This window comes from Schistocerca gregaria, chromosome 6, assembly GCF_023897955.1.
Source record: "Schistocerca gregaria isolate iqSchGreg1 chromosome 6, iqSchGreg1.2, whole genome shotgun sequence".
In the NCBI taxonomy this organism is placed as follows: domain Eukaryota; kingdom Metazoa; phylum Arthropoda; class Insecta; order Orthoptera; family Acrididae; genus Schistocerca; species Schistocerca gregaria.
In genome coordinates, this window is record NC_064925.1 from 25,449,351 (window position 1) to 25,521,439 (window position 72,089).

The window sequence follows — 72,089 nt, forward strand, 5'->3', positions numbered from 1 at the left end:
GAAGAACAGTAGTAGTTTCCGATGCACATCTCTTGGCATTCTGTAATCTGTGGACTATCAGAGTGTTGATGAAACAAAGGAAATGCATCGGGATTGAATACAACAGTCACCATGCGCACTTTCATCCAGGGGAGTAATGTCTCAAAGAGTTTACGCTTTGAACGATCCCTGGAAGACCAGTAGTACTTTACGATGCACATCTGGGGGCATTCTGTAATCTGTGGACCATTAGAGTGATGATGAAACACAGAAATTGCGTCGAGATTGAATACAACAGTCACCATGCGCACATTCCTCCATAAAAGTAATGTCTCAAAGAGTCTACTCTTTGATCGTTCCCTGGAAGACCAGTAGTAGTTTCCGATGGACATCTGGAGGCATTCTGTAATCTGTGGACTATCAGAGTGTTGATGAAACACAGAAATTGCAATTGGATTGAGTACTACAGTCATCATGCGCACTTTCCTCCATGGGAGTAATGTCTCAAACAGTCTACGGTTTCATCGTTAGCTGGAAGACCAGTAGTAGTTTCCGATGCACATCTTGAAACATTCTGTAATCTGTGGACTATCAGATCGTTTATGAAACACAGAAATTGCATCGGGATTGAATACAACAGTCACCATGCGCACTTTCCTCCACGGGAGTAATGTTTTAAACAATCTACGATTTTGGTCGTTCCCTGGAAGACCAGCAGCAGTTCCCGATGCACATCTGGTGGCATTCTGTAATGTGTAGACTATCAGAGTATTGATGAAACACAGTAATTGCATCGGGATTGAATACAACAGTCACCATGCGCACTTTCCTCCATGGGAGTAATGTCTCTAACAGTCTACGCTTTGATCGTTCCCTGGAAGACCAGTAGTAGTTTCCGGTGCACATCTGGAGGCCTTCTGTAATCTGCGGACTATCAGAGTGTTGATGAAACAAAGAAATTGCATCGGGGTTGAATACAACAGTTACCATGCGCACTTTCCTCCATGGGAGTAATTCTCAAACAGACTATGCTTTGATGGTTCCCTGGGTGACCAGTGGTAGTTTCCGATGCACTTCTGGTGGCATTCTGTAATCTGTGGACTATCAGAGTGTTGATGAAACACATAAATAGCATCGGGATTGAATACAACAGTCACCATGCGCACTTTCCTCCACGGGAGGTATGTCTCAAACAGTCTTCGCTTTGATCATTCCCTGGAAGACCAGTAGTAGTTTCCGATGCACATCTCTAGGCATTCTGTAATCTGTGGACTATCAGAGTGTTGATGAAACACAGAAAATGCATCGGGATTGAATACAACAGTCACCATGCGCACTTTGCTCCATTGGAGTAGTGTCTCGAACAATCTACGCATTGATCGTTCCCTGGAAGACCAGTAGTAGTTTCCGATGCACATCTGGTGGCATTCTGTAATGTGTAGACTATCAGAGTGTTGATGAAACACAGTAATTGCATCGGGAGTGAATAAAACAGTCACCATGCGCACTTTCCTCCATGGGAGTAATGTCTCTAACAGTCTACGCTTTGATCGTTCCCTGGAAGACCAGTAGTACTTTGCGATGCACATCTGGAGACTTTCTGTAATCTGTGGACTATCAGAGTGAAGATGAATTAGAGAAATTGCATTGGGATTGAACACAACATTCTCCATGCGCAGTTTCCTCCACGGGAGTAATGTCTCAAACAATCTACACTTTGATCGTTCCTTGGAAGACCAGTAGTAGTTTCCGATGCACATCTGGTGGCATACTGTAATGTGTAGACTATCAGAGTGTTGATGAAACACAGTAATTGCATCGGGATCGTATACAACAGTCACCATGCGCACTTTCCTCCATGGGAGTAATGTCTCTAACAGTCTACGCTTTGATCGTTTCCTGGAAGACCAGTAGTAGTTCCCGATGCACATCTGGAGGCTTTCTGTAATCGGTGTACTATCAAAATGTTCGTGAAACACAGAAATTGCATCGGGATTGAATACAAAAGCCTCCATGCGCAGTTTCCTCCATGGGAGTAATGTCTCAAGCATTCTACGCTTTGATCGTTCCCTGGAAGACCAGTAGTAGTTTCAATTGCACATCTGGAGGCATTCTGTAATCTGTGGACTATCAGAGTGTTGATAAAACACAGAAATTGCATCGGGATTGAATACAACAGTCACCATGCGCACTTTCCTAAATGGGAGTATTGTCTCTAACAGTCTACGCTTTGATCGTTCCCTGGAAGACCAGTAGTAGTTTCCGATGCATATCTGGAGGCTTTCCGTAATCTGTGGACTATCAGAGTGTTGATGAAACACAGAAATTGCATCGGGGTTGAATACAAAATTCACCATGCGCACTTTCCTAAATGGGAGTATTGTCTCAAACAGTCTACGCTTTGATCGTTCCCTGGAAGACCAGTAGTAGTTTCCGATGCACATCTGGAGGCTTTCCGTAATCTGTGGACTATCACAGTGTTGATGAAACACAGAAATTGCATCGGAATTGAATACAACAGTCACCATGCGCTCTTTCCTCCATGGGAGTAATGTCCCAAACAGTCTACGCTTTGATCGTTCCCTCGAAGACCAGTAGTAGTTTCCGATGCACTTCTGGAGGCATTCTGAAATCTATGGACTATCAGTGTGTTGATGAAACACAGAAATTGCATCGGGATTGAATACAACAGTCACCATGCGCACTTTCCTCCACGGGAGGTATGTCTCAAACACGTTCGCTTTGACCGTTAACTGGAAGACCAGTAGTAGTTTCCGATGCATATCTGGTGGCATTCAGTAATCCGTGGACTATCAGAGTGTTGATGAAACGCAGATATTGTTTCGGGATTGAATACAACAGTCACCACTCGCACTTTCCTCCACGAGAGTAATGTCTCAAACATTCTACGCTTTGATCGTTCCCTGGAAGACCAGTAGTAGTTTCCGATGCACTTCTGGAGGCATTCTGAAATCTATGGACTATCAGTGTGTTGATGAAACACAGAAATTGCATCGGGATTGAATACAACAGTCACCATGCGCACTTTCCTAAATGGGAGTATTGTCTCTAACAGTCTACGCTTTGATCGTTCCCTGGAGGACCAGTAGTAGTTTCCGATGCATATCTGGAGGCTTTCCGTAATCTGTGGACTATCAGAGTGTTGATGAAACACAGAAATTGCATCGGGGTTGAATACAAAATTCACCATGCGCACTTTCCTAAATGGGAGTATTGTCTCAAACAGTCTACGCTTTGATCGTTCCCTGGATGAAAAGTAGTAGTTTCCGATGCACATCTTGAGGCTTTCCGTAATCTGTGGACCATCAGAGTGTTGATGAAACACAGAAATTGCACCGGAATTGAATACAAAAGTCACCATGCGCACTTTCCTCCATGGGAGTAATGTCCCAAACAGTCTACGCTTTGATCGTTCCCTGGAAGACCAGTAGTAGTTTCCGGTGCGCATCTGGAGGCCTTCTGTAATCTGTGGACTATCAGAGTGTTGATAAACAAAGAAATTGCATCGGGGTTGAATACAACAGTCACCATGCGCACTTTCCTCCATGGGAGTAATTCTCAAACAGACTATGCTTTGATGGTTCCCTGGGTGACCAGTGGTAGTTTCCGATGCACTTCTGGTGGCATTCTGTAATCTGTGGACTATCAGAGTGTTGATGAAACACAGAAATAGCATCGGGATTGAATACAACAGTCACCATGCGCACTTTCCTCCACTGGATGTATGTCTCAAACAGTCTTCGCTTTGATCATTCCCTGGAAGACCAGTAGTAGTTTCCGATGCACATCTCTAGGCATTCTGTAATCTGTGGACTATCAGAGTGTTGATGAAACACAGAAAATGCATCGGGATTGAATACAACAGTCACCATGCGCACTTTGCTCCATTGGAGTAATGTCTCGAACAATCTACGCATTGATCGTTCCCTGGAAGACCAGTAGTAGTTTCCGATGCACATCTGGTGGCATTCTGTAATGTGTAGACTATCAGAGTGTTGATGAAACACAGTAATTGCATCGGGAGTGAATAAAACAGTCACCATGCGCACTTTCCTCCATGGGAGTAATGTCTCTAACAGTCTACTCTTTGATCGTTCCCTGGAAGACCAGTAGTACTTTGCGATGCACATCTGGAGCCTTTCTGTAATCTGTGGACTATCAGAGTGAAGATGAAACAGAGAAATTGCATTGGGATTGAACACAACATTCTCCATGCGCAGTTTCCTCCACGGGAGTAATGTCTCAAACAATCTACACTTTGATCGTTCCTCGGAAGACCAGTAGTAGTTTCCGATGCACATCTGGTGGCATACTGTAATGTGTAGACTATCAGAGTGTTGATGAAACACAGTAATTGCATCGGGATTGAATACAACAGTCACCATGCGCACTTTCCTCCATGGGAGTAATGTCTCTAACAGTCTACGCTTTGATCGTTTCCTGGAAGACCAGTAGTAGTTCCTGATGCACATCTGGAGGCTCTCTGTAATCGGTGGACTATCAAAATGTTCGTGAAACACAGAAATTGCATCGGGATTGAATACAAAAGCCTCCATGCGCAGTTTCCTCCATGGGAGTAATGTCTGAAGCATTCTACGCTTTGATCGTTCCCTGGATGACCAGTAGTTGTTTCAATTGCACATCTGGAGGCATTCTGTAATCTGTGGACTATCAGAGTGTTGATAAAACACAGAAATTGCATCGGGATTGAATACAACAGTCACCATGCGCACTTTCCTAAGTGGGAGTATTGTCTCAAACAGTCTACGCTTTGATCGTTCCCTGGAAGACCAGTAGTAGTTTCCGATGCACATCTGGGGGCTTTCCGTAATCTGTGGACTATCAGAGTGTTGATGAAACACAGAAACTGCATCGGAATTGAATACAACAGTCACCATGCGCACTTTCCTCCATGGGAGTAATGTCCCAAACAGTCTACGATTTGATCGTTCCCTCGAAGACCAGTAGTAGTTTCCGATGCACTTCTGGAGGCATTCTGAAATCTATGGACTATCAGTGTGTTGATGAAACACAGAAATTGCATCGGGATTGAATACAACAGTCACCATGCGCACTTTCCTCCACGGGAGGTATGTCTCAAACACGTTCGCTTTGACCGTTAACTGGAAGACCAGTAGTAGTTTCCGATGCATATCTGGTGGCATTCAGTAATCTGTGGACTATCAGAGTGTTGATGAAACACAGAAATTGTTTCGGGAATGAATACAACAGTCAACATACGCACTTTCCTCCACGGGAGGTATGTCTCTAACAGTCTACGCTTTGATCGTTCCCTGGAAGACCTGTAGCAGTTTCCGATGCACATCTGGTGGCATTCTGTAAACTGTGGACTATCAGAGTGTTGATGAAACACAGAAATTGCATCGGGATTGAACACAACAGTCACCATCCGCACTTTCCTCCATGGTAGTAATTTCTGAAACAGTCTACGCTTTGATCGTTCCCTGTAAGACCAGTAGTAGTTTCCGATGCACATCTCGTGGCATTCTGTAATCTGTGGACTATCAGAGTGATGATGAAACAAAGAAAATGCATCGGGATTGAATACAACAGTCACCATGTGCACTTTCCTCCATGGGAGTAATGTCTCAAAGAGTTTACGCTTTGATCGATCTCTGGAAGACCAGTAATAGTTTACGATGCACATCTGGAGACATTCTGTAACCTGTGGAATATTAGAGTGATGATGAAACACAGAAATTGCATCGAGATTGAATACAAAAGCCTCCATGCGCAGTTTCCTCCATGGGAGTAATGTCCCAAACAGTCTACGCTTTGATCGTTCCCTGGAAGACCAGTAGTAGTTTCCGGTGCGCATCTGGAGGCCTTCTGTAATCTGTGGACTATCAGAGTGTTGATGAAACAAAGAAATTGCATCGGTGTTGAATACAACAGTCACCATGCGCACTTTCCTCCATGGGAGTAATTCTCAAACAGACTATGCTTTGATGGTTCCCTGGGTGACCAGTGGTAGTTTCCGATGCACTTCTGGTGGCATTCTGTAATCTGTGGACTATCAGAGTGTTGATGAAACACAGAAATAGCATCGGGATTGAATACAACAGTCACCATGCGCACTTTCCTCCACGGGAGGTATGTCTCAAACAGTCTTCGCTTTGATCATTCCCTGGAAGACCAGTAGTAGTTTCCGATGCACATCTGGTAGCATTCTGTAATCTGTGGACTATCAGAGCGTTGATGAAACACAGAAATTGCATTGGGATTGAATACAACAGTCACCATCCGCACTTTCCTCCATGGGAATAATGTCAGAAACTGTCTACGCTATGGTCGTTCAGTGGAAGACCAGTAGCAGATTCCGATGTACATCTCATGGCATTCTGTAATCTGTGCACTATCAGAGTGTTGATGAAACACAGAAAATGCATCGGGATTGAATACAACCGTTACCATGCGCAATTTCCTGCATGGGAGTAATGTCTCAAACAGTCTACGCTTTGATCGTTCCCTGGAAGACCAGTAGTAGTTTCCGATGCACATCTCTAGGCATTCTGTAATCTTTGGACTATCAGAGTGTTGATGAAACACAGGAAATGCATCGGGATTGAATACAACAGTCACCATGCGCACTTTGCTCCATTGGAGTAGTGTCTCGAACAATCTACGCATTGATCGTTCCCTGGAAGACCAGTAGTAGTTTCCGATGCACATCTGGTGGCATTCTGTAATGTGTAGACTATCAGAGTGTTGATGAAACACAGTAATTGCATCGGGAGTGAATAAAACAGTCACCATGCGCACTTTCCTCCATGGGAGTAATGTCTCTAACAGTCTACGCTTTGATCGTTCCCTGGAAGACCAGTAGTTGTTTCAATTGCACATCTGGAGGCATTCTGTAATCTGTGGACTATCAGAGTGTTGATAAAACACAGAAATTGCATCGGGATAGAATACAACAGTCACCATGCGCACTTTCCTAAATGGGAGTATTGTCTCTAACAGTCTACGCTTTGATCGTTCCCTGGAAGACCAGTAGTAGTTTCCGATGCATATCTGGAGGCTTTCCGTAATCTGTGGACTGTCAGTGTGTTGATGAAACACAGAAATTGCATCGGGGTTGAATACAAAATTCACCATGCGCACTTTCCTAAATGGGAGTATTGTCTCAAACAGTCTACGCTTTGATCGTTCCCTGGAAGACCAGTAGTTGTATCAATTGCACATCTGGAGGCATTCTGTAATCTGTGGACTATCAGAGTGTTGATAAAACACAGAAATTGCATCGGGATAGAATACAACAGTCACCATGCGCACTTTCCTAAATGGGAGTATTGTCTCTAACAGTCTACGCTTTGATCGTTCCCTGGAAGACCTGTAGCAGTTTCCGATGCACATCTGGTGGCAATCTGTAAACTGTGGACTATCAGAGTGTTGATGAAACACAGAAATTGCATCGGGATTGAACACAACAGTCACCATCCGCACTTTCCTCCATGGTAGTAATTTCTGAAACAATCTACGCTTTGATCGTTCCCTGTAAGACCAGTAGTAGTTTCCGATGCACATCTCGTGGCATTCTGTAATCTGTGGACTATCAGAGTGATGATGAAACAAAGAAAATGCATCGGGATTGAATACAACAGTCACCATGTGCACTTTCCTCCATGGGAGTAATGTCTCAAAGAGTTTACGCTTTGATCGATCCCTGGAAGACCAGTAATAGTTTACGATGCACATCTGGAGGCATTCTGTAACCTGTGGAATATTAGAGTGATGATGAAACACAGAAATTGCATCGAGATTGAATACAAAAGCCTCCATGCGCAGTTTCCTCCATGGGAGTAATGTCCCAAACAGTCTACGATTTGATCGTTCCCTGGAAGACCAGTAGTAGTTTCCGGTGCGCATCTGGAGGCCTTCTGTAATCTGTGGACTATCAGAGTGTTCATGAAACAAAGAAATTGCATCGGGGTTGAATACAACAGTCACCATGCGCACTTTCCTCCATGGGAGTAATTCTCAAACAGACTATGTTTTGATGGTTCCCTGGGTGACCAGTGGTAGTTTCCGATGCACTTCTGGTGGCATTCTGTAATCTGTGGACTATCAGAGTGTTGATGAAACACAGAAATAGCATCGGGATTGAATACAACAGTCACCATGCGCACTTTCCTCCACGGGAGGTATGTCTCAAACAGTCTTCGCTTTGATCATTCCCTGGAAGACCAGTAGTAGTTTCCGATGCACATCTCTAGGCATTCTGTAATCTGTGGACTATCAGAGTGTTAATGAAACACAGAAAATGCATCGGGATTGAATACAACAGTCACCATGCGCACTTTGCTCCATTGGAGTAATGTCTCGAACAATCTACGCTTTGATCGTTCCCTGGAAGACCAGTAGAAGTTTCCGATTCACATCTGGTGGCATTCTGTAATGTGTAGACTATCAGAGTGTTGATGAAACACAGTAATTGCATCGGGAGTGAATAAAACAGTCACCATGCGCACTTTCCTCCATGGGAGTAATGTCTCTAACAGTCTACGCTTTGATCGTTCCCTGGAAGACCAGTAGTACTTTGCGATGCACATCTGGAGCCTTTCTGTAATCTGTGGACTATCAAAGTGAAGATGAAACAGAGAAATTGCATTGGGATTGAACACAACATTCTCCATGCGCAGGTTCCTCCACGGGAGTTATGTCTCAAACAATCTACACTTTGATCGTTCCTCGGAAGACCAGTAGTAGTTTCCGATGCACATCTGGTGGCATACTGTAATGTGTAGACTATCAGAGTGTTGATGAAACACAGTAATTGCATCGGGATTGAATACAACAGTCACCATGCGCACTTTCCTCCATGGGAGTAATGTCTCTAACAGTCTACGCTTTGATCGTTTCCTGGAAGACCAGTAGTAGTTCCCGATGCACATCTGGAGGCTCTCTGTAATCGGTGGACTATCAAAATGTTCGTGAAACACAGAAATTGCATCGGGATTGAATACAAAAGCCTCCATGCGCAGTTTCCTCCATGGGAGTAATGTCTCAAGCATTCTACGCTTTGATCGTTCCCTGGAAGACCAGTAGTTGTTTCAATTGCACATCTGGAGGCCTTCTGTAATCTGCGGACTATCAGAGTGTTGATGAAACAAAGAAATTGCATCGGGGTTGAATACAACAGTCACCATGCGCACTTTCCTCCATGGGAGTAATTCTCAAACAGACTATGCTTTGATGGTTCCCTGGGTGACCAGTGGTAGTTTCCGATGCACTTCTGGTGGCATTCTGTAATCTGTGGACTATCAGAGTGTTGATGAAACACAGAAATAGCATCGGGATTGAATACAACAGTCACCATGCGCACTTTCCTCCACGGGAGGTATGTCTCAAACAGTCTTCCCTTTGATCATTCCCTGGAAGACCAGTAGTAGTTTCCGATGCACTTCTGGTGGCATTCTGTAATCTGTGGACTATCAGAGTGTTGATGAAACACAGTAATAGCATCGGGATTGAATACAACAGTCACCATCCGCACTTTCCTCCATGGGAATAATGTCAGAAACTGTCTACGCTTTGGTCGTTCAGTGGAAGACCAGTAGTAGATTCCGATGTACATCTCATGGCATTCTGTAATCTGTGCACTATCAGAGTGTTGATGAAACACAGAAAATGCATCGGGATTGAATACAACCGTTACCATGCGCACTTTCCTGCATGGGAGTAATGTCTCAAACAGTCTACGCTTTGATCGTTCCCTGGAAGACCAGTAGTAGTTTCCGATGCACATCTCTAGGCATTCTGTAATCTGTGGACTATCAGAGTGTTGATGAAACACAGAAAATGCATCGGGATTGAATACAACAGTCACCATGCGCACTTTGCTCCATTGGAGTAGTGTCTCGAACAATCTACGCTTTGATCGTTCCCTGGAAGACCAGTAGTACTTTGCGATGCACATCTGGAGCCTTTCTGTAATCTGTGGACTATCAGAGTGAAGATGAATTAGAGAAATTGCATTGGGATTGAACACAACATTCTCCATGCGCAGTTTCCTCCACGGGAGTAATGTCTCAAACAATCTACACTTTGATCGTTCCTCGGAAGACCAGTAGTAGTTCCCGATGCACATCTGGAGGCTTTCTGTAATCAGTGGACTATCAAAATGTTCGTGAAACACAGAAATTGCATCGGGATTGAATACAACAGTCACCACTCGCACTTTCCTCCACGGGAGGTATGTCTCAAACACGTTCGCTTTGACCGTTAACTGGAGGACCAGTAGTAGTTTCCGATGCATATCTGGTGGCACTCAGTAATCTGTGGACTATCAGATATTGTTTCGGGATTGAATACAACAGTCACCACTCGCACTTTCCTCCACGAGAGTAATGTCTCAAACAATCTACGCTTTGATCGTTCCCTGGAAGACCAGTAGTAGTTTCCGATGCATATCTGGAGGCTTTCCGTAATCTGTGGACTATCAGAGTGTTGATGAAACACAGAAATTGCATCGGGGTTGAATACAAAATTCACCATGCGCACTTTCCTAAATGGGAGTATTGTCTCAAACAGTCTACGCTTTGATCGTTCCCTGGAAAACCAGTAGTAGTTTCCGATGCACATCTGGAGGCTTTCCGTATTCTGTGGACTATCAGAGTGTTGATGAAACACAGTAATTGCATCGGGATTGTATACGACAGTCACCATGCGCACTTTCCTAAATGGGAGTATTGTCTCTAACAGTATACGCTTTGATCGTTCCCTGGAAGACCAGTAGTAGTTTCCGATGCATATTTGGAGGCTTTCCGTAATCTGTGGACTATCAGAGTGTTGATGAAACACAGAAATTGCATCGGGGTTGAATACAAAATTCACCATGCGCACTTTCCTAAATGGGAGTATTGTCTCAAACAGTCTACGCTTTGATCGTTCCCTGGAAAACCAGTAGTAGTTTCCGATGCACATCTGGAGGCTTTCCGTATTCTGTGGACTATCAGAGTGTTGATGAAACACAGAAATTGCATCGGAATTGAATACAACAGTCACCATGCGCACTTTCCTCCATGGGAGTAATGTCCCAAACAGTCTACGCTTTGATCGTTCCCTCGAAGACCAGTAGTAGTTTCCGATGCACTTCTGGAGGCATTCTGAAATCTATGGACTATCAGTGTGTTGATGAAACACAGAAATTGCATCGGGATTGAATACAACAGTCACCATGCGCACTTTCCTCCACGGGAGGTATGTCTCAAACACGTTCGCTTTGACCGTTAACTGGAAGACCAGTAGTAGTTTCCGATGCATATCTGGTGGCACTCAGTAATCTGTGGACTATCAGAGTGTTGATGAAACGCAGATATTGTTTCGGGATTGAATACAACAGTCACCACTCGCACTTTCCTCCACGAGAGTAATGTCTCAAACAATCTACGCTTTGATCGTTCCCTGGAAGACCAGTAGTAGTTTCCGATGCACTTCTGGAGGCATTCTGAAATCTATGGACTATCAGTGTGTTGATGAAACATAGAAATTGCATCGGGATTGAATACAACAGTCACCATGCGCACTTTCCTAAATGGGAGTATTGTCTCTAACAGTCTACGCTTTGATAGTTCCCTGGAAGACCAGTAGTAGTTTCCGATGCATATCTGGAGGCTTTCCGTATTCTGTGGACTATCAGAGTGTTGATGAAACACAGAAATTGCATCGGGAGTGAATAAAACAGTCACCATGCGCACTTTCCTCCATGGGAGTAATGTCTCTAACAGTCTACGCTTTGATCGTTCCCTGGAAGACCAGTAGTACTTTGCGATGCACATCTGGAGCCTTTCTGTAATCTGTGGACTATCAGAGTGAAGATGAATTAGAGAAATTGCATTGGGATTGAACACAACATTCTCCATGCGCAGTTTCCTCCACGGGAGTAATGTCTCAAACAATCTACACTTTGATCGTTCCTCGGAAGACCAGTAGTAGTTTCCGATGCACATCTGGTGGCATACTGTAATGTGTAGACTATCAGAGTGTTGATGAAACACAGTAATTGCATCGGGATTGTATACAACAGTCACCATGCGCACTTTCCTCCATGGGAGTAAAGTCTCTAACAGTCTACGCTTCGATCGTTTCCTGGAAGACCAGTAGTAGTTCCCGATGCACATCTGGAGGCTTTCTGTAATCAGTGGACTATCAAAATGTTCGTGAAACACAGAAATTGCATCGGGATTGAATACAAAAGCCTCCATGCGCAGTTTCCTCCATGGGAGTAATGTCTCAAGCATTCTACGCTTTGATCGTTCCCTGGAAGACCAGTAGTAGTTTCAATTGCACATCTGGAGGCATTCTGTAATCTGTGGACTATCAGAGTGTTGATAAAACACAGAAATTGCATCGGGATTGAATACAACAGTCACCATGCGCACTTTCCTAAATGGGAGTATTGTCTCTAACAGTCTACGCTTTGATCGTTCCCTGGAAGACCAGTAGTAGTTTCTGATGCATATCTGGAGGCTTTCCGTAATCTGTGGACTATCAGAGTGTTGATGAAACACAGAAATTGCATCGGGGTTGAATACAAAATTCACCATGCGCACTTTCCTAAATGGGAGTATTGTCTCAAACAGTCTACGCTTTGATCGTTCCCTGGAAGACCAGTAGTTGTATCAATTGCACATCTGGAGGCATTCTGTAATCTGTGGACTATCAGAGTGTTGATAAAACACAGAAATTGCATCGGGATAGAATACAACAGTCACCATGCGCACTTTCCTAAATGGGAGTATTGTCTCTAACAGTCTACGCTTTGATCGTTCCCTGGAAGACCTGTAGCAGTTTCCGATGCACATCTGGTGGCAATCTGTAAACTGTGGACTATCAGAGTGTTGATGAAACACAGAAATTGCATCGGGATTGAACACAACAGTCACCATCCGCACTTTCCTCCATGGTAGTAATTTCTGAAACAATCTACGCTTTGATCGTTCCCTGTAAGACCAGTAGTAGTTTCCGATGCACATCTCGTGGCATTCTGTAATCTGTGGACTATCAGAGTGATGATGAAACAAAGAAAATGCATCGGGATTGAATACAACAGTCACCATGTGCACTTTCCTCCATGGGAGTAATGTCTCAAAGAGTTTACGCTTTGATCGATCCCTGGAAGACCAGTAATAGTTTACGATGCACATCTGGAGGCATTCTGTAACCTGTGGAATATTAGAGTGATGATGAAACACAGAAATTGCATCGAGATTGAATACAAAAGCCTCCATGCGCAGTTTCCTCCATGGGAGTAATGTCCCAAACAGTCTACGATTTGATCGTTCCCTGGAAGACCAGTAGTAGTTTCCGGTGCGCATCTGGAGGCCTTCTGTAATCTGTGGACTATCAGAGTGTTGATGAAACAAAGAAATTGCATCGGGGTTGAATACAACAGTCACCATGCGCACTTTCCTCCATGGGAGTAATTCTCAAACAGACTATGTTTTGATGGTTCCCTGGGTGACCAGTGGTAGTTTCCGATGCACTTCTGGTGGCATTCTGTAATCTGTGGACTATCAGAGTGTTGATGAAACACAGAAATAGCATCGGGATTGAATACAACAGTCACCATGCGCACTTTCCTCCACGGGAGGTATGTCTCAAACAGTCTTCGCTTTGATCATTCCCTGGAAGACCAGTAGTAGTTTCCGATGCACATCTCTAGGCATTCTGTAATCTGTGGACTATCAGAGTGTTAATGAAACACAGAAAATGCATCGGGATTGAATACAACAGTCACCATGCGCACTTTGCTCCATTGGAGTAATGTCTCGAACAATCTACGCTTTGATCGTTCCCTGGAAGACCAGTAGAAGTTTCCGATGCACATCTGGTGGCATTCTGTAATGTGTAGACTATCAGAGTGTTGATGAAACACAGTAATTGCATCGGGAGTGAATAAAACAGTCACCATGCGCACTTTCCTCCATGGGAGTAATGTCTCTAACAGTCTACGCTTTGATCGTTCCCTGGAAGACCAGTAGTACTTTGCGATGCACATCTGGAGCCTTTCTGTAATCTGTGGACTATCAAAGTGAAGATGAAACAGAGAAATTGCATTGGGATTGAACACAACATTCTCCATGCGCAGTTTCCTCCACGGGAGTTATGTCTCAAACAATCTACACTTTGATCGTTCCTCGGAAGACCAGTAGTAGTTTCCGATGCACATCTGGTGGCATACTGTAATGTGTAGACTATCAGAGTGTTGATGAAACACAGTAATTGCATCGGGATTGAATACAACAGTCACCATGCGCACTTTCCTCCATGGGAGTAATGTCTCTAACAGTCTACGCTTTGATCGTTTCCTGGAAGACCAGTAGTAGTTCCCGATGCACATCTGGAGGCTCTCTGTAATCGGTGGACTATCAAAATGTTCGTGAAACACAGAAATTGCATCGGGATTGAATACAAAAGCCTCCATGCGCAGTTTCCTCCATGGGAGTAATGTCTCAAGCATTCTACGCTTTGATCGTTCCCTGGAAGACCAGTAGTTGTTTCAATTGCACATCTGGAGGCCTTCTGTAATCTGCGGACTATCAGAGTGTTGATGAAGCAAAGAAATTGCATCGGGGTTGAATACAACAGTCACCATGCGCACTTTCCTCCATGGGAGTAATTCTCAAACAGACTATGCTTTGATGGTTCCCTGGGTGACCAGTGGTAGTTTCCGATGTACTTCTGGTGGCATTCTGTAATCTGTGGACTATCAGAGTGTTGATGAAACACAGAAATAGCATCGGGATTGAATACAACAGTCACCATGCGCACTTTCCTCCACGGGAGGTATGTCTCAAACAGTCTTCCCTTTGATCATTCCCTGGAAGACCAGTAGTAGTTTCCGATGCACTTCTGGTGGCATTCTGTAATCTGTGGACTATCAGAGTGTTGATGAAACACAGAAATAGCATCGGGATTGAATACAACAGTCACCATCCGCACTTTCCTCCATGGGAATAATGTCAGAAACTGTCTACGCTTTGGTCGTTCAGTGGAAGACCAGTAGTAGATTCCGATGTACATCTCATGGCATTCTGTAATCTGTGCACTATCAGAGTGTTGATGAAACACAGAAAATGCATCGGGATTGAATACAACCGTTACCATGCGCACTTTCCTGCATGGGAGTAATGTCTCAAACAGTCTACGCTTTGATCGTTCCCTGGAAGACCAGTAGTAGTTTCCGATGCACATCTCTAGGCATTCTGTAATCTGTGGACTATCAGAGTGTTGATGAAACACAGAAAATGCATCGGGATTGAATACAACAGTCACCATGCGCACTTTGCTCCATTGGAGTAGTGTCTCGAACAATCTACGCATTGATCGTTCCCTGGAAGACCAGTAGTAGTTTCCGATGCACATCTGGTGGCATTCTGTAATGTGTAGACTATCAGAGTGTTGATGAAACACAGTAATTGCATCGGGAGTGAATAAAACAGTCACCATGCGCACTTTCCTCCATGGGAGTAATGTCTCTAACAGTCTACGCTTTGATCGTTCCCTGGAAGACCAGTAGTACTTTGCGATGCACATCTGGAGCCTTTCTGTAATCTGTGGACTATCAGAGTGAAGATGAATTAGAGAAATTGCATTGGGATTGAACACAACATTCTCCATGCGCAGTTTCCTCCACGGGAGTAATGTCTCAAACAATCTACACTTTGATCGTTCCTCGGAAGACCAGTAGTAGTTCCCGATGCACATCTGGAGGCTTTCTGTAATCAGTGGACTATCAAAATGTTCGTGAAACACAGAAATTGCATCGGGATTGAATACAACAGTCACCACTCGCACTTTCCTCCACGGGAGGTATGTCTCAAACACGTTCGCTTTGACCGTTAACTGGAGGACCAGTAGTAGTTTCCGATGCATATCTGGTGGCACTCAGTAATCTGTGGACTATCAGATATTGTTTCGGGATTGAATACAACAGTCACCACTCGCACTTTCCTCCACGAGAGTAATGTCTCAAACAATCTACGCTTTGATCGTTCCCTGGAAGACCAGTAGTAGTTTCCGATGCATATCTGGAGGCTTTCCGTAATCTGTGGACTATCAGAGTGTTGATGAAACACAGAAATTGCATCGGGGTTGAATACAAAATTCACCATGCGCACTTTCCTAAATGGGAGTATTGTCTCAAACAGTCTACGCTTTGATCGTTCCCTGGAAAACCAGTAGTAGTTTCCGATGCACATCTGGAGGCTTTCCGTATTCTGTGGACTATCAGAGTGTTGATGAAACACAGTAATTGCATCGGGATTGTATACGACAGTCACCATGCGCACTTTCCTAAATGGGAGTATTGTCTCTAACAGTCTACGCTTTGATCGTTCCCTGGAAGACCAGTAGTAGTTTCCGATGCATATTTGGAGGCTTTCCGTAATCTGTGGACTATCAGAGTGTTGATGAAACACAGAAATTGCATCGGGGTTGAATACAAAATTCACCATGCGCACTTTCCTAAATGGGAGTATTGTCTCAAACAGTCTACGCTTTGATCGTTCCCTGGAAAACCAGTAGTAGTTTCCGATGCACATCTGGAGGCTTTCCGTATTCTGTGGACTATCAGAGTGTTGATGAAACACAGAAATTGCATCGGAATTGAATACAACAGTCACCATGCGCACTTTCCTCCATGGGAGTAATGTCCCAAACAGTCTACGCTTTGATCGTTCCCTCGAAGACCAGTAGTAGTTTCCGATGCACTTCTGGAGGCATTCTGAAATCTATGGACTATCAGTGTGTTGATGAAACACAGAAATTGCATCGGGATTGAATACAACAGTCACCATGCGCACTTTCCTCCACGGGAGGTATGTCTCAAACACGTTCGCTTTGACCGTTAACTGGAAGACCAGTAGTAGTTTCCGATGCATATCTGGTGGCACTCAGTAATCTGTGGACTATCAGAGTGTTGATGAAACGCAGATATTGTTTCGGGATTGAATACAACAGTCACCACTCGCACTTTCCTCCACGAGAGTAATGTCTCAAACAATCTACGCTTTGATCGTTCCCTGGAAGACCAGTAGTAGTTTCCGATGCACTTCTGGAGGCATTCTGAAATCTATGGACTATCAGTGTGTTGATGAAACATAGAAATTGCATCGGGATTGAATACAACAGTCACCATGCGCACTTTCCTAAATGGGAGTATTGTCTCTAACAGTCTACGCTTTGATAGTTCCCTGGAAGACCAGTAGTAGTTTCCGATGCATATCTGGAGGCTTTCCGTATTCTGTGGACTATCAGAGTGTTGATGAAACACAGAAATTGCATCGGGAGTGAATAAAACAGTCACCATGCGCACTTTCCTCCATGGGAGTAATGTCTCTAACAGTCTACGCTTTGATCGTTCCCTGGAAGACCAGTAGTACTTTGCGATGCACATCTGGAGCCTTTCTGTAATCTGTGGACTATCAGAGTGAAGATGAATTAGAGAAATTGCATTGGGTTGAACACAACATTCTCCATGCGCAGTTTCCTCCACGGGAGTAATGTCTCAAACAATCTACACTTTGATCGTTCCTCGGAAGACCAGTAGTAGTTTCCGATGCACATCTGGTGGCATACTGTAATGTGTAGACTATCAGAGTGTTGATGAAACACAGTAATTGCATCGGGATTGTATACAACAGTCACCATGCGCACTTTCCTCCATGGGAGTAATGTCTCTAACAGTCTACGCTTCGATCGTTTCCTGGAAGACCAGTAGTAGTTCCCGATGCACATCTGGAGGCTTTCTGTAATCAGTGGACTATCAAAATGTTCGTGAAACACAGAAATTGCATCGGGATTGAATACAAAAGCCTCCATGCGCAGTTTCCTCCATGGGAGTAATGTCTCAAGCATTCTACGCTTTGATCGTTCCCTGGAAGACCAGTAGTAGTTTCAATTGCACATCTGGAGGCATTCTGTAATCTGTGGACTATCAGAGTGTTGATAAAACACAGAAATTGCATCGGGATTGAATACAACAGTCACCATGCGCACTTTCCTAAATGGGAGTATTGTCTCTAACAGTCTACGCTTTGATCGTTCCCTGGAAGACCAGTAGTAGTTTCTGATGCATATCTGGAGGCTTTCCGTAATCTGTGGACTATCAGAGTGTTGATGAAACACAGAAATTGCATCGGGGTTGAATACAATATTCACCATGCGCACTTTCCTAAATGGGAGTATTGTCTCAAACAGTCTACGCTTTGATCGTTCCCTGGAAAACCAGTAGTAGTTTCCGATGCACATCTGGAGGCTTTCCGTAATCTGTGGACTATCAGAGTGTTGATGAAACACAGAAATTGCATCGGAATTGAATACAACAGTCACCATGCGCACTTTCCTCCATGGGAGTAATGTCCCAAACAGTCTACGCTTTGATCGTTCCCTCGAAGACCAGTAGTAGTTTCCGATGCACTTCTGGAGGCATTCTGAAATCTATGGACTATCAGTGTGTTGATGAAACACAGAAATTGCATCGGGATTGAATACAACAGTCACCATGCGCACTTTCCTCCACGGGAGGTATGTCTCAAACACGTTCGCTTTGACCGTTAACTGGAAGACCAGTAGTAGTTTCCGATGCATATCTGGTGGCACTCAGTAATCTGTGGACTATCAGAGTGTTGATGAAACGCAGATATTGTTTCGGGATTGAATACAACAGTCACCACTCGCACTTTCCTCCACGAGAGTAATGTCTCAAACAATCTACGCTTTGATCGTTCCCTGGAAGACCAGTAGTAGTTTCCGATGCACTTCTGGAGGCATTCTGAAATCTATGGACTATCAGTGTGTTGATGAAACATAGAAATTGCATCGGGATTGAATACAACAGTCACCATGCGCACTTTCCTAAATGGGAGTATTGTCTCTAACAGTCTACGCTTTGATCGTTCCCTGGAAGACCAGTAGTAGTTTCCGATGCATATCTGGAGGCTTTCCGTATTCTGTGGACTATCAGAGTGTTGATGAAACACAGAAATTGCATCGGGGTTGAATACAAAATTCACCATGCGCACTTTCCTAAATTGGAGTATTGTCTCAAACAGTCTACGCTTTGATCGTTCCCTGGAAGACCAGTAGTACTTTGCGATGCACATCTGGTGCCTTTCTGTAATCTGTGGACTATCAGAGTGAAGATGAAACAGAGAAATTGGATTTAGATTGAACACAACATTCTCCATGCGCAGTTTCCTCCACGGGAGTAATGTCTCAAACAATCTACACTTTGATCGTTCCTCGGAAGACCAGTAGTAGTTTCCGATGCACATCTGGTGGCATACTGTAATGTGTAGACTATCAGAGTGTTGATGAAACACAGTAATTGCATCGGGATTGAATACAACAGTCACCATGCGCACTTTCCTCCATGGGAGTAATGTCTCTAACAGTCTACGCTTTGATCGCTTCCTGGAAGACCAGTAGTAGTTTCCGATGCACATCTGGAGGCTCTCTGTAATCGGTGGACTATCAGAATGTTCGTGAAACACAGAAATTGCATCGGGATTGAATACAAAAGCCTCCATGCGCAGTTTCCTCCACGGGAGTAATGTCTCAAACAGTCTACGCTTTGATCGTTAGCTGGAAGACCAGTAGTAAATTTCCGATGCATATCGTGAAACATTCTGTAACCTGTGGACTATCAGAGTGTTGATGTAACACAGAAATTGCATCGGGATTGAATACAACTGTCACCATGACATCATTCCTCCACGGGAGTATTGTCTCAAACAGTCTGCGCTTTGATCGTACCCTGGAACACCAGTAGTAGTTTCCGATGCACATCTGGAGGCATTCTGTAATCTGTGGACTAACAGAGTGTTGATGAAACACAGAAATTGCATCGGGATTGAATACAACAGTCACCATGCGCACAGTCCTCCATAAAAGTAATGTCTCAAAGATTCTACGCTTTGATCGTTCCCTGGAAGACCGGTAGTAGTTTCCGATGAACATCTGGAGGCATTCTGTAATCTGTGGACTATCAGAGTGTTGATGAAACACAGAAATTGCATTGGGATTGAATACAACAGTCACCATGCACACTTTCCTCCACGCTAGTAATGTCTCAAACAGTCTGCGCTTTGATCGTTCCCAGGAACTCCAGTAGTAGTTTCCGATGGACATCTGGTGGCATTCTGTAATCTGTAGACTATCAGAGTGTTGATGAAACACAGAAATTGCATCGGGTTTGAATACAACAGTCACCATGCGCACTTTCCTCCATGGGAGGTATGTCTTAAACAGTCTACGCTTTGATCGTTCCCAGGAAGACCGGTTGTAGTTTGTGATGCACATCTCGTGGCATTCTGTAATCTGTGGACTATCAGAGTATTGATGAAACACAGAAAATGCATCGGGATTGAATACAACAGTCACCATGCACACTTTCCTCCACGGGGGGTATGTCTCTAACAGTCTACGCTATGACCGTTCCCTCTAAGACCAGTAGTAGTTTCCAATGCACATCTCGAGGCTTTCCGTGGTCTGTGGACTATCAGAGTGTTGATGAAACACAGAAATTGCATCGGGATTGAATACAACAATCACCATGCGCAGTTTCCTAAATGGTAGTATTGTCTCTAACAGTCTACGATTTGATCGTTCCCTGGAAGACCAGTAGTAGTTTCCGATGCACATCTGGAGGCTTTCCGTAATCTGTGGACTATCAGAGTGATGATGAAACACAGAAAGTACTTCGTGATTGAATACAACAGCCACCATGCGCACTTTCCTCCATGGGAATAATATCTCAAACAGTCTACGCTTTGATCGTTCCCTGGAAGACCAGTAGTAGTTTCCGATGCACATCTGGAGGCTTTCCGTAATCTGTGGACTATCAGAGTGTTGATGAATCACAGAAATTGCATCGGAATTGATTACAACAGTCACCATGCGCACTTTCCTCCATGGGAGTTATGTCCCGAACAGTCTACGCTTTGATCGTTCCCTCGAAGACCAGTAGTAGTTTCCGATGCACATCTGGAGGCATTCTGAAATCTGTTGACTATCAGTGTGTTGATGAAACACAGAAATTGCATCGGGATTGAATACAACAGTCACCATGCGCACTTTCCTCCACGGGAGGTATGTCTCAAACACGTTCGCTTTGACCGTTAACTGAAAGACCAGTAGTAGTTTCCGATGCACATCTGGAGGCATTCTGTAATTTTTGGACTATCAGGGTGTTGATGAAACACAGAAATTGCATAGGGATTGAATACAACAGTCCCCATCCGCACTTTCCTCCATGGGTAGTAATGTCTGAAACAGTCTTGGCGTTGATCGTTCCCTGGAAGACCAGTAGATGTTTCCGATGCACATCTCGTGTCATTCTGTAATCTGTGGACTATCAGAGTGTTGATGAAACACAGAGAATGCATCGGGATAGAATACAACAGTCACCATGCGCACTTTCCTCCATGGGAGTTCATGTCTCAAAGAGTCTACGCTTTGATCGTTCCCTGGAAGACCAGAAGTAGTTTCCGATGCACATCTGGAGGCATTCTGTAATCTGTGGAGTATCAGAGTGTTGATGAGAAACAGAAATTGCATCGGGATTGAATACAACAGTCACCATGCCCACTTTCCTCCATGGGAGTAATTATCAAACAGTCTACGCTTTGATCGTTCCCTGGAAGACCAGTAGTAGTTTCCGATGCACTTCTGGAGGCATCCTGAAATCTATGGACTATCAGTGTGTTGATGAAACACAGAAATTGCATCGGGATTGAATACAACAGTCACCATGCGCACTTTCCTCCAAGGGAGGTATGTCTCAAAAACGTTCGCTTTGACCGTTAATTGGAAGACCAGTAGTAGTTTCCCATGCATATCTGGTGGCATTCAGTAATCTGTGGACTATCAGAGTGTTGATGAAACACAGAAATTGTTTCGGGAATGAATACAACAGTCAACATACGCACTTTCCTCCACGGGAGGTATGTCTCTAACAGTCTACGCTTTGATCGTTCCCTGGAAGACCAGTAGCAGTTTCCGATGCACATCTGGTGGCATTCTGTAAACTGTGGACTATCAGAGTGTTGATGAAACACAGAAATTGCATCGGGATTGAACACAACAGTCACCATCCGCACTTTCCTCCATGGTAGTAATTTCTGAAACAGTCTACGCTTTGATCGTTCCCTGTAAGACCAGTAGTAGTTTCCAATGCACATCTCGTGGCATTCTGTAATCTGTGGACTATCAGAGTGTTGATGAAACAATGAAAATGCATCGGGATTGAAAACAACAGTCACCATGTGCACTTTCCTCCATGGGAGTAATGTCTCAAAGAGTTTACGCTTTGATCGATCCCTGGAAGACCAGTAATAGTTTACGATGCACATCTGGAGGCATTCTGTAACCTGTGGAATATTAGAGTGATGATGAAACACAGAAATTGCATCGAGATTGAATACAACAGTCACCATGCGCACATTCCTCCATAAAAGTAATGTCTCAAAGAGTCTACGCTGTGATCGTTCCCTGGAAGACTAGTAGTAGTTTCCGATGAACATCTGGTGGTTTTCTGTAATCTGTGGAGTATCAGAGTGCTGATGAAACACAGAAATTGCAATTGGATTGAATACTACAGTCACCATGCACACTTTCCTCCATGGGAGTAATGTCTCAAACAGTCTACGCTTTGATCGTTAGCTGGATACCAGTAGTAGTTTCCGATGCATATCGTGAAACATTCTGTAACCTGTGGACTATCAGAGTGTTGATGTAACACAGAAATTTCATCAGGATTGAATACAACAGTCACCATGACATCATTCCTCCACGGGAGTATTGTCTCAAACAGTCTGCGCTTTGATCGTTCCCTGGAACACCAGTAGTAGTTTCCGATGCACATCTGGAGGCATTCTGTAATCTGTGGACTAACAGAGTGTTGATGAAACACAGAAATTGCATCGGGATTGAATACAACAGTCACCATGCGCACATTCCTCCATAAAAGTAATGTCTCAAAGATTCTACGCTTTGATCGTTCCCTGGAAGACCGGTAGAAGTTTCCGATGAACATCTGGAGGCATTCTGTAATCTGTGGACTATCAGAGTGTTGATGAAACACAGAAATTGCATTGGGATTGAATACAACAGTCACCATGCAAACTTTCCTCCACGCTAGTAATGTCTCAAACAGTCTGCGCTTTGATCGTTCCCAGGAACACCAGTAGTAGTTTCCGATGGACATCTGGTGGCATTCTGTAATCTGTAGACTATCAGAGTGTTGATGAAACACAGAAATTGCATCGGGTTTGAATACAACAGTCACCATGCGCACTTTCCTCCTCGGGAGTAATTCTCAAACAGTCTATGCTTTGATCGTTCCCTGAATACCAGTAGTAGTTTCCGATGCATATCTCGTGCATTCTGTAATCTGTTTACTATCTGAGTGTTGATGATACACAGAAATTGCATCGGGAATGAATACAACAGTCACCATGCGCACTTTCCTCCATGGGAGGTATGTCTTAAAGAGTCTACGTTTTGATCGTTCCCAGGAAGACCGGTAGTAGTTTGCGATGCACATCTCGTGGCATTCTGTAATCTGTGGACTATCAGAGTATTGATGAAACACAGAAAATGCATCGGGATTGAATTCAACAGTCACCATGCACACTTTCCTCCACGGGGGGTATGTCTCTAACAGTCTACGCTTTGATCGTTCCCTGGAAGACCAGTAGTAGTTTCCAATGCACATCTCGAGGCTTTCCGTGGTCTGTGGACTATCAGAGTGTTGATGAAACACAGAAATTGCATCGGGATTGAATACAACAATCACCATGCGCACTTTACTAAATGGGAGTATTGTCTCTAACAGTCTACGATTTGATCGTTCCCTGGAATACCAGTAGTAGTTTCCGATGCACATCTGGAGGCTTTCCGTAATCTGTGGACTATCAGAGTGATGATGAAACACAGATATTACTTCGTGATTGAATACAACAGCCACCATGCGCACTTTCCTCCATGGGAATAATGTCTCAAACAGTCTACGCTTTGATCGTTTCCTGGAAGACCAGTAGTAGTTTCCGATGCACATCGGGAGGCTTTCCGTAATCTGTGGACTATCAGAGTGTTGATGAATCACAGAAATTGCATCGGAATTGATTACAACAGTCACCATGCGCACTTTCCTCCATGGGAGTAATGTCTGAAACAGTCTTGACTTTGATCGTTCCCTGGAAGACCAGTAGATGTTTCCGATGCACATCTCGTGGCATTCTGTAATCTGTGGACTATCAGAGTGTTGATGAAACACAGAGAATGCATCGGGATTGAATACAACAGTCACCATGCGCACTTTCCTCCATGGGAGTTCATGTCTCAAAGAGTCTACGCTTTGATCGTTCCCTGGAAGACCAGAAGTAGTTTCCGATGCACATCTGGAGGCATTCTGTAATCTGTAGAGTATCAGAGTGTTGATGAGACACAGAAATTGCATCGGGATTGAATACAACAGTCACCATGCGCACTTTCCTCCATGGGAGTAATTATCAAACAGTCTACGCTTTGATCGTTCCCTGGAAGACCAGTAGTAGTTTCCGATGCACTTCTGGAGGCATTCTGAAATCTATGGACTATCAGTGTGTTGATGAAACACAGAAATTGCATTGGGATTGAATACAACAGTCACCATGCGCACTTTCCTCCACGGGAGGTATGTCTCAAACACGTTCGCTTTGACCGTTAACTGGAAGACCAGTAGTAGTTTCCGATGCATATCTGGTGGCATTCAGTAATCTGTGGACTATCAGAGTGTTGATGAAACACAGAAATTGTTTCGGGAATGAATACAACAGCCAACATACGCACTTTCCTCCACGGGAGGTATGTCTCTAACAGTCTACGCTTTGATCGTTCCCTGGAAGACCAGTAGCAGTTTCCGATGCACATCTGGTGGCATTCTGTAAACTGTGGACTATCACAGTGTTGATGAAACACAGAAATTGCATCGGGATTGAACACAACAGTCACCATCCGCACTTTCCTCCATAGTAGTAATTTCTGAAACAGTCTACGCTTTGATCGTTCCCTGTAAGACCAGTAGTAGTTTCCGATGCACATCTCGTGGCATTCTGTAATCTGTGGACTATCAGAGTGTTGATAAAACAAAGAAAATGCATCGGGATTGAATACAACAGTCACCATGTGCACTTTCCTCCATGGGAGTAATGTCTCAAAGAGTTTACGCTTTGATCGATCCCTGGAAGACCAGTAATAGTTTACGATGCACATCTGGAGGCATTCTGTAACCTGTGGAATATTAGAGTGATGATGAAACACAGAAATTGCATCGAGATTGAATACAACAGTCACCATGCGCACATTCCTCCATAAAAGTAATGTCTCAAAGAGTCTACGCTTTGATCGTTCCCTGGAAGACCAGTAGTAGTTTCCGATGAACATCTGGAGGTTTTCTGTAATCTGTGGAGTATCAGAGTGCTGATGAAACACAGAAATTGCAATTGGATTGAATACTACAGTCACCATGCACACTTTCCTCCATGGGAGTAATGTCTCAAACAGTCTACGCTTTGATCGTTAGCTGGAAGACCAGTAGTAGTTTCCGATGCATATCGTGAAACATTCTGTAACCTGTGGACTATCAGAGTGTTGATGTAACACAGAAATTGCATCGGGATTGAATACAACAGTCACCATGACATCATTCCTCCACGGGAGTATTGTCTCAAACAGTCTGCGCTTTGATCGTTCCCTGGAACACCAGTAGTAGTTTCCGATGCACATCTGGAGGCATTCTGTAATCTGTGGACTAACAGAGTGTTGATGAAACACAGAAATTGCATCGGGATTGAATACAACAGTCACCATGCGCACATTCCTCCATAAAAGTAATGTCTCAAAGATTCTACGCTTTGATCGTTCCCTGGAAGACCGGTAGTAATTTCCGATGAACATCTGGAGGCATTCTGTAATCTGTGGACTATCAGAGTGTTGATGAAACACAGAAATTGCATTGGGATTGAATACAACAGTCACCATGCAAACTTTCCTCCACGCTAGTAATGTCTCAAACAGTCTGCACTTTAATCGTTCCCAGGAACACCAGTAATAGTTTCCTATGGACATCTGGTGGCATTCTGTAATCTGTAGACTATCAGAGTGTTGATGAAACACAGAAATTGCATCGGGTTTGAATACAACAGCCACCATGCCCACTTTCCTCCTTGGGAGTAATTCTCAAACAGTCTGTGCTTTGATCGTTCCCTGAATACCAGTAGTAGTTTCCGATGCATATCTGGTGCCATTCTGTAATCTCCTTACTATCTGAGTGTTGATGATACACAGAAAATGCATCGGGAATGAATACAACAGTCACCATGCGCACTTTCCTCCATGGGAGGTATGTCTTAAACAGTCTACGCTTTGATCGTTCCCAGGAAGACCGGTAGTAGTTTGCGATGCACATCTCGTGGCATTCTGTAATCTGTGGACTATCAGAGTATTGATGAAACACAGAAAATGCATCGGGATTGAATACAACAGTCACCATGCACACTTTCCTCCACGGGGGGTATGTCTCTAACAGTCTACGCTTTGATCGTTCCCTGGTAGACCAGTAGTAGTTTCCAATGCACATCTCGAGGCTTTCCGTGGTCTTTGGACTATCAGAGTGTTGATGAAACTCAGAAATTGCATCGGGATTGAATACAACAATCACCATGCGCACTTTCCTAAATGGGAGTATTGTCTCTAACAGTCTACGATTTGATCGTTCCCTGGAAGACCAGTAGTAGTTTCCGATGCACATCTGGAGGCTTTCCGTAATCTGTGGACTATCAGAGTGATGATGAAACACAGAAATTACTTCGTGATTGAATACAACAGCCACCATGCGCAATTTCCTCCATGGGAATAATGTGTCAAACAGTCTACGCTTTGATCGTTCCCTGGAAGACCAGTAGTAGTTTCCGATGCACATCTGGAGGCTTTCCGTAATCTGTGGACTATCAGAGTGTTGATGAATCACAGAAATTGCATCGGTATTGATTACAACAGTCACCATGCGCACTTTCCTCCATGGGAGTAATGTCCCGAACAGTCTACGCTTTGATCGTTCCCTCGAAGACCAGTAGTAGTTTCCGATGCACATCTGGAGGCATTCTGAAATCTGTGGACTATCAGTGTGTTGATGAAACACAGAAATTGCATCGGGATTGAATACAACAGTCACCATGCGCACTTTCCTCCACGGGAGGTATGTCTCAAACACGTTCGCTTTGACCGTTAACTGAAAGACCAGTAGTGGTTTCCGATGCACATCTGGAGGCATTCTGTAATTTTTGGACTATCAGGGTGTTGATGAAACACAGAAATTGCATCGGGATTGAATACAACAGTCACCATCCGCACTTTCCTCCATGGGAGTAATGTCTGAAACAGTCTTGGCTTTGATCGTTCCCTGGAAGACCAGTAGATGTTTCCGATGCACATCTCGTGGCATTCTGTAATCTGTGGACTATCAGAATGTTGATGAAACACAGAAATTGCATCGGGATTGAATACAACATTCACCATGCGCACTTTCCTCCATGGGAGGTATGTTTCGAACAGTCTACGCTTTGATCGTTCCATGGAAGACCAGTAGTAGTTTCCGATGCACATCTGGAGGCATTCTGTAATCTCTGGACTATCAGAGTGTTGATGAATCACAGAAAATGCATCCTGATTGAATACAACAGTCACCATGCGCACTTTCCTCCATGGGAGTAATGTCTCAAACAGTCTACGCTTTGATCATTCCCTGGAAGTAAAGAAGTAGTTTCCGATGCACAACTGGAGGCATTCTGTAATTTGTGGAGTACCAGAGTGTTGATGAGACACAGAAATTGCATCGGGATTGATTACAACAGTCACCATGCGCACTTTCCTCCATGGGAGTACTTCTCAAACAGTCTTGGCTTTGGTCGTTCCCTGGAAGACCAGTAGTAGTTTCCGATGCACATCTTGTGGCATTCTGTTATGTGTGGACTATCAGAGTGTTGATGAAACACAGAAAATACATCGGGATTGAATACAACAGTCACCATGCGCACTTTCCTCCAAGGGAGTTATATCTCAAGGAGTTTACGATTTGATCGTTCCCTGCAAGACCAGTAGTAGTTTCCGATGCACATCTGGAGGCATTCTGTAATCTGTGGAGTATCAGAGTGTTGATGAGACACAGAAATTGCATCAGGATTGAATACAACAGTCACCATGCGCACTTTCCTCCATGGGAGTAATTCTCAAACAGTCTACGCTTTGATCGTTCCCTGGGAGACCAGTAGTAGTTTCCGATGAACATCTGGTGGCATTCTGTAATCTGTGGACTATCAGAGTGTTGATGAAACACAGAAATTGCAACGGGATTGAATACAACATTCACCATGCGCTCTTTCCTCCACGGGAGGTATGTCTCAAAGAGTCTACGCTTTGATCGTTAGCTGGAAGACCAGTAGTAGTTTCCGATGCATATCTCGAGGCACTCTGTAATCTGTGGACTATCAGAGTGTTGATGAAACACAGAAATTACATCGGGATTGAATACAACAGTCACCATGCGCACATTCCTCCATAAAAGTAATGTCTCAAACAATCTATGCTTTGATCGTTCCCTGGAAGACCGGAAGTAGTTTCCGATGAACATCTGGAGGCATTCTGTAACCTGTGGACTATCAGAGTGATGATGTAACACAGGAATTGCATCGGGATTGAATACAACAGTCACCATGACCTCATTCCTCCACGGGAGAATTGTCTCAAACAGTCTGCGATTTGATCGTTCCCTGGAACACCAGAAGTAGTTTCCGATGCACATCTGTAGGCATTCTGTAATCTGTGGAGTATCAGAGTGTTGATGAGACACAGAAATTGCATCGGGATTGAATACAACAGTCACCATGCGCACTTTCCTCCATGGGAGTAATTCTCAAACAGTCTACGCTTTGATCGTTCCCTGGGAGACCAGTAGTAGTTTCCGATGAACATCTGGTGGCATTCTGTAATATGTGGACTATCAGAGTGTTGATGAAACACAGAAATTGCAACGGGATTGAATACAACATTCACCATGCGCTTTTTCCTCCACGCTAGTAATGTCTCAAACAGTCTGCGATTTGATCGTTCCCTGGAAGACCGGTAGTAGTTTCCGATGAACATCTGGAGGCATTCTGTAACCTGTGGACTATCAGAGTGTTGATGTAACATAGAAATTGCATCGGGATTGAATACAACAGTCACCATGACCTCATTCCTCCACGGGAGTATTGTCTCAAACAGTCTGCACTTTGATCGTTCCCTGGAACACCAGTAGTAGTTTCCGATGCACATCTGGAGGCATTCTGTAATCTGTGGACTAACAGAGTGTTGATGAAACACAGAAATTGCATTGGGATTGAATACAACAGTCACCATGCGCACATTCATCCATAAAAGTAATGTCTCAAAGATTCTACGCTTTGATCGTTCCCTGGAAGACCGGTAGTAGTTTCCGATGAACATCTGGAGGCATTCTGTAATCTGTGGACTATCAGAGTGTTGATGAAACACAGAAATTGCATTGGGATTGAATACAACAGTCACCATGCACACTTTCCTCTACGCTAGTAATGTCTCAAACAGTCTGCGCTTTGATCGTTCCCAGGAACACCAGTAGTAGTTTCCGATGCACATCTGGTGGCATTCTGTAGTCTGTAGACTATCAGAGTGTTGATGAAACACAGAAATTGCATCGGGATTGAATACAACAGTCACCATGCGCACTGTCCTCCTTGGGAGTAATTCTCAAACAGTCTATGCTTTGATCGTTCCCTGAATACCAGTAGTAGTTTCCGATGCATATCTGGTGCCATTCTGTAATCTGTTTACTATCTGAGTGTTGATGAAACACAGAAATTGCATCGGGATTGAATACAACAGTCACCAAGCGCACTTTCCTCCATGGGAGTAATGTCTCAAAGAGTTTACGCTTTGATCGTTCCCTGGAAGACCAGTAGTAGTTTCCGATGCACATCTGGAGGCTTTCTGTAATCTGTGGACTATCAGAGTGTTGATGAAACACAGAAATTGCCTCTGGATTGAAAACAACATTCAACATGCGCACTTTCCTCCATGGGAGTAATTCTCAAACAGTCTATGCTTTGATCGTTCCCTGGAAGACCAGTAGTAGTTTCCGATGCACATCTCGTAGCATTCTGTAATCTGTGGACTATCAGAGTATTGATGAAACACAGAAAATGCATCGGGATTGAATACAACAGTCACCAAGCGCACTTTCCTCCATGGGAGTAATGTCTCATAGAGTTTACGCTATGATCGTTCCCTGGAAGACCAGTAGTAGTTTCCGATGCACATCTGGAGGCATTCAGTAATCTGTGGACTATTAGAGTGTTGATGAAACACAGAAATTGCATCGGGATTCAATACAACAGTCACCATGCGCACTTTCCTCTATGGGAGTAATGTCTCTAACAGTCTTCGCTTTGATCGTTCCCTGGAAAACCAGTAGTAGTTTCCAATGCACATCTGGAGGCTTTCTGTAATCTGTGGACTATCAGAGTGTTGATGAAACACAGAAATTGCCTCTGGATTGAAAACAACATTCAACATGCGCACTTTCCTCCATGGGAGTAATTCTCAAACAGTCTATGCTTTGATCGTTCCCTGGAAGACCAGTAGTAGTTTCCGATGCACATCTGGTGGCATTCTGTAATCTGTGGCCTACCAGAGTGTTGATGAAACACAGAAATTGCATCAGGAATGAATACAACAGTCACCATGCGCACCTTGCTCCATGGGAGGTATGTCTGAAACAGTCTACGCTTTGATCGTTCCCTGGAAGACCAGTAGTAGTTTCCGATGCACATCTGGTGGCATTCTGTAATCTGTGGACTATCAGAGTGTTGATAAAACACAGAAATTGCATCAGGATTGAATACAACAGTCACTATCAGCACTTTCCTCCATGGGAGTAATGTCTGAAACAGTCTACGCTTTGATCGTTCCCTGGAAGATCAGTAGTAGTTTCCGATGCACATCTCGTGGCATTCTGTAATCTGTGGTCTATCAGAGTGTTGATGAAACACAGAAAATACATCGGGATTGAATACAACAGTCACCATGCACACTTTCCTTCACGGGGGGTATGTCTCTAACAGTCTACGCTTTGATCGTTCCCTGGAAGACCAGTAGTAGTTTCCAATGCACATCTGGAGGCTTTCCGTGGTCTGTGGACTATCAGAGTGTTGATGAAACACAGAAATTGCATCGCGATTGAACACAACAATCACCATGCGCACTTTCCTAAATGGGAGTATTGTCTCTAACAGTCTACGATTTGATCGTTCCCTGGAAGACCAGTAGTAGTTTCCGATGCACATCTGGAGGCATTCTGTAATCTGTGGACTAACAGAGTGTTGATGAAACACAGAAATTGCATCGGGATTGAATACAACAGTCACCATGCGCACATTCCTCCATAAAAGTAATGTCTCAAAGATTCTACGCTTTGATCGTTCCCTGGAAGACCGGTAGTAGTTTCCGATGAACATCTGGTGGCATTCTGTAATATGTAGACTATCAGAGTGTTGATGAAACACAGAAATTGCAACGGGATTGAATACAACATTCACCATGCGCTTTTTCCTCCACGGGAGGTATGTCTCAATGAGTCTACGCTTTGATCGTTAGCTGGAAGACCAGTAGTAGTTTCCGATGCACATCTCGAGGCATTCTGTAATCTGTGGACTATCAGAGTGTGGAAGAAACACAGAAATTGCATCGGGATTGAATACAACAGTCACCATGCGCACATTCCTCCATAAAAGTAATGTCTCAAACAATCTATGCTTTGATCGTTCCCTGGAAGACCGGTAGTAGTTTCCGATGAACATCTGGAGGCATTCTGTAATCTGTGGACTATCAGAGTGTTGATGAAACACAGAAATTGCATTGGGATTGAATACAACAGTCACCATGCGCACATTCATCCATAAAAGTAATGTCTCAAAGATTCTACGCTTTGATCGTTCCCTGGAAGACCGGTAGTAGTTTCCGATGAACATCTGGAGGCATTCTGTAATCTGTGGACTATCAGAGTGTTGATGAAACAAAGAAATTGCATTGGGATTGAATACAACAGTCACCATGCACACTTTCCTCTACGCTAGTAATGTCTCAAACAGTCTGCGCTTTGATCGTTCCCAGGAACACCAGTAGTAGTTTCCGATGCACATCTGGTGGCATTCTGTAGTCTGTAGACTATCAGAGTGTTGATGAAACACAGAAATTGCATCGGGATTGAATACAACAGTCACCATGCGCACTGTCCTCCTTGGGAGTAATTCTCAAACAGTCTATGCTTTGATCGTTCCCTGAATACCAGTAGTAGTTTCCGATGCATATCTGGTGCCATTCTGTAATCTGTTTACTATCTGAGTGTTGATGAAACACAGAAATTGCATCGGGATTGAATACAACAGTCACCAAGCGCACTTTCCTCCATGGGAGTAATGTCTCAAAGAGTTTACGCTTTGATCGTTCCCTGGAAGACCAGTAGTAGTTTCCGATGCACATCTGGAGGCTTTCTGTAATCTGTGGACTATCAGAGTGTTGATGAAACACAGAAATTGCCTCTGGATTGAAAACAACATTCAACATGCGCACTTTCCTCCATGGGAGTAATTCTCAAACAGTCTATGCTTTGATCGTTCCCTGGAAGACCAGTAGTAGTTTCCGATGCACATCTCGTAGCATTCTGTAATCTGTGGACTATCAGAGTATTGATGAAACACAGAAAATGCATCGGGATTGAATACAACAGTCACCAAGCGCACTTTCCTCCATGGGAGTAATGTCTCATAGAGTTTACGCTTTGATCGTTCCCTGGAAGACCAGTAGTAGTTTCCGATGCACATCTGGAGGCATTCTGTAATCTGTGGACTATTAGAGTGTTGATGAAACACAGAAATTGCATCGGGATTGAATACAACAGTCACCATGCGCACTTTCCTCTATGGGAGTAATGTCTCTAACAGTCTTCGCTTTAATCGTTCCCTGGAAAACCAGTAGTAGTTTCCAATGCACATCTGGAGGCTTTCTGTAATCTGTGGACTATCAGAGTGTTGATGAAACACAGAAATTGCCTCTGGATTGAAAACAACATTCAACATGCGCACTTTCCTCCATGGGAGTAATTCTCAAACAGTCTATGCTTTGATCGTTCCCTGGAAGACCAGTAGTAGTTTCCGATGCACATCTGGTGGCATTCTGTAATCTGTGGCCTACCAGAGTGTTGATGAAACACAGAAATTGCATCAGGAATGAATACAACAGTCACCATGCGCACTTTGCTCCACGGGAGGTATGTCTGAAACAGTCTACGCTTTGATCGTTCCCTGGAAGACCAGTAGTAGTTTCCGATGCACATCTGGTGGCATTCTGTAATCTGTGGACTATCAGAGTGTTGATAAAACACAGATATTGCATCAGGATTGAATACAACAGTCACTATCAGCACTTTCCTCCATGGGAGTAATGTCTGAAACAGTCTACGCTTTGATCGTTCCCTGGAAGATCAGTAGTAGTTTCCGATGCACATCTCGTGGCATTCTGTAATCTGTGGTCTATCAGATTGTTGATGAAACACAGAAAATACATCGGGATTGAATACAACAGTCACCATGCACACTTTCCTTCACGGGGGGTATGTCTCTAACAGTCTACGCTTTGATCGTTCCCTGGAAGACCAGTAGTAGTTTCCAATGCACATCTGGAGGCTTTCCGTGGTCTGTGGACTATCAGAGTGTTGATGAAACACAGAAATTGCATCGCGATTGAACACAACAATCACCATGCGCACTTTCCTAAATGGGAGTATTGTCTCTAACAGTCTACGATTTGATCGTTCCCTGGAAGACCAGTAGTAGTTTCCGATGCACATCTGGAGGCTTTCCGTAATCTGTGGACTATCAGAGTGATGATGAAACACAGAAATTACTTCGTGATTGAATACAACAGCCACCATGCGCACTTTCCTCCATGGGAATAATGTCTCAAACAGTCTACATTTTGATCGTTCCCTGGAAGAGGAGTAGTAGTTTCCGATGCACATCTGGAGGCTTTCCGTAATCTGTGGACTATCAGAGTGTTGATGAATCACAGAAATTGCATCGGAATTGATTACAACAGTCACATTGCGCACTTTCCTCCATGGGAGTAATGTCCCGAACAGTCTACGCTTTGATCGTTCCCTCGAAGACCAGTAGTAGTTTCCGATGCACATCTGGAGGCATTCTGAAATCTTTGGACTATCAGTGTGTTGATGAAACACAGAAATTGCATCGGGATTGAATACAACAGTCACCATGCGCACTTTCCTCCATGGGAGTAATTATCAAACAGTCTACGCTTTGATCGTTCCCTGGAAGACCAGTAGTAGTTTCCGATGAACATCTGGTGGCATTCTGTAATCTGTAGACAATCAGAGTGTTGATGAAACACAGAAATTGCATCGGGATTGAATACAACAGTCACCATGCGCACTTTCCTCCATGGGAGTAATGTGTCCAACAGTCTTCGCTTTGATCGTTCCCTGGAAGACCGGTAGTAGTTTCCGATTCACATCTGGAGGATTTCTGTAATCTGTGCACTATCAGAGTGTTGATGAAACACAGAAATTGCCTCGGGATTGAAACAACATTCACCATGCGCACTCTCCTCCATGGGAGTAATTCTCAAACAGTCTATGCTTTGATCATTCCCTGAAAGACCAGTAGTAGTTTCCGATGCATATCTGGTGCCATTCTGTATTCTGAGGACTATCAGAGTGTTGATGAAACACAGAAATAGCATTGGGATTGAATACAATAGTCACCATCCGCACTTTCCTCCATGGGAGTAATGTCTGAAACAGTCTACGCTTTGATCGTTCCCTGGAAGACCAGTAGTAGTTTCCGATGCACATCTGGAGGCATTCTGTAATCTCTGGACTATCAGAGTGTTGATGAATCACAGAAAATGCATCGGGATTGAATACAACAGTCACCATGCGCACTTTCCTTAATGGGAGTAATTCTTAAACAGTCTACGCTTTGATCGTTCCCTGGAACACCAGTAGTAGTTTCCGATGCACATCTGGAGGCATTCTGTAATCTCTGGACTATCAGAGTGTTGATGAATCACAGAAAATGCATCGGGATTGAATACAACAGTCACCATGCGCACTTTCCTCCATGGGAGTAATGTCTCAAACAGTCTACCCTTTGATCATTCCCTGGAAGTAAAGAAGTAGTTTCCGATGCACATCTGGAGGCATTCTGTAATTCGTGGAGTACCAGAGTGTTGATGAGACACAGAAATTGCATCGGGATTGATTACAACAGTCACCATGCGCACTTTCCTCCATGGGAGTACTTCTCAAACAGTCTTGGCTTTGGTCGTTCCCTGGAAGACCAGTAGTAGTTTCCGATGCACATCTTGTGGCATTCTTTTATGTGTGGACTATCAGAGTGTTGATGAAACACAGAAAATGCATCGGGATTGAATACGACAGTCAACATGCGCACTTTCCTCCAAGGGAGTTATATCTCAAGGAGTTTACGATTTGATCGTTCCCTGCAAGACCAGTAGTAGTTTCCGATGCACATCTGGAGGCATTCTGTAATCTGTGGAGTATCAGAGTGTTGATGAGACACAGAAATTGCATCGGGATTGAGTACAACAGTCACCATGCGCACTTTCCTCCATGGGAGTAATGTCTCAAACAGACTACGCTTTGATCGTTCCGTGGAAGACCAGAAGTAGTTTCCGATGCACATCTGGAGGCATTCTGTAATCTGTGGAGTATCAGAGTGTTGATGAGACACAGAAATTGCATCGGGATTGAATACAACAGTCACCATGCGCACTTTCCTCCATGGGAGTAATTCTCAAACAGTCTACGCTTTGATCGTTCCCTGGGAGACCAGTAGTAGTTTCCGATGAACATCTGGTGGCATTCTGTAATCTGTGGACTATCAGAGTGTTGATGAAACACAGAAATTGCAACGGGATTGAATACAACATTCACCACGCGCTCTTTCCTCCACGGGAGCTATGTCTCAAAGAGTCTACGCTTTGATCGTTAGCTGGAAGACCAGTAGTAGTTTCCGATGCACATCTCGAGGCATTCTGTAATCTGTGGACTATCAGAGTGTTGATGAAACACAGAAATTGCATCGGGATTGAATACAACAGTCACCATGCGCACATTCCTACATAAAAGTAATGTCTCAAACAATCTATGCTTTGATCGGTCCCTGGAAGACCGGTAGTAGTTTCCGATGAACATCTGGAGGCATTCTGTAATCTGTGGACTATCAGAGTGTTGATGAAACACAGAAATTGCATCGTGATTGAATACAACAGTCACCATGCGCACTTTCCTCCACGCTAGTAATGTGTCAAACAGTCTGCGCTTTGATCGTTCCCTGGAAGACCAGTAGTAGTTTCCGATGAACATCTGGAGGCATTCTGTAACCTGTGGACTATCAGAGTGTTGATGTAACACAGATATTGCATCGGGATTGAATACAACAGTCACCATGACCTCATTCCTCCACGGGAGTATTGTCTCAAACAGTCTGCGCTTTGATCGTTCCCTGGAACACCAGTAGTAGTTTCCGATGCACATCTGGAGGCATTCTGTAATCTGTGGACTAACAGAATGTTGATGAAACACAGAAATTGCATCGGGATTCAATACAACAGTCACCATGCGCACATTCCTCCATAAAAGTAATGTCTCAAAGAATCTACGCTTTGATCTTTCCCTGGAAGACCGGTAGTAGTTTCCGATGAACATCTGGAGGCTTTCTGTAATCTGTGGACTATCAGAGTGTTGATGAAACACAGAAATTGCCTCTGGATTGAAAACAACATTCAACATGCGCACTTTCCTCCATGGGAGTAATTCTCAAACAGTCTATGCTTTGATCGTTCCCTGGAAGACCAGTAGTAGTTTCCGATGCACATCTGGTGGCATTCTGTAATCTGTGGCCTACCAGAGTGTTGATGAAACACAGAAATTGCATCGGGAATGAACACAACAGTCACCATGCGCACTTTGCTCCACGGGAGGTATGTCTGAAACAGTCTACGCTTTGATCGTTCCCTGGAAGACCAGTAGTAGTTTCCGATGCACATCTGGTGGCATTCTGTAATCTGTGGACTATCAGAGTGTTGATGAAACACAGAAATTGCATCAGGATTGAATACAACAGTCACTATCAGCACTTTCCTCCATGGGAGTAATGTCTGAAACAGTCTACGCTTTGATCGTTCCCTGGAAGACCAGTAGTAGTTTCCGATGCACATCTCGTGGCATTCTGTAATCTATGGTCTATCAGAGTGTTGATGAAACACAGAAAAAGCATCGGGATTGAATACAAAAGTCACCATGCACACTTTCCTCCACGGGCGGTATGTCTCTAACAGTCTACGCTTTGATCGGTCCATGGAAGACCAGTAGTAGTTTCCAATGCACATCTGGAGGCTTTCCGTGGTCTGTGGACTAACAGAGTGTTGATGAAACACAGAAATTGCAACGGGATTGAATACAACATTCACCATGCGCACTTTCCTCCACGGGAGGTATGTCTCGAACAGTCTACGCTTTGATCGTTCCATGGAAGACCAGTAGTAGTTTCCGATGCACATCTGGAGGCATTCTGTAATCTGTGGACAATCAGAGTGTTGATGAAACACAGAAATTGCATCGGGATTGAATACAACAGTCACCATGCGCACATTCCTCCACAGGAGTAATGTCTCAAGCAGTCTACGCTTTGATCGTTCCCTGGAACACCAGTAGTAGTTTCCGATGCACATCTGGTGGCATTCTGTAATCTGTAGACAATCAGAGTGTTGATGAAACACAGAAATTGCATCGGGATTGAATACAGCAGTCACCATGCGCACTTTCCTCCATGGGAGTAATGTGTCCAACAGTCTTCGCTTTGATCGTTCCCTGGAAGACCGGTAGTAGTTTCCGATTCACATCTGGAGGATTTCTGTAATCTGTGGACTATCAGAGTGTTGATGAAACACAGAAATTGCCTCGGGATTGAAACAACATTCACCATGCGCACTTTCCTCCATGAGAGTAATTCTCAAACACTCTATGCTTTGATCATTCCCTGAAAGACCACTAGTAGTTTCCGATGCATATCTGGTGCCATTCTGTATTCTGTGGACTATCAGAGTGTTGATGAAACACAGAAATAGCATTGGGATTGAATACAACAGTCTCCATCCGCACTTTCCTCCATGGGAGTAATGTCTGAAACAGTCTACGCTTTGATCGTTCCCTGGAAGACCAGTAGTAGTTTCCGATGCACATCTGGAGGCATTCTTTAATATCTGGACTATGAGAGTGTTGATGAATCACAGAAAATACATCGGGATTGAATACAACAGTCACCATGCGCACTTTCCTCAATTGGAGTAATTCTCAAACAGTCTACGCTTTGATCGTTCCCTGGAACACCAGTAGTAGTTTCCGATGAACATCTGGTGTCATTCTGCACTCTGTGGACTATCAGAGTGTTGATGAAACACAGAAATTGCATCCTGATTGATTACAACAGTCACCATGCGCACTTTCCTCCATGGGAGTAATGTTTCAAACAGTCTACGCTTTGATCATTCCCTGGAAGTAAAGAAGTAGTTTCCGATGCACATCTGGAGGCATTCTGTAATTTGTGGAGTACCAGAGTGTTGATGAGACACAGAAATTGCATCGGGATTGATTACAACAGTCACCATGCGCACTTTCCTCCATGGGAGTACTTCTCAAAGAGTCTTTGCTTTGGTCGTTCCCTGGAAGACCAGTAGTAGCTTCCGATGCACATCTTGTGGCATTCTGTTATGTGTGGACTATCAGAGTGTTGATGAAACACAGAAAATGCATCGGGATTGAATACAACAGTCACCATGCGCACTTTCCTCCAAGGGAGTTATATCTCAAGGAGTTTACGATTTGATAGTTCCCTGCAAGACCAGTAGTAGTCTCCGATGCACATCTGGAGGCATTCTGTAATCTGTGGAGTATCAGAGTGTTGATGAGACACAGAAATTGCATCGGGATTGAATACAACAGTCACCATGCGCACTTTCCTCCATGGGAGGTATGTCTCAAAAAGTCTACGCTTTGATCGATAGCTGGAAGACCAGTAGTAGTTTCCGATGCACATCTCGAGGCATTCTGTAATCTGTGGACTATCAGAGTGTTGATGAAACACAGAAATTGCATCGGGATTGAATACAACAGTCACCATGCGCACATTCCTCCATAAAAGTAATGTCTCAAACAATCTATGCTTTGATCGTTCCCTGGAAGGCCGGTAGTAGTTTCCGATGAACGTCTGGAGGCATTTTGTAACCTGTGGACTATCAGAGTGTTGATGTAACACAGAAATTGCATCGGGATTGAATACAACAGTCACCATGACCTCATTCCTCCACGGGAGTATTGTCTCAAACAGTCTGCGTTTTGATCGTTCCCTGGAACACCAGTAGTAGTTTCCGATGCACATCTGGAGGCATTCTGTAATCTGTGGACTAACAGAGTGTTGATGAAACACAGAAATTGCATTGGGATTGAAAACAACAGTCACCATGCGCACTTTCCTACACGGGAGTAAAGTCTCAGACAATCTACGCTTTGATCATTCCCTGGAAGTAAAGAAGTAGTTTCCGATGCACATCTGGAGGCATTCTGTAATTTGTGGAGTACCAGAGTGTTGATGAGACACAGAAATTGCATCGGGATTTCTTACAACAGTCACCATGCGCACTTTCCTCCATGCGAGTAATTCTCAAACAGTCTTGGCTTTGGTCGTTCCCTGGAAGACCAGTAGTAGTTTCCGATGCACATCTAGTGGCATTCTGTTATGTGTGGACTATCAGAATGTTGATGAAACACAGAAAATGCATCGGGATTGAATACAACAGTCAGCATGCGCACTTTCCTCCAAGGGAGTTATATCTCAAGGAGTTTACGATTTGATCATTCCCTGGAAGACCAGTAGTAGTTTCCGATGCACATCTGGAGGCATTCTGTAATCCGTGGACTATCAGAGTTTTGATGAAACACAGAAATTGAATCCTGATTGAATACAACAGTCACCATGCGCACTTTCCTCCATGGGAGTAATGTCTCAAACAGACTACGCTTTGATCGTTCCCTGGAAGACCAGAAGTAGTTTCCGATGCACATCTGGAGGCATTCTGTAATCTGTGGAGTATCAGAGTGTTGATGAAACACAGAAATTGCATCGGGATTGAATACAACAGTCACTATGCGCACTTTCCTCCATGGGAGTAATTCTCAAACAGTCTACGCTTTGATCGTTCCCTGGGAGACCAGTAGTAGTTTCCGATGAACATCTGGTGGCATTCTGTAATCTGTGGACTATCAGAGTGTTGATGAAACACAGAAATTGCAACGGGATTGAATACAACATTCACCATGCGCTCTTTCCTCCACAGGAGGTATGTCTCAAAGAGTCTACGCTTTGATCGTTAGCTGGAAGACCAGTAGTAGTTTCCGATGCACATCTCGAGGCATTCTGTAATCTGTGGACTATCAGAGTGTTGATGAAACACAGAAATTGCATCGGGATTGAATACAACAGTCACCATGCGCACATTCCTCCATAAAAGTAATGTCTCAAACAATCTATGCTTTGATCGTTCCCTGGAAGACCGGTAGTAGTTTCCGATGAACGTCTGGAGGCATTCTGTAACCTGTGGACTATCAGAGTGTTGATGTAACACAGAAATTGCATCGGGATTGAGTACAACAGTCACCATGACCTCATTCCTCCACGGGAGTATTGTCTCAAACAGTCTGAGCTTTGATCGTTCCCTGGAACACCAGTAGTAGTTTCCGATGCACATCTGGAGGCATTCTGTAATCTGTGGACTAACAGAGTGTTGATGAAACACAGAAATTGCATCGGGATTGAATACAACAGTCACCATGCGCACTTTCCTACACGGGAGTAAAGTGTCAGACAATCTACGCTTTGATCATTCCCTGGAAGTAAAGAAGTAGTTTCCGATGCACATCTGGAGGCATTCTGTAATTTGTGGAGTACCAGAGTGTTGATGAGACACAGAAATTGCATCGGGATTGATTACAACAGTCACCATGCGCACTTTCCTCCATGGGAGTACTTCTCAAACAGTCTTGGCTTTGGTCGTTCCCTGGAAGACCAGTAGTAGCTTCCGATGCACATCTTGTGGCATTCTGTTATGTGTGGACTATCAGAGTGTTGATGAAACACAGAAAATGCATCGGGATTGAATACAACAGTCACCATGCGCACTTTCCTCCAAGGGAGTTATATCTCAAGGAGTTTACGATTTGATCGTTCCCTGCAAGACCAGTAGTAGTCTCCGATGCACATCTGGAGGCATTCTGTAATCTGTGGAGTATCAGAGTGTTGATGAGACACAGAAATTGCATCGGGATTGAATACAACAGTCACCATGCGCACTTTCCTCCATGGGAGGTATGTCTCAAAGAGTCTACGCTTTGATCGTTAGCTGGAAGACCAGTAGTAGTTTCCGATGCACATCTCGAGGCATTCTGTAATCTGTGGACTATCAGAGTGTTGATGAAACACAGAAATTGCATCGGGATTGAATACAACAGTCACCATGCGCACATTCCTCCATAAAAGTAATGTCTCAATCAATCTATGCTTTGATCGTTCCCTGGAAGACCGGTAGTAGTTTCCGATGAACGTCTGGAGGCATTCTGTAATCCGTGGACTATCAGAGTTTTGATGAAACACAGAAATTGAATCCTGATTGAATACAACAGTCACCATGCGCACTTTCCTCCATGGGAGTAATGTCTCAAACAGACTACGCTTTGATCGTTCCCTGGAACACCAGTAGTAGTTTCCGATGCACATCTGGAGGCATTCTGTAATCTGTGGACTAACAGAGTTTTGATGAAACACAGAAATTGCATCGGGATTGAATACAACAGTCACCATGCGCACTTTCCTACACGGGAGTAAAGTCTCAGACAATCTACGCTTTGATCATTCCCTGGAAGTAAAGAAGTATTTTCCGATGCACATCTGGAGGCATTCTGTAATTTGTGGAGTACCAGAGTGTTGATGAGACACAGAAATTGCATCGGGATTGAATACAACAGTCACCATGCGCACTTTCCTCCAAGGGAGTTATATCTCAAGGAGTTTACGATTTGATCGTTCCCTGGAAGACCAGTAGTAGTTTCCGATGCACATCTGGAGGCATTCTGTAATCCGTGGACTATCAGAGTTTTGATGAAACACAGAAATTGAATCCTGATTGAATACAACAGTCACCATGCGCACTTTCCTCCATGGGAGTAATGTCTCCAACAGACTACGCTTTGATCGTTCCCTGGAAGACCAGTAGTAGTTTGCGATGCACATCTGGAGGCATTCTGTAATCCGTGGACTATCAGAGTTTTGATGAAACACAGAAATTGAATCCTGATTGAATACAACAGTCACCATGCGCACTTTCCTCCATGGGAGTAATGTCTCCAACAGACTACGCTTTGATCGTTCCCTGGAAGACCAGTAGTAGTTTGCGATGCACATCTGGAGGCATTCTGTAATCCGTGGACTATCAGAGTTTTGATGAAACACAGAAATTGAATCCTGATTGAATACAACAATCACCATGCGCACTTTCCTCCATGGGAGTAATGTCTCAAACAGACTACGCTCTGATCGTTCCCTGGAAGACCAGAAGTAGTTTCCGATGCATATCTGGAGGCATTCTGTAATCTGTGGAGCATCAGAGTGTTGATGAGACACAGAAATTGCATCGGGATTGAATACAACAGTCACCATACGCACTTTCCTCCATGGGAGTAATTCTCAAACAGTCTACGCTTTGATCGTTCCCTGGGAGACCAGTAGTAGTTTCCGATGAACATCTGGTGGCATTCTGTAATCTGTGGACTATCAGAGTGTTGATGAAACACAGAAATTGCAACGGGATTGAATACAAAATTCACCATGCGCTCTTTCCTCCACGGGAGGTATGTCTCAAAGAGTCTACGCTTTGATCGTTAGCTGGAACACCAGTAGTAGTTTCCGATTCACTCTCGAGGCATTCTGTAATCTGTGGACTATCAGAGTGTTGATGAAACACAGAAATTGCATCGGGATTGAATACAACAGTCACCATTCGCACATTCCTACATAAAAGTAATGTCTCAAACAATCTATGCTTTGATCGTTCCCTGGAAGACCGGTAGTAGTTTCCGATGAACATCTGGAGGCATTCTGTAATCTGTGGACTATTAGAGTGTTGATAAAACACAGAAATTGCATCGGGATTGAATACAACAGTCACCATGCGCACTTTCCTCTATGCGAGTAATGTCTCTAACAGTCTTCGCTTTGATCGTTCCCTGGAAAACCAGTAGTAGTTTCCGATGCACATCCGGAGGCTTTCTGTAATCTGTGGACTATCAGAGTGTTGATGAAACACAGAAATTGCCTCTGGATTGAAAACAACATTCAACATGCGCACTTTCCTCCATGGGAGTAATTCTCAAACAGTCTATGCTTTGATCGTTCCCTGGAAGACCAGTAGTAGTTTCCGATGCACATCTGGTGGCATTCTGTAATCTGTGGCCTACCAGAGTGTTGATGAGACACAGAAATTGCATCGGGAATGAATACAACAGTCACCATGCGCACTCTGCTTCACGGGAGGTATGTCTGAAACAGTCTACGCTTTGATCGTTCCCTGGAAAACCAGTAGTAGTTTCCGACGCACATCTGGTGGCATTCTGTAATCTGTGGACTATCAGAGTGTTGATGAAACACAGAAATTGCATAAGGATTGAATACAACAGTCACTATCAGCACTTTCCTCCATGGGAGTAATGTCTGAAACAGTCTACGCTTTGATCGTTCCCTGGAAGACCAGTAGTAGTTTCCGATGCACATCTCGTTGCATTCTGTAATCTGTGGTCTATCAGAGTGTTGATGAAACACAGAAAATGCATCGGGATTGAATACAACAGTCACCATGCGCACTTTCCTCCATGGGAGTAAAGTCTCAAAGAGTTTACGCTTTGATTGTTCCCTGGAAGACCAGTAGTAGTTTCCGATGCACATCTGGGGGCATTCTGTAATCTGTGGACTATTAGAGTGTTGATGAAACACGGAAATTGCGTCGGGATTGAATACAACAGTCACCATGCGCACAATACTCCATAAAAGTAATGTCTCAAACAGTCTACGCTTTGATCGTTTCCTGGAAGACCAGTAGTAGTTTCCGATGCACATCTGGAATCATTCTGTAATCTGTGGAGTATCAGAGTGTTGATGAAATACAGAAATTGCATCGGGTTTGAATACCACAGTCACCATGCGCACTTTCCTACACGGGAGTAAAGTCTCAGACAATCTACGCTTTGATCATTCCCTGGAAGTAAAGAAGTAGTTTCCGATGCACATCTGGAGGCATTCTGTAATTTGTGGAGTACCAGAGTGTTGATGAGACACAGAAATTGCATCGGGATTGATTACAACAGTCACCATGCGCACTTTCCTCCATGCGAGAAATTCTCAAACAGTCTTGGCTTTGGTCGTTCCCGGGAAGACCAGTAGTAGTTTCCGATGCACATCTCGTGGCATTCTGTTATGTGTGGACTATCAGACTGTTGATGAAACAAAGAAAATGCATCGGGATTGAATACAACAGTCACCATGCGCACTTTCCTCCAAGGGAGTTGTATCTCAAGGAGTTTACGATTTGATCGTTCCCTGGAAGACGAGTAGTTGTTTCCGATGCACATCTGGAGGCATTCTGTAATCCGTGGACTATCACAGTTTTGATGAAATACAGAAATTGAATCCTGATTGAATACAACAGTCACCATGCGCACTTTCCTCCATGGGAGTAATGTCTCAAACAGACTACGCTTTGATCGTTCCCTGGAAGACCAGAAGTGATTCCCGATGCACATCTGGAGGCATTCTGTAATCTGTGGAGTATCAGAGTGTTGATGAGACACAGAATTTGCATCGGGATTGAATACAACAGTCACAATGCGCACTTTCCTCCATGGGAGTAATTCTCAAACAGTCTACGCTTTGATCGTTCCCTGGGAGACCAGTAGTAGTTTCCGATGAACATCTGGTGGCATTCTGTAATCGGTGGACTATCAGAGTGTTGATGAAACACAGAAATTGCAACGGGATTGAATACAACATTCACCATGCGCTCTTTCCTCCATGGGAGGTATGTCTCAAAGAGTCTACGCTTTGATCGTTAGCTGGAAGACCAGTGGTAGTTTCCGATGCACATCTCGAGGCATTCTGTAATCTGTGGACTATCAGAGTGTTGATGAAACACAGAAATTGCATCGGGATTGAATACAACAGTCACCATGCGCACTTTCCTCCACGCTAGTAATGTCTCAAACAGTCTGCGCTTTGATCGTTCCCTGGAAGACCAGTAGTTGTTTCCGATGAACATCTGGAGGCATTCTGTAACCTGTGGACTATCAGAGTGTTGATGTAACACAGAAATTGCATCGGGAATGAATACAACAGTCACCATGACCTCATTCCTCCACGGGAGTATTGTCTCAAACAGTCTGCGCTTTGATCGTTCCCTGGAACACCAGTAGTAGTTTCCGATGCACATCTGGAGGCATTCTGTAATCTGTGGACTAACAGAGTGTTGATGAAACACAGAAATTGCATCGGGATTGAATACAACAGTCACCATGCGCACATTCCTCCATAAAAGTAATGTCTCAAAGATTCTACGCTTTGATCGTTCCCTGGAAGACCGGTAGTAGTTTCCGATGAACATCTGGAGGCATTCTGTAATCTGTGGTCTATCAGAGTGTTGATGAAACACAGAAATTGCATTGGGATTGAATACAACAGTCACCATGCAAACTTTCCTCCACGCTAGTAATGTCTCAAACAGTCTGCGCTTTGATCGTTCCCAGGAACACCAGTAGTAGTTTCCGATGCACATCTGGTGGCATTCTGTAATCTGTAGACTATCAGAGTGTTGATGAAACACAGAAATTGCATCGGGATTGAATACAACAGTCACCATGCGCACTTTCCTCCACGGGAGGTATGTCTTAAACAGTCTACGCTTTGATCGTTCCCTGGAAGACCGGTAGTAGTTTGCGATGCACATCTCGTGTCATTCTGTAATCTGTGGACTATCAGAGTATTGATGAAACACAGAAAATGCATCGGGATTGAATACAACAGTCACCATGCGCACTTTCCTCCATGGGAGTAATGTCTCAAAGAGTTTACGCTTTGATCGTTCACTGGAAGACCAGTAGTTGTTTCCGATGAACATCAGGAGGCATTCTGTAACCTGTGGACTATCAGAGTGTTGATGTAACACAGAAATTGCATCGGGATTGAATACAACAGTGACCATGCGCACTTTCCTCTATGCGAGTAATGTCTCTAACAGTCTTCGCTTTGATCGTTCCCTGGAAAACCAGTAGTAGTTTCCGATGCACATCTGGAGGCTTTCTGTAATCTGTGGACTATCAGAGTGTTGATGAAACACAGAAATTGCCTCTGGATTGAAAACAACATTCAACATGCGCACTTTCCTCCATGGGAGTAATTCTCGAACAGTCTATGCTTTGATCGTTCCCTGGAAGACCAGTAGTAGTTTCCGATGCACATCTGGTGGCATTCTGTAATCTGTGGCCTACCAGAGTGTTGATGAGACACAGAAATTGCATCGGGAATGAATACAACAGTCACCATGCGCACTCTGCTTCACGGGAGGTATGTCTGAAACAGTCTACGCTTTGATCGTTCCCTGGAAAACCAGTAGTAGTTTCCGACGCACATCTGGTGGCATTCTGTAATCTGTGGACTATCAGAGTGTTGATGAAACATAGAAATTGCATAAGGATTGAATACAACAGTCACTATCAGCACTTTCCTCCATGGGAGTAATGTCTGAAACAGTCTACGCTTTGATCGTTCCCTGGAAGACCAGTAGTAGTTTCCGATGCACATCTCGTGGCATTCTGTAATCTGTGGTCTATCAGAGTGTTGATGAAACACAGAAAATGCATCGGGATTGAATACAACAGTCACCATGCGCACTTTCCTCCATGGGAGTAAAGTCTCAAAGAGTTTACGCTTTGATTGTTCCCTGGAAGACCAGTAGTAGTTTCCGATGCACATCTGGGGGCATTCTGTAATCTGTGGATTATTAGAGTGTTGATGAAACACAGAAATTGCGTCGGGATTGAATACAACAATCACCATGCGCACAATACTCCATAAAAGTAATGTCTCAAACAGTCTACGCTTTGATCGTTTCCTGGAAGACCAGTAGTAGTTTCCGATGCACATCTGGAATCATTCTGTAATCTGTGGAGTATCAGAGTGTTGATGAAATACAGAAATTGCATCGGGTTTGAATACAACAGTCACCATGCGCACTTTCCTACACGGGAGTAAAGTCTCAGACAATCTACGCTTTGATCATTCCCTGGAAGTAAAGAAGTAGTTTCCGATGCACATCTGGAGGCATTCTGTAATTTGTGGAGTACCAGAGTGTTGATGAGACACAGAAATTGCATCGGGATTGATTACAACAGTCACCATGCGCACTTTCCTCCATGCGAGAAATTCTCAAACAGTCTTGGCTTTGGTCGTTCCCTGGAAGACCAGTAGTAGTTTCCGATGCACATCTCGTGGCATTCTGTTATGTGTGGACTATCAGACTGTTGATGAAACAAAGAAAATGCATCGGGATTGAATACAACAGTCACCATGCGCACTTTCCTCCATGGGAGTTGTATCTCAAGGAGTTTACGATTTGATCGTTCCCTGGAAGACGAGTAGTTGTTTCCGATGCACATCTGGAGGCATTCTGTAATCCGTGGACTATCACAGTTTTGATGAAATACAGAAATTGAATCCTGATTGAATACAACAGTCACCATGCGCACTTTCCTCCATGGGAGTAATGTCTCAAACAGACTACGCTTTGATCGTTCCCTGGAAGACCAGAAGTGATTTCCGATGCACATCTGGAGGCATTCTGTAATCTGTGGAGTATCAGAGTGTTGATGAGACACAGAATTTGCATCGGGATTGAATACAACAGTCACAATGCGCACTTTCCTCCATGGGAGTAATTCTCAAACAGTCTACGCTTTGATCGTTCCCTGGGAGACCAGTAGTAGTTTCCGATGAACATCTGGTGGCATTCTGTAATCGGTGGACTATCAGAGTGTTGATGAAACACAGAAATTGCAACGGGATTGAATACAACATTCACCATGCGCTCTTTCTGCCACGGGAGGTATGTCTCAAAGAGTCTACGCTTTGATCGTTAGCTGGAAGACCAGTGGTAGTTTCCGATGCACATCTCGAGGCATTCTGTAATCTGTGGACTATCAGAGTGTTGATGAAACACAGAAATTGCATCGGGATTGAATACAACAGTCACCATGCGCACATTCCTACATAAAAGTAATGTCTCAAACAATCTATGCTTTGATCGTTCCCTGGAAGACCGGTAGTAGTTTCCGATGAACATCTGGAGGCATTCTGTAATCTGTGGACTATCAGAGTGTTGATGAAACACAGAAATTGCATCGGGATTGAATACAACAGTCACCATGCGCACTTTCCTCCACGCTAGTAATGTCTCAAACAGTCTGCGCTTTGATCGTTCCCTGGAAGACCAGTAGTAGTTTCCGATGCATATCTGATGCCATTCTGTAATCTGTTTACTATCTGAGTGTTGATGAAACACAGAAATTGCATCAGGAATGAATACAACAGTCACCATGCGCACTTTCCTCCACGGGAGGTATGTCTTAAACAGTCTACGCTTTGATCGTTCCCTGGAAGACTGGTAGTAGTTTGCGATGCACATCTCGTGGCATTCTGTAATCTGTGGACTATCAGAGTATTGATGAAACACAGAAAATGCATCGGGATTGAATACAACAGTCACCATGCGCACTTTCCTCCATGGGAGTAATTCTCAAACAGTCTACGCTTTGATCGTTCCCTGGGAGACCAGTAGTAGTTTCCGATGAACATCTGGTGGCATTCTGTAATCGGTGGACTATCAGAGTGTTGATGAAACACAGAAATTGCAACGGGATTGAATACAACATTCACCATGCGCTCTTTCCTCCACGGGAGGTATGTCTCAAAGAGTCTACGCTTTGATCGTTAGCTGGAAGACCAGTGGTAGTTTCCGATGCACATCTCGAGGCATTCTGTAATCTGTGGACTATCAGAGTGTTGATGAAACACAGAAATTGCATCGGGATTGAATACAACAGTCACCATGCGCACATTCCTACATAAAAGTAATGTCTCAAACAATCTATGCTTTGATCGTTCCCTGGAAGACCGGTAGTAGTTTCCGATGAACATCTGGAGGCATTCTGTAATCTGTGGACTATCAGAGTGTTGATGAAACACAGAAATTGCATCGGGATTGAATACAACAGTCACCATGCGCACTTTCCTCCACGCTAGTAATGTCTCAAACAGTCTGCGCTTTGATCGTTCCCTGGAAGACCAGTAGTAGTTTCCGATGCATATCTGATGCCATTCTGTAATCTGTTTACTATCTGAGTGTTGATGAAACACAGAAATTGCATCAGGAATGAATACAACAGTCACCATGCGCACTTTCCTCCACGGGAGGTATGTCTTAAACAGTCTATGCTTTGATCGTTCCCTGGAAGACCAGTAGTAGTTTCCGATGCACATCTGGTGGCATTCTGTAATCTGTGGCCTACCAGAGTGTTGATGAGACACAGAAATTGCATCGGGAATGAATACAACAGTCACCATGCGCACTCTGCTTCACGGGAGGTATGTCTGAAACAGTCTACGCTTTGATCGTTCCCTGGAAAACCAGTAGTAGTTTCCGACGCACATCTGGTGGCATTCTGTAATCTGTGGACTATCAGAGTGTTGATGAAACACAGAAATTGCATAAGGATTGAATACAACAGTCACTATCAGCACTTTCCTCCATGGGAGTAATGTCTGAAACAGTCTACGCTTTGATCGTTCCCTGGAAGACCAGTAGTAGTTTCCGATGCACATCTCGTTGCATTCTGTAATCTGTGGTCTATCAGAGTGTTGATGAAACACAGAAAATGCATCGGGATTGAATACAACAGTCACCATGCGCACTTTCCTCCATGGGAGTAAAGTCTCAAAGAGTTTACGCTTTGATTGTTCCCTGGAAGACCAGTAGTAGTTTCCGATGCACATCTGGGGGCATTCTGTAATCTGTGGACTATTAGAGTGTTGATGAAACACAGAAATTGCGTCGGGATTGAATACAACAGTCACCATGCGCACAATACTCCATAAAAGTAATGTCTCAAACAGTCTACGCTTTGATCGTTTCCTGGAAGACCAGTAGTAGTTTCCGATGCACATCTGGAATCATTCTGTAATCTGTGGAGTATCAGAGTGTTGATGAAATACAGAAATTGCATCGGGTTTCAATACCACAGTCACCATGCGCACTTTCCTACACGGGAGTAAAGTCTCAGACAATCTACGCTTTGATCATTCCCTGGAAGTAAAGAAGTAGTTTCCGATGCACATCTGGAGGCATTCTGTAATTTGTGGAGTACCAGAGTGTTGATGAGACACAGAAATTGCATCGGGATTGATTACAACAGTCACCATGCGCACTTTCCTCCATGCGAGAAATTCTCAAACAGTCTTGGCTTTGGTCGTTCCCGGGAAGACCAGTAGTAGTTTCCGATGCACATCTCGTGGCATTCTGTTATGTGTGGACTATCAGACTGTTGATGAAACAAAGAAAATGCATCGGGATTGAATACAACAGTCACCATGCGCACTTTCCTCCAAGGGAGTTGTATCTCAAGGAGTTTACGATTTGATCGTTCCCTGGAAGACGAGTAGTTGTTTCCGATGCACATCTGGAGGCATTCTGTAATCCGTGGACTATCACAGTTTTGATGAAATACAGAAATTGAATCCTGATTGAATACAACAGTCACCATGCGCACTTTCCTCCATGGGAGTAATGTCTCAAACAGACTACGCTTTGATCGTTCCCTGGAAGACCAGAAGTGATTCCCGATGCACATCTGGAGGCATTCTGTAATCTGTGGAGTATCAGAGTGTTGATGAGACACAGAATTTGCATCGGGATTGAATACAACAGTCACAATGCGCACTTTCCTCCATGGGAGTAATTCTCAAACAGTCTACGCTTTGATCGTTCCCTGGGAGACCAGTAGTAGTTTCCGATGAACATCTGGTGGCATTCTGTAATCGGTGGACTATCAGAGTGTTGATGAAACACAGAAATTGCAACGGGATTGAATACAACATTCACCATGCGCTCTTTCCTCCACGGGAGGTATGTCTCAAAGAGTCTACGCTTTGATCGTTAGCTGGAAGACCAGTGGTAGTTTCCGATGCACATCTCGAGGCATTCTGTAATCTGTGGACTATCAGAGTGTTGATGAAACACAGAAATTGCATCGGGATTGAATACAACAGTCACCATGCGCACTTTCCTCCACGCTAGTAATGTCTCAAACAGTCTGCGCTTTGATCGTTCCCTGGAAGACCAGTAGTTGTTTCCGATGAACATCTGGAGGCATTCTGTAACCTGTGGACTATCAGAGTGTTGATGTAACACAGAAATTGCATCGGGATTGAATACAACAGTCACCATGACCTCATTCCTCCACGGGAGTATTGTCTCAAACAGTCTGCGCTTTGATCGTTCCCTGGAACACCAGTAGTAGTTTCCGATGCACATCTGGAGGCATTCTGTAATCTGTGGACTAACAGAGTGTTGATGAAACACAGAAATTGCATCGGGATTGAATACAACAGTCACCATGCGCACATTCCTCCATAAAAGTAATGTCTCAAAGATTCTACGCTTTGATCGTTCCCTGGAAGACCGGTAGTAGTTTCCGATGAACATCTGGAGGCATTCTGTAATCTGTGGTCTATCAGAGTGTTGATGAAACACAGAAATTGCATTGGGATTGAATACAACAGTCACCATGCAAACTTTCCTCCACGCTAGTAATGTCTCAAACAGTCTGCGCTTTGATCGTTCCCAGGAACACCAGTAGTAGTTTCCGATGCACATCTGGTGGCATTCTGTAATCTGTAGACTATCAGAGTGTTGATGAAACACAGAAATTGCATCGGGATTGAATACAACAGTCACCATGCGCACTTTCCTCCACGGGAGGTATGTCTTAAACAGTCTACGCTTTGATCGTTCCCTGGAAGACCGGTAGTAGTTTGCGATGCACATCTCGTGTCATTCTGTAATCTGTGGACTATCAGAGTATTGATGAAACACAGAAAATGCATCGGGATTGAATACAACAGTCACCATGCGCACTTTCCTCCATGGGAGTAATGTCTCAAAGAGTTTACGCTTTGATCGTTCCCTGGAAGACCAGTAGTTGTTTCCGATGAACATCAGGAGGCATTCTGTAACCTGTGGACTATCAGAGTGTTGATGTAACACAGAAATTGCATCGGGATTGAATACAACAGTGACCATGCGCACTTTCCTCTATGCGAGTAATGTCTCTAACAGTCTTCGCTTTGATCGTTCCCTGGAAAACCAGTAGTAGTTTCCGATGCACATCTGGAGGCTTTCTGTAATCTGTGGACTATCAGAGTGTTGATGAAACACAGAAATTGCCTCTGGATTGAAAACAACATTCAACATGCGCACTTTCCTCCATGGGAGTAATTCTCAAACAGTCTATGCTTTGATCGTTCCCTGGAAGACCAGTAGTAGTTTCCGATGCACATCTGGTGGCATTCTGTAATCTGTGGCCTACCAGAGTGTTGATGAGACACAGAAATTGCATCGGGAATGAATACAACAGTCACCATGCGCACTCTGCTTCACGGGAGGTATGTCTGAAACAGTCTACGCTTTGATCGTTCCCTGGAAAACCAGTAGTAGTTTCCGACGCACATCTGGTGGCATTCTGTAATCTGTGGACTATCAGAGTGTTGATGAAACACAGAAATTGCATAAGGATTGAATACAACAGTCACTATCAGCACTTTCCTCCATGGGAGTAATGTCTGAAACAGTCTACGCTTTGATCGTTCCCTGGAAGACCAGTAGTAGTTTCCGATGCACATCTCGTGGCATTCTGTAATCTGTGGTCTATCAGAGTGTTGATGAAACACAGAAAATGCATCGGGATTGAATACAACAGTCACCATGCGCACTTTCCTCCATGGGAGTAAAGTCTCAAAGAGTTTACGCTTTGATTGTTCCCTGGAAGACCAGTAGTAGTTTCCGATGCACATCTGGGGGCATTCTGTAATCTGTGGATTAATAGAGTGTTGATGAAACACAGAAATTGCGTCGGGATTGAATACAACAATCACCATGCGCACAATACTCCATAAAAGTAATGTCTCAAACAGTCTACGCTTTGATCGTTTCCTGGAAGACCAGTAGTAGTTTCCGATGCACATCTGGAATCATTCTGTAATCTGTGGAGTATCAGAGTGTTGATGAAATACAGAAATTGCATCGGGTTTGAATACAACAGTCACCATGCGCACTTTCCTACACGGGAGTAAAGTCTCAGACAATCTACGCTTTGATCATTCCCTGGAAGTAAAGAAGTAGTTTCCGATGCACATCTGGAGGCATTCTGTAATTTGTGGAGTACCAGAGTGTTGATGAGACACAGAAATTGCATCGGGATTGATTACAACAGTCACCATGCGCACTTTCCTCCATGCGAGAAATTCTCAAACAGTCTTGGCTTTGGTCGTTCCCTGGAAGACCAGTAGTAGTTTCCGATGCACATCTCGTGGCATTCTGTTATGTGTGGACTATCAGACTGTTGATGAAACAAAGAAAATGCATCGGGATTGAATACAACAGTCACCATGCGCACTTTCCTCCATGGGAGTTGTATCTCAAGGAGTTTACGATTTGATCGTTCCCTGGAAGACGAGTAGTTGTTTCCGATGCACATCTGGAGGCATTCTGTAATCCGTGGACTATCACAGTTTTGATGAAATACAGAAATTGAATCCTGATTGAATACAACAGTCACCATGCGCACTTTCCTCCATGGGAGTAATGTCTCAAACAGACTACGCTTTGATCGTTCCCTGGAAGACCAGAAGTGATTTCCGAGGCACATCTGGAGGCATTCTGTAATCTGTGGAGTATCAGAGTGTTGATGAGACACAGAATTTGCATCGGGATTGAATACAACAGTCACAATGCGCACTTTCCTCCATGGGAGTAATTCTCAAACAGTCTACGCTTTGATCGTTCCCTGGGAGACCAGTAGTAGTTTCCGATGAACATCTGGTGGCATTCTGTAATCGGTGGACTATCAGAGTGTTGATGAAACACAGAAATTGCAACGGGATTGAATACAACATTCACCATGCGCTCTTTCCTCCACGGGAGGTATGTCTCAAAGAGTCTACGCTTTGATCGTTAGCTGGAAGACCAGTGGTAGTTTCCGATGCACATCTCGAGGCATTCTGTAATCTGTGGACTATCAGAGTGTTGATGAAACACAGAAATTGCATCGGGATTGAATACAACAGTCACCATGCGCACATTCCTACATAAAAGTAATGTCTCAAACAATCTATGCTTTGATCGTTCCCTGGAAGACCGGTAGTAGTTTCCGATGAACATCTGGAGGCATTCTGTAATCTGTGGACTATCAGAGTGTTGATGAAACACAGAAATTGCATCGGGATTGAATACAACAGTCACCATGCGCACTTTCCTCCACGCTAGTAATGTCTCAAACAGTCTGCGCTTTGATCGTTCCCTGGAAGACCAGTAGTAGTTTCCGATGCATATCTGATGCCATTCTGTAATCTGTTTACTATCTGAGTGTTGATGAAACACAGAAATTGCATCAGGAATGAATACAACAGTCACCATGCGCACTTTCCTCCACGGGAGGTATGTCTTAAACAGTCTACGCTTTGATCGTTCCCTGGAAGACTGGTAGTAGTTTGCGATGCACATCTCGTGGCATTCTGTAATCTGTGGACTATCAGAGTATTGATGAAACACAGAAAATGCATCGGGATTGAATACAACAGTCACCATGCGCACTTTCCTCCATGGGAGTAATGTCTCAAAGAGTTTACGCTTTGATCGTTCCCTGGAAGACCAGTAGTAGTTTCCGATGCACATCTGGAGGCATTCTGTAATCTGTGGACTATTAGAGTGTTGATAAAACACAGAAATTGCATCGGGATTGAATACAACAGTCACCATGCGCACTTTATTCTATGCGAGTAATGTCTCTAACAGTCTTCGCTTTGATCGCTCCCTGGAAAACCAGTAGTAGTTTCCGATGCACATCTGGAGGCTTTCTGTAATCTGTGGACTATCAGAGTGTTGATGAAACACAGAAATTGCCTCTGGATTGAAAACAACATTCAACATGCGCACTTTCCTCCATGGGAGTAATTCTCAAACAGTCTATGCTTTGATCGTTCCCTGGAAGACCAGTAGTAGTTTCCGATGCACATCTGGTGGCACTCTGTAATCTGTGGCCTACCAGAGTGTTGATGAGACACAGAAATTGCATCGGGAATGAATACAACAGTCACCATGCGCACTCTGCTTCACGGGAGGTATGTCTGAAACAGTCTACGCTTTGATCGTTCCCTGGAAGACCAGTAGTAGTTTCCGATGCACATCTGGAATCATTCTGTAATCTGTGGAGTATCAGAGTGTTGATGAAATACAGAAATTGCATCGGGTTTGAATACAACAGTCACCATGCGCACTTTCCTACACGGGAGTAAAGTCTCAGACAATCTACGCTTTGATCATTCCCTGGAAGTAAAGAAGTAGTTTCCGATGCACATCTGGAGGCATTCTGTAATTTGTGGAGTACCAGAGTGTTGATGAGACACAGAAATTGCATCGGGATTGATTACAACAGTCACCATGCGCACTTTCCTCCATGCGAGAAATTCTCAAACAGTCTTGGCTTTGGTCGTTCCCTGGAAGACCAGTAGTAGTTTCCGATGCACATCTCGTGGCATTCTGTTATGTGTGGACTATCAGACTGTTGATGAAACAAAGAAAATGCATCGGGATTGAATACAACAGTCACCATGCGCACTTTCCTCCAAGGGAGTTGTATCTCAAGGGGTTTACGATTTGATCGTTCCCTGGAAGACGAGTAGTTGTTTCCGATGCACATCTGGAGGCATTCTGTAATCCGTGGACTATCACAGTTTTGATGAAATACAGAAATTGAATCCTGATTGAATACAACAGTCACCATGCGCACTTTCCTCCATGGGAGTAATGTCTCAAACAGACTACGCTTTGATCGTTCCCTGGAAGACCAGAAATGATTTCCGATGCACATCTGGAGGCATTCTGTAATCTGTGGAGTATCAGAGTGTTGATGAGACACAGAATTTGCATCGGGATTGAATACAACAGTCACAATGCGCACTTTCCTCCATGGGAGTAATTCTCAAACAGTCTACGCTTTGATCGTTCCCTGGGAGACCAGTAGTAGTTTCCGATGAACATCTGGTGGCATTCTGTAATCGGTGGACTATCAGAGTGTTGATGAAACACAGAAATTGCAACGGGATTGAATACAACATTCACCATGCGCTCTTTCCTCCACGGGAGGTATGTCTCAAAGAGTCTACGCTTTGATCGTTAGCTGGAAGACCAGTGGTAGTTTCCGATGCACATCTCGAGGCATTCTGTAATCTGTGGACTATCAGAGTGTTGATGAAACACAGAAATTGCATCGGGATTGAATACAACAGTCACCATGCGCACTTTCCTCCACGCTAGTAATGTCTCAAACAGTCTGCGCTTTGATCGTTCCCTGGAAGACCAGTAGTTGTTTCCGATGAACATCTGGAGGCATTCTGTAACCTGTGGACTATCAGAGTGTTGATGTAACACAGAAATTGCATCGGGATTGAATACAACAGTCACCATGACCTCATTCCTCCACGGGAGTATTGTCTCAAACAGTCTGCGCTTTGATCGTTCCCTGGAACACCAGTAGTAGTTTCCGATGCACATCTGGAGGCATTCTGTAATCTGTGGACTAACAGAGTGTTGATGAAACACAGAAATTGCATCGGGATTGAATACAACAGTCACCATGCGCACATTCCTCCATAAAAGTAATGTCTCAAAGATTCTACGCTTTGATCGTTCCCTGGAAGACCGGTAGTAGTTTCCGATGAACATCTGGAGGCATTCTGTAATCTTTGGTCTATCAGAGTGTTGATGAAACACAGAAATTGCATTGGGATTGAATACAACAGTCACCATGCAAACTTTCCTCCACGCTAGTAATGTCTCAAACAGTCTGCGCTTTGATCGTTCCCAGGAACACCAGTAGTAGTTTCCGATGCACATCTGGTGGCATTCTGTAATCTGTAGACTATCAGAGTGTTGATGAAACACAGAAATTGCATCGGGATTGAATACAACAGTCACCATGCGCACTTTCCTCCTTGGGAGTAATTCTCAAACAGTCTATGCTTTGATCGTTCCCTGAATACCAGTAGTAGTTTCCGATGCATATCTGGTGCCATTCTGTAATCTGTCTACTATCTGAGTGTTGATGAAACACAGAAATTGCATCGGGAATGAATACAACAGTCACCATGCGCACTTTCCTCCACGGGAGATATGTCTTAAACAGTCTACGCTTTGATCGTTCCCTGGAAGACCGGTAGTAGTTTGCGATGCACATCTCGTGTCATTCTGTAATCTGTGGACTATCAGAGTATTGATGAAACACAGAAAATGCATCGGGATTGAATACAACAGTCACCATGCGCACTTTCCTCCATGGGAGTAATGTCTCAAAGAGTTTACGCTTTGATCGTTCCCTGGAAGACCAGTAGTTGTTTCCGATGAACATCAGGAGGCATTCTGTAACCTGTGGACTATCAGAGTGTTGATGTAACACAGAAATTGCATCGGGATTGAATACAACAGTCACCATGCGCACTTTCCTCTATGCGAGTAATGTCTCTAACAGTCTTCGCTTTGATCGTTCCCTGGAAGACCAGTAGTAGTTTCCGATGCACATCTGGTGGCATTCTGTAATCTGTGGCCTACCAGAGTGTTGATGAGACACAGAAATTGCATCGGGAATGAGTACAACAGTCACCATGCGCACTCTGCTTCACGGGAGGTATGTCTGAAACAGTCTACGCTTTGATCGTTCCCTGGAAAACCAGTAGTAGTTTCCGACGCACATCTGGTGGCATTCTGTAATCTGTGGACTATCAGAGTGTTGATGAAACACAGAAATTGCATAAGGATTGAATACAACAGTCACTATCAGCACTTTCCTCCATGGGAGTAATGTCTGAAATAGTCTACGCTTTGATCGTTCCCTGGAAGACCAGTAGTAGTTTCCGATGCACATCTCGTGGCATTCTGTAATCTGTGGTCTATCAGACTGTTGATGAAACACAGAAAATGCATCGGGATTGAATACAACAGTCACCATGCGCACTTTCCTCCATGGGAGTAATGTCTCAAAGAGTTTACGCTTTGATCGTTCCCTGGAAGACCAGTAGTTGTTTCCGATGAACATCAGGAGGCATTCTGTAATCTGTGGCCTACCAGAGTGTTGATGAGACACAGAAATTGCATCGGGATTGATTACAACAGTCACCATGCGCACTTTCCTCCATGCGAGAAATTCTCAAACAGTCTTGGCTTTGGTCGTTCCCTGGAAGACCAGTAGTAGTTTCCGATGCACATCTCGTGGCATTCTGTTATGTGTGGACTATCAGACTGTTGATGAAACAAAGAAAATGCATCGGGATTGAATACAACAGTCACCATGCGCACTTTCCTCCAAGGGAGTTGTATCTCAAGGAGTTTACGATTTGATCGTTCCCTGGAAGACGAGTAGTTGTTTCCGATGCACATCTGGAGGCATTCTGTAATCCGTGGACTATCACAGTTTTGATGAAATACAGAAATTGAATCCTGATTGAATACAACAGTCACCATGCGCACTTTCCTCCACGGGAGATATGTCTTAAACAGTCTACGCTTTGATCGTTCCCTGGAAGACCGGTAGTAGTTTGCGATGCACATCTCGTGTCATTCTGTAATCTGTGGACTATCAGAGTATTGATGAAACACAGAAAATGCATCGGGATTGAATACAACAGTCACCATGCGCACTTTCCTCCATGGGAGTAATGTCTCAAAGAGTTTACGCTTTGATCGTTCCCTGGAAGACCAGTAGTTGTTTCCGATGAACATCAGGAGGCATTCTGTAACCTGTGGACTATCAGAGTGTTGATGTAACACAGAAATTGCATCGGGATTGAATACAACAGTCACCATGCGCACTTTCCTCTATGCGAGTAATGTCTCTAACAGTCTTCGCTTTGATCGTTCCCTGGAAAACCAGTAGTAGTTTCCGATGCACATCTGGAGGCTTTCTGTAATCTGTGGACTATCAGAGTGTTGATGAAACACAGAAATTGCCTCTGGATTGAAAACAACATTCAACATGCGCACTTTCCTCCATGGGAGTAATTCTCAAACAGTCTATGCTTTGATCGTTCCCTGGAAGACCAGTAGTAGTTTCCGATGCACATCTGGTGGCATTCTGTAATCTGTGGCCTACCAGAGTGTTGATGAGACACAGAAATTGCATCGGGAATGAATACAACAGTCACCATGCGCACTCTGCTTCACGGGAGGTATGTCTGAAACAGTCTACGCTTTGATCGTTCCCTGGAAAACCAGTAGTAGTTTCCGACGCACATCTGGTGGCATTCTGTAATCTGTGGACTATCAGAGTGTTGATGAAACACAGAAATTGCATAAGGATTGAATACAACAGTCACTATCAGCACTTTCCTCCATGGGAGTAATGTCTGAAACAGTCTACGCTTTGATCGTTCCCTGGAAGACCAGTAGTAGTTTCCGATGCACATCTCGTGGCATTCTGTAGTCTGTGGTCTATCAGACTGTTGATGAAACACAGAAAATGCATCGGGATTGAATACAACAGTCACCATGCGCACTTTCCTCCATGGGAGTAAAGTCTCAAAGAGTTTACGCTTTGATTGTTCCCTGGAAGACCAGTAGTAGTTTCCGATGCACATCTGGGGGCATTCTGTAATCTGTGGATTATTAGAGTGTTGATGAAACACAGAAATTGCGTCGGGATTGAATACAACAGTCACCATGCGCACAATACTCCATAAAAGTAATGTCTCAAACAGTCTACGCTTTGATCGTTTCCTGGAAGACCAGTAGTAGTTTCCGATGCACATCTGGAATCATTCTGTAATCTGTGGAGTATCAGAGTGTTGAGGAAATACAGAAATTGCATCGGGTTTGAATACAACAGTCACCATGCGCACTTTCCTACACGGGAGTAAAGTCTCAGACAATCTACGCTTTGATCATTCCCTGGAAGTAAAGAAGTAGTTTCCGATGCACATCTGGAGGCATTCTGTAATTTGTGGAGTACCAGAGTGTTGATGAGACACAGAAATTGCATCGGGATTGATTACAACAGTCACCATGCGCACTTTCCTCCATGCGAGAAATTCTCAAACAGTCTTGGCTTTGGTCGTTCCCTGGAAGACCAGTAGTAGTTTCCGATGCACATCTCGTGGCATTCTGTTATGTGTGGACTATCAGACTGTTGATGAAACAAAGAAAATGCATCGGGATTGAATACAACAGTCACCATGCGCACTTTCCTCCAAGGGAGTTGTATCTCAAGGAGTTTACGATTTGATCGTTCCCTGGAAGACGAGTAGTTGTTTCCGATGCACATCTGGAGGCATTCTGTAATCCGTGGACTATCACAGTTTTGATGAAATACAGAAATTGAATCCTGATTGAATACAACAGTCACCATGCGCACTTTCCTCCATGGGAGTAATGTCTCAAACAGACTACGCTTTGATCGTTCCCTGGAAGACCAGAAGTGATTTCCGATGCACATCTGGAGGCATTCTGTAATCTGTGGAGAATCAGAGTGTTGATGAGACACAGAATTTGCATCGGGATTGAATACAACAGTCACAATGCGCACTTTCCTCCATGGGAGTAATTCTCAAACAGTCTACGCTTTGATCGTTCCCTGGGAGACCAGTAGTAGTTTCCGATGAACATCTGGTGGCATTCTGTAATCGGTGGACTATCAGAGTGTTGATGAAACACAGAAATTGCAACGGGATTGAATACAACAGTCACCATGCGCACTTTCCTACATAAAAGTAATGTCTCAAACAATCTATGCTTTGATCGTTCCCTGGAAGACCGGTAGTAGTTTCCGATGAACATCTGGAGGCATTCTGTAATCTGTGGACTATCAGAGTGTTGATGAAACACAGAAATTGCATCGGGATTGAATACAACAGTCACCATGCGCACTTTCCTCCACGCTAGTAATGTCTCAAACAGTCTGCGCTTTGATCGTTCCCTGGAAGACCAGTAGTTGTTTCCGATGAACATCTGGAGGCATTCTGTAACCTGTGGACTATCAGAGTGTTGATGTAACACAGAAATTGCATCGGGATTGAATACAACAGTCACCATGACCTCATTCCTCCACGGGAGTATTGTCTCAAACAGTCTGCGCTTTGATCGTTCCCTGGAACACCAGTAGTAGTTTCCGATGCACATCTGGAGGCATTCTGTAATCTGTGGACTAACAGAGTGTTGATGAAACACAGAAAATGCATCGGGATTGAATACAACAGTCACCATGCGCACATTCCTCCATAAAAGTAATGTCTCAAAGATTCTACGCTTTGATCGTTCCCTGGAAGACCGGTAGTAGTTTCCGATGAACATCTGGAGGCATTCTGTAATCTGTGGTCTATCAGAGTGTTGATGAAACACAGAAATTGCATTGGGATTGAATACAACAGTCACCATGCAAACTTTCCTCCACGCTAGTAATGTCTCAAACAGTCTGCGCTTTGATCGTTCCCAGGAACACCAGTAGTAGTTTCCGATGCACATCTGGTGGCATTCTGTAATCTGTAGACTATCAGAGTGTTGATGAAACACAGAAATTGCATCGGGATTGAATACAACAGTCACCATGCGCACTTTCCTCCTTGGGAGTAATTCTCAAACAGTCTATGCTTTGATCGTTCCCTGAATACCAGTAGTAGTTTCCGATGCATATCTGGTGCCATTCTGTAATCTGTCTACTATCTGAGTGTTGATGAAACACAGAAATTGCATCGGGAATGAATACAACAGTCACCATGCGCACTTTCCTCCACGGGAGGTATGTCTTAAACAGTCTACGCTTTGATCGTTCCCTGGAAGACCGGTAGTAGTTTGCGATGCACATCTCGTGTCATTCTGTAATCTGTGGACTATCAGAGTATTGATGAAACACAGAAAATGCATCGGGATTGAATACAACCGTCACCATGCGCACTTTCCTCCATGGGAGTAATGTCTCAAAGAGTTTACGCTTTGATCGTTCCCTGGAAGACCAGTAGTTGTTTCCGATGAACATCAGGAGGCATTCTGTAACCTGTGGACTATCAGAGTGTTGATGTAACACAGAAATTGCATCGGGATTGAATACAACAGTCACCATGACCTCATTGCTCCATGGGAGTATTGTCTCAAACAGTCTGCGCTTTGATCGTTCCCTGGAACACCAGTAGTAGTTTCCGATGCACATCTGGAGACATTCTGTAATCTGTGGACTAACAGAGTGTTGATGAAACACAGAAATTGCATCGGGATTGAATACAACAGTCACCATGCGCACATTCCTCCATAAAAGTAATGTCTCAAAGATTCTACGCTTTGATCGTTCCCTGGAAGACCGGTAGTAGTTTCCGATGAACATCTGGAGGCATTCTGTAATCTGTGGACTATCAGAGTGTTGATGAAACACAGAAATTGCATGGGGATTGAATACAACAGTCACCATGCAAACTTTCCTCCACGCTAGTAATGTCTCAAACAGTCTGCGCTTTGATCGTTCCCAGGAAAACCAGTAGTAGTTTCCGATGCACATCTGGTGGCATTCTGTAATCTGTAGACTATCAGAGTGTTGGTGAAACACAGAAATTGCATCGGGATTGAATACAACAGTCACCACGCGCACTTTCCTCCTTGGGAGTAATTCTCAAACAGTCTATGCTTTGATCGTTCCCTGAATACCAGTAGTAGTTTCCGATGCACATCTGGTGGCATTCTGTAATCTGTAGACTATCAGAGTGTTGATGAAACACAGAAATTGCATCGGGATTGAATACAACAGTCACCATGCGCTTATTCCTACATAAAAGTAATGTCTCAAACAATCTATGCTTTAATCGTTCCCTGGAAGCCCGGTAGTAGTTTCCGATGAACATCTGGAGGCATTCTGTAATCTGTGGACTATCAGAGTGTTGATGAAACACAGAAATTGCATCGGGATTGAATACAACAGTCACCATGCGCACTTTCCTCCACGCTAGTAATGTCTCAAACAGTCTGCGCTTTGATCGTTCCCTGGAAGACCAGTAGTTGTTTCCGATGAACATCTGGAGGCATTCTGTAACCTGTGGACTATCAGAGTGTTGTTGTAACACAGAAATTGCATCGGGATTGAATACAACGTCACCATGACCTCATTCCTCCACGGGAGTATTGTCTCAAACAGTCTGCGCTTTGATCGTTCCCTGGAACACCAGTAGTAGTTTCCGATGCACATCTGGAGGCATTCTGTAATCTGTGGACTAACAGAGTGTTGATGAAACACAGAAATTGCATCGGGATTGAATACAACAGTCACCATGCTTACATTCCTCCATAAAAGTAATGTCTCAAACAGTCTGCGATTTGATCGTTCCCAGGAACACCAGTAGTAGTTTCCGATGCACATCTGGTGGCATTCTGTAATCTGTAGACTATCAGAGTGTTGATGAAACACAGAAATTGCATCGGGATTGAATACAACAGTCACCATGCAAACTTTCCTCCTTGGGAGTAATTCTCAAACAGTCTATGCTTTGATCGTTCCCTGAATACCAGTAGTAGTTTCCGATGCATATCTGGTGCCATTCTGTAATCTGTCTACTATCTGAGTGTTGATGAAACACAGAAATTGCATCGGGAATGAATACAACAGTCACCATGCGCACTTTCCTCCACGGGAGGTATGTCTTAAACAGTCTACGCTTTGATCGTTTCCTGGAAGACCGGTTGTAGTTTGCGATGCACATCTCGTGGCATTCTGTAATCTGTGGACTATCCGAGTATTGATGAAACACAGAAATTGCATCGGGATTGAATACAACAGTCACCATGCGCACTTTCCTCCATGGGAGTAATGTCTCAAAGAGTTTACGCTTTGATCGTTCCCTGGAAGACCAGTAGTAGTTTCCGATGCACATCTGGAGGCATTCTGTAATCTGTGGACTATTAGAGTGTTGATGAAACACAGAAATTGCATCGGGATTGAATACAACAGTCACCATGCGCACTTTCCTCCATGGGAGTAATGTCTCAAACAGACTACGCTTTGATCGTTCCCTGGAAGACCAGAAGTAGTTTCCGATGCACATCTGGAGGCATTCTGTAATCTGTGGAGTATCAGAGTGTTGATGAGACACAGAAATTGCATCGGGATTGAATACAACAGTCACCATGCGCACTTTCCTCCATGGGAGTAATTCTCAAACAGTCTACGCTTTGATCGTTCCCTGGGAGACCAGTAGTAGTTTCCGATGAACATCTGGTGGCATTCTGTAATCTGTGGACTATCAGAGTGTTGATGAAACACAGAAATTGCAACGGGATTGAATACAACATTCACCATGCGCTCTTTCCTCCACGGGAGGTATGTCCCAAAGAGTCTACGCTTTGATCGTTAGCTGGAAGACCAGTAGTAGATTCCGATGCACACCTCGAGGCATTCTGTAATCTGTGGACTATCAGAGTGTTGATGAAACACAGAAATTGCATCGGGATTGAATACAACAGTCACCATGCGCACATTCCTACATAAAAGTAATGTCTCAAACAATCTATGCTTTGATCGTTCCCTGGAAGACCGGTAGTAGTTTACGATGAACATCTGGAGGCATTCTGTAATCTGTGGACTATCAGAGTGTTGATGAAACACAGAAATTGCATCGGGATTGAATACAACAGTCACCATGGGCACTTTCCTCCACGCTAGTAATGTCTCAAACAGTCTGCGCTTTAATCGTTCCCTGGAAGACCAGTAGTAGTTTCCGATGAACATCTGGAGGCATTCTGTAACCTGTGGACTATCAGAGTGTTGATGTAACACAGAAATTGCATCGGATTGAATACAACAGTCACCATGACCTCATTCCTCCACGGGAGTATTGTCTCAAACAGTCTGCGCTTTGATCGTTCCCTGGAACACCAGTAGTAGTTTCCGATGCACATCTGGAGGCATTCTGTAATCTGTGGACTAACAGAGTGTAGATGAAACACAGAAATTGCATAGGGATTGAATACAACAGTCACCATGCAAACTTTCCTCTACGCTAATAATGTCTCAAACAGTCTGCGCTTTGATCGTTCCCAGGAACTCCAGTAGTAGTTTCCGATGCACATCTGGTGGCATTCTGTAATCTGTAGACTATCAGAGTGTTGATGAAACACAGTAATTGCATCCGGATTGAATAAAACACTCACCATGCTCACTTTCCTCCATGGGAGTAATGTCTCTAACAGTCTACGCTTTGGTCGTTCCCTGGAAGGCCAGTAGTAGTTTCCGATGAACTTCTGGATTCTTTCTGTAATCTGTGGACTATCAGAGTGTTGATGAAACACAGAAATTGCATCGGGAATGAATACAACAGTCACCATGCGCACTTTCCTCCACGGGAGGTATGTCTTAAACAGTCTACGCTTTGATCGTTCCCCGGAAGACCGGTAGTAGTTTGCGATGCACAACTCGTGGCATTCTGTAATCTGTGGACTATCAGAGTATTGATGAAACACAGAAAATGCATCGGGATTGAATACAACAGTCACCATGCGCACTTTCCTCCATGGGAGTAATGTCTCAAAGAGTTTACGCTTTGATCGTTCCCTGGAAGACCAGTAATAGTTTCCGATGCACATCTGGAGGCATTCTGTAATCTGTGGACTATTAGAGTGTTGATGAAACACAGAAATTGCATCGGGATTGAATACAACAGTCACCATGCGCACTTTCCTCTATGGGAGTACTGTCTCTAACAGTCTTCGCTTTGATCGTTCCCTGGAAAACCAGTAGTAGTTTCCGATGCACATCTGGAGGCTTTCTGTAATCTGTGGACTATCAGAGTGTTGATGAAACACAGAAATTGCCTCTGGATTGAAAACAACATTCAACATGCGCACTTTCCTCCATGGGAGTAATTCTCAAACAGTCTATGCTTTGATCGTTCCCTGGAAGACCAGTAGTAGTTTCCGATGCACATCTGGTGGCATTCTGTAATCTGTGGCCTACCAGAGTGTTGATGAAACACAGAAATTGCATCGGGAATGAATACAACAGTCACCATGCGCACTCTGCTAAACGGGAGGTATGTATGAAACAGTCTACGTTTTGATCGTTCCCTGGAAGACCAGTAGTAGTTTCCGATGCACATCTGGTGGCATTCTGTAATCTGTGGACTATCAGAGTGTTGATGAAACACAGAAATTGCATCAGGATTGAATACAAGAGTCACTATCAGCACTTTCCTCCATGGGAGTAATGTCTGAAACAGTCTACGCTTTGATCGTTCCCTGGAAGACCAGTAGTAGTTTCCGATGCACATCTCGTGGCATTCTGTAATCTGTGGTCTATCAGAGTGTTGATGAAATACAGAAAATGCATCGGGATTGAATACAACAGTCACCATGCGCACTTTCCTCCATGGGAGTAAAGTCTCAAAGAGTTTACGCTTTGATTGTTCCCTGGAAGACCAGTAGTAGTTTCCGATGCACATCTGGGGGCATTCTGTAATCTGTGGTCTATTAGAGTGTTGATGAAACACAGAAATTGCATCGGGATTGAATACAACAGTCACCATGCGCACATTACTCCATAAAAGTAATGTCTCAAACAGTCTACGCTTTGATCGTTTCCTGGAAGACCAGTAGTAGTTTCCGATGCACATCTGGAATCATTCTGTAATCTGTGGACTATCAGAGTGTTGATGAAATACAGAAATTGCATCCGGTTTGAATACAACAGTCAGCATGCGCACTTTCCTCCATGGGAGTAATGTCTCAAACAGTCTACGCTTTGATTGTTCCCTGGAAGACCAGTAATAGTTTCCGATGCACATCATGAGGCATTCTGTAATCTGTTTACTATCAGAGTGTTGATGAAACACAGAAAATGCATCGGGATTGAATACAACAGTCACCATGCGCACTTTCCTACACGGGAGTAAAGTCTCAGACAATCTACGCTTTGATCGTACCCTGGAAGACTAGTAGTAGTTTCCGATGCACTTCTGGTTGCATTCTGTAATGTGTGGACTATCAGAGTGTTGATGAAACACAGTAATTGCATCGGGATTGAATACAACATTCTCCATGCGCAGTTTCCTCCATGGCAGAAATGTCTCAAACAGTCTACTCTTTGATCGTTCCCTGGAAGACCAGTAGTAGTTTCAATTGCACATCTGGAGGCATTCTGTAATCTGTGGACTATCAGAGTGTTGATGAAACACAGAAATTGCATCGGGATTGAATACAACAGTCACCATGAGCACATTCCTCCATGAAAGTAATGTCTCAAACAGTCTACGCTTTGATCGTTCCCTGAAAGACCAGTAGTAGTTTCCGGTGCACATCTGGAGGCATTCTGTAATCTGTGGACTATCAGAGTGTTGATGAACCACAGAAATTGCATCGGGATTGAATACAACAGTCACCATGCGCACTTTACTCACTGGGAGTAATGTCTCAAACAGTCTGCACTTTGATCGTTCCCAGGAACACCAGTAGTAGTTTCCGATGCGCATCTGGTGGCATTCTGTAATCTGTATTCTATCAGAGTGTTGATGAAACACAGAAATTGCATCGGGATTGAATACAACAGTCACCATGCGCACTTTCCTCCTTGGGAGTAATTCTCAAACAGTCTATGCTTTGATCGTTCCCTGAATACCAGGAGTGGTTTCCGATGCATATCTGGTGCCATTCTGTAATCTGTTTACTATCTGAGTGTTGATGAAACACAGAAATTGCATCGGGATTGAATACAACAGTCACCATGAGCACATTCCTCCATGAAAGTAATGTCTCAAACAGTCAACGTTTGATCGTTCCCTGAAAGACCAGTAGTAGTTTCCGGTGCACATCTGGAGGCATTCTGTAATCTGTGGACTATCAGAGTGTTGATGAAACACAGAAATTGCATCTTGATTGAATACAACAGTCACCATGCGCACTTACCTCCATGGGAGTAATGTGTCTAACAGTCTTTGCTTTGATCGTTCCCTGGAGGACCATCTGGTGGCATTCCGTAATCTGTGGCCTATCAGAGTGTTGATGAAATACAGAATTTGCAACGGGATTGAATACATCATTCACCATGCGCACTTTCCTCCACGGGAGGTATGTCTCAAACAGTCTACGCTTTGATCGTTCCCTGGAAGACCAGTAGTAGTTTCCGATGCACATCTGGAGGCATTCTGTAATCTGTGGGCTATCAGAGTGTTGATGAAACACAGAAATTGCATCGGGTTTTAATACAACAGTCACCATGCGCACATTGCTCCATAAATGTAATGTCTCAAACAGTCTACGCTTCGATCGTTCAATGGAAGACCGGTAGTAGTTTCCGATGAATATCTGGAGGCATTCTGTAATCTGTGGACTATCAGAGTGTTGATGAAACACAGAAATTGCATCGGGGTTAATACAACAGTCACCATGCGCACTTTCCTCCACGCTAGTAATGTGTGAAACAGTCTGCGCTTTAATCGTTCCCTGGAAGACCAGTAGTAGTTTCCGATGAACATCTGGAGGCATTCTGTAACCTGTGGACTATCAGAGTGTTGATGAAACACAGAACTTGCATCGGGATTGAATACAACAGTCACCATGCGCACATTCCTCCACGGGAGTAATGTCTCAAACAGTCTACGCATTGATTCGTCCGTGGAATACCAGCAGTAGTTTCCGATGCACAACTGGTGGCATTCTGTATTCTGTAGACTATCAGAGTGTTGATGAAACACAGAAATTGTATCGGGATTGAATACAACAGTCACCATGCGCACTTTCCTCCATGGGAGAAATGTGTCTAACAGTCTTCGCTTTGATCGTTCCCTGGAAGACCAGTAGTAGTTTCCGATGCACATCTGGAGGCTTTCTGTAATCTTTGGACTATCAGAGTGTTGATGAAACACAGAAATTGCCTCGGGATTGAAAACAACATTCACCATGCGCACTTTCCTCCATGGGAGTAATGCTCAAACAGTATATGTTTTGATCGTTCCCTGAAGACCAGTTGTAGTTTCAATTGCACATCTGGAGGCATTCTGTAGTCTGTGGACTATCAGAGTGTTGATGAAACACAGAAATTGCATTGAGATTGAATACAACAGTCACCATGCGCACTTTCCCCCATGGGAGTAATGTGTCTAACAGTCTTCGCCTTGATCGTTCCCTGGAAGACCATCTGGTGGCATTCTGTAATCTGTGGACTATCAGAGTGTTGATGAAACACAGAACTTGCAACGGGATTGAATACAACATTAACCATGCGCACTCTCCTCCACGGGAGGTATGTCTCAAACAGTCTACGCCTTGATCGTTCCCTGGAAGACCAGTAGTAGTTTCCGATGCACATCTGGAGGCATTCTGTAATCTGTGGGCTATCAGAGTGTTGATGAAACACAGAAATTGCATCGGGATTGAATACAACAGTCACCATGCGCACATTCCTCCATAAAAGTAATGTCTCAAACTGTCTACGCTTTGATAGTTCCCTGGAAGACCGGTAGTAGTTTCCGATGAACATCTGGTGGCATTCTGTAATCTGTAGGCTATCAGAGTGTTGATGAAACACAGAAATTTCTTCGGGATTGAATACAACAGTCACCATGCGCACTTTCCTCCATGGGAGTAATGTCTGAAACAGTCTACGCTTTGATCGTTTGCTGGAAGACCAGTAGTAGTTCCCGATGCACATCTGGATTCATTCTGTAATCTGTGGACTATTAGAGTGTTGATGACACACAGAAATTGCATCGGGATTGAATACAACAGTCACCATGCGCACTTTCCTTCATGGGAGTAATGTCCCTAACAGTCTTCGCTTTGATCGTTCCCTGGGAGACCAGTAGTAGTTACCGATGCACATCTGGCGGCTTTCTGTAATCTGTGGACCATTAGAGTGTTGATGAAAAACAGAAATTGCCTCGAGATTGAAAACAACATTCACCATGCGCACTTTCCTCCATGGGAGTAATTCTTAAACAGTCTATGCTTTTATCGTTCCCTGGAAGACCAGTAGTAGTTTCCGATGCACATCTGGTGGCATTCTGAAATCTGTGGCCTATCAGAGTGTTGATGAAACACAGAAATTGCATCGGGAATGAATACAACAGTCACCATGCGCACTTTGCTCCACGGGTGGTATGTCTGAAACAGTCTACGATTTGATCGTTCCCTGGAAGACCAGTAGAAGTTTCCGATTCACATCTGGTGGCATTCTGTAATCTCATAACTATCAGAGTGTTGATGAGACACAGAAATTGCATTGGTATTGAATACAACAGTCACTATCCGCACTTTCCTCCATGGGAGTATTGTCTGAAGCAGTCTAGGCTTTGATTGTTCCCTGCAAGACCAGTAGTAGTTTCCGAAGCACATCTGGAGGCATTCTGGAATCTGTGGACTATCAGAGTGTTGATGAAACACAGAAATTGCATCGGGATTCAATACAACAGTCACCATGCGCACTTTCCTCCATGGGTGTAATGTCTCAAATAGTGTACGCTTTGATTGTTCCCTGCAAGACCAGTAGTAGTTTCCGAAGCACATCTGGAGGCATTCTGTAATCTGTGGACTATCAGAGTGTTGATGAAACACAGAAAATGCATCGGGATAGAATACAACAGTCACCATGCGCACTTTCCTACACGGAAGTAATGTCTCAAACAATCTACGCTTTGATGGTTCCCTGGAAGACCAGTAGTAGTTTCCCTTGCACTTCTGGTGGCATTCTGTAATGTGTCGACTATCAGAGTGTTGATGAAACACAGTAATTGCATCGGGATTGAATAAAACAGTCACCATGCTCACTTTCCTCCATGGGAGTAATGTCTCTAACAGTCAACGCTTAGATCGTTCGCTGGATGACCAGTAGTAGTTTCCGATGAACATCTGGAGGCTTTCTGTATTCTGTGGACCATCAGAGTGTTGATGAAACACAAAAATTGCATCGGGATTGAATACAACATTCTCCATGCGCAGTTTCCTCCATGGGAGTAATTTCTCAAACAGTCTACGCTTTGATCGTTCCCTGGAAGACCAGTAGTAGTTTCAATTGCACATCTGGAGGCATTCTGTAATCTGTGGACTATCAGAGTGTTGATGAAACGCAGAAATTGCATCGGGAATGAATACAACAGTCACCATACGCACTTTCCTCCATGGGAGTAATGTCTCATGCAGTCTACGCTTTCATCGTTCCCCGGAAGACCAGTAGTAGTTTCGATTCACATCTGGAGGCATTCTGTAATCTGTGGACTATCAGAGTGTTGTTGAAACACAGAAATTGCATCGGGATTGAATACAACAGTCACCATGCGTACATTCCTCCATAAAAGTAACGTCTCAATCAGTCTACGCTTTGATCGTTTCCTGGAAGACCAGTAGTAGTTTCCGATTCACAGGTGGAGGCATTCTGTAATCTGTGGACTATCAGAGTGTTGATGAAAAACAAAAATTGCATCGGG